Consider the following 70,906-nt stretch of genomic DNA (forward strand, 5'->3'; position numbering starts at 1 on the left):
GGATGGGGGGGTGTATGGACGGGGGAGGGGTTGTGGAATGGATGGGGGGATGTGGAGGGGGTATATGGACGGGGGAGGGGTTGTGGAATGGATGGGGGGGATGTGGAGGGGGGTATATGGATGGGGGAGGGGTTGTGGAATGGATGGGGGGGATGTGGAGGGGGGTATATGGATGGGGGAGGGGTTGTGGAATGGATGGGGGGATGTGGAGGGGGGTGTATGGATGGGGGAGGGGTTGTGGAATGGATGGGGGGATGTGGAGGGGGGTGTATGGATGGGGGAGGGGTTGTGGAATGGATGGGGGGGTGTGGAGGGGGGTGTATGGATGGGGGAGGGGTTGTGGAATGGATGGGGGGGTATATGGACGGGGGAGGGGTTGTGGAATGGATTGGGGGTGTGGAGGGGGTGTATGGATGGGGAGGGGTTGTGGAATGGATGGGGGGGTGTGAAGGGGGGTGTATGGATGGGGGAGGGGTTGTGGAATGGATGGGGGGATGTGGAGGGGGGTGTATGGACGGGGGAGGGGTTGTGGAATGGATGGGGGGATGTGGAGGGGGTGTATGGATGGGGGAGGGGTTGTGGAATGGATGGGGGGATGTGGAGGGGGTGTATGGATGGGGGAGGGGTTGTGGAATGGATGGGGGGATGTGGAGGGGGTATATGGACGGGGGAGGGGTTGTGGAATGGATGGGGGGAGTGTGGAGGGGGGTATATGGATGGGGGAGGGGTTGTGGAATGGATGGGGGGATGTGGAGGGGGGTGTATGGATGGGGAGGGGTTGTGGAATGGATGGGGGGATGTGGAGGGGGGGTGTATGGATGGGGGAGGGGTTGTGGAATGGATGGGGGGGTGTATGGACGGGGGAGGGGTTGTGGAATGGATGGGGGGATGTGGAGAGGGTATATGGACGGGGGAGGGGTTGTGGAATGGATGGGGGGGATGTGGAGGGGGGTATATGGATGGGGGAGGGGTTGTGGAATGGATGGGGGGGATGTGGAGGGGGGTATATGGATGGGGGAGGGGTTGTGGAATGGATGGGGGGATGTGGAGGGGGGTGTATGGATGGGGGAGGGGTTGTGGAATGGATGGGGGGATGTGGAGGGGGGTGTATGGATGGGGGAGGGGTTGTGGAATGGATGGGGGGGTGTGGAGGGGGGTGTATGGATGGGGGAGGGGTTGTGGAATGGATGGGGGGGTATATGGACGGGGGAGGGGTTGTGGAATGGATTGGGGGTGTGGAGGGGGTGTATGGATGGGGAGGGGTTGTGGAATGGATGGGGGGGTGTGAAGGGGGGTGTATGGATGGGGAGGGGTTGTGGAATGGATGGGGGGGTGTGAAGGGGGGTGTATGGATGGGGAGGGGTTGTGGAATGGATGGGGGGGTGTGGAGGGGGGTGTATGGATGGGGGAGGGGTTGTGGAATGGATGGGGGGATGTGGAGGGGGTGTATGGATGGGGGAGGGGTTGTGGAATGGATGGGCGGGTGTGAAGGGGGGTGTATGGATGGGGAGGGGTTGTGGAATGGATGGGGGGGTGTGAAGGGGGGTGTATGGATGGGGGAGGGGTTGTGGAATGGATGGGGGTGTATGGATGGGGGGGAGGTGGAGGGGGGTGTATGGATGGGGGGGAATGTGGAGGGGTGTGTATGGATGGGGAGTGGAATGGATGGGGGGGTTGTGGAGGGGGGTGTATGGATGGGGGAGGGGTTGTGGATAGGGGGTGTGGAGGGGGGTGTATGGATGGGGGAGTGGAATGGATGGGGGGCATGTGGAGGGGGTGTATGGATGGGGGAGGGGTTGTTGAATGGATGGGGGGGTGTATGGATGGGGGAGGGGAATGGATGGGGGGATGGGGGAAATCCCTCCTGCAGAACTCCTATATTCTGGCAGTGAGGAGGTCGGTGGAGTTGGTGAAGATTTTCCAGCATGCTGGTTGTACAGAAGTCGATGGATGTGGATGAAGTTGGTCGGTTGTTGCTGAGTTGTGATCCATGTATGGGGGAGGGGCTTCCATTATTTGTCACGTCTCTCATTCTCCTCCAATGTCGGCTTCATCCTCTTAGTATTTGATCCGGACTAACAATGGAGGTCGTATCTCCCCTCCCCCCATGTACAGATGGACTGAGCACTTTCTCTGCCCCCCCCACCCCCAGTCTCTCGGTGATCTCCGGCTGCTGGCAGTTGATGTAATATGTGCAGCGCAGGAACTACAACCCGATCATCCAATATAGAGGAGATGATTGTGTGTCCACAGGAGGGTCCGAAATCCCCCCCAACCTCCCAGAAGAGCCGATCTCCTCACTATGACCTTCATCCGCCACCTTCCCTAATAATCATTTCATTGTATACATTCATTTAAAATTTGAATTCATACTATTCGAAATTCACATTTATTCTATTCAAATTCGAATTTCAGAAGATGGTTGTATATTCTTTCTATTTTATTCTATTAAATTATATTTTTTTTCTATTCTGTTCTAATCTTTTCTATTTGAATTAGAAATTTTACAGGATCCTCATAATCCGTTCCAGGAGAATCCTTGTAAACCAAATCACTCACATTTTAGAGCCGGTTTCCCCATAAGAATCAATGAATACGAAGATAATTTATTCTGCATTGACTTCTATTGCATGCAATACCGCATGTGGCCAGAGGTGGGGGGAGGTGATGGAGAGCCTCGGAAATACTCGGACAGCTCGGCTGAACTCGGAAACGGAGTATTTCTGCCTGCTCTGGGGCCGCCTTTATCTATACTGTGTCTGCAGCGCTCCCCAATCTCCTTCTCACAGAGGAAGACCGCTGGGTCACGGAGCCCCTTCTTCCTTCTTACAGATGGAGACCGCTGGGTCACGGAGCCCCTCCCTCCTTCTCACAGATGGAGACCGCTGGGTCACGGAGCCCTTCCCTCCTTCTCACAGAGGGAGACCGCTGGGTCACGGAGCCCCTCCCTCCTTCCTTCTCACAGAGGAAGACCGCTGGGTCACGGAGCCCCTCCCTCCTCACAGAGGGAGACCACTGGGGCACAGAGCCCCTCCTTCCTTCTCACAGAGGGAGACCGCTGGGTCACAGAGCCCCTCCCTCCATCACACAGTTGGAGACCGCTGGGTCACAGAGCCCCTCCCTCCTTCTCACACAGGAAGACCGCTGGGTAACAGAGCCCCTCCCTCGTTCTCACAGAGGGAGACCACTGGGGCACGGAGCCCCTCCCTCCTTCTCACAGATGGAGACCGCTGGGTCACGGAGCCCCTCCCTCCTTCTCACAGAGGGAGACCACTGGGGCACGGAGCCCCTCCCTCCTTCTCACAGATGGAGACCGCTGGGTCATGGAGCCCCTCCCTCCTTCTCACACAGGAAGACCGCTGGGTCACGGAGCCCCTCCTTCCTTCTCACAGATGGAGACCGCTGGGGCACGGAGCCCCTCCCTCCTTCTCACACAGGAAGACTGCTGGGTCACGGAGCCCCTCCTTCCATCTCACAGAGGGAGACCGCTGGGTCACGGAGCCCCTTCCACCTTCTCACAGAGGGAGACCGCTGGGTCACGGAGCCCCTTCCACCTTCTCACAGAGGGAGACCGCTGGGTCACGGAGCCCCTCCCTCCTTCTCACAGATGGAGACCGCTGGTTCACGGAGCCCCTCCCTCCTTCTCACACAGGGAGATGGCTGGGTCACGGAGCCCCTTCCTCCTTCTCACAGAGGGAGAACGCTGGGTCACGGAGCCCCTCCCTCCTTCTCACAGATGGAGACCGCTGAGTCACGGAGCCCCTCCCTCCTTCTCATACAGGGGGACCGCTGGGTCATGGAGCCCCTCCCTCCTTCTCACAGATGGAGACCGCTGGGTCACGGAGCCCCTCCTTCCTTCTCACAGAGGGAGACCGCTGGGGCACGGAGCCCCTCCCTCCTTCTCACAGAGGGAGACCGTTGGGTCATGGAACCCCTCCCTCCTTCACACAGGGAGACCGCTGGGTCATGGAGCCCCTTCCTCCTTCTCACACAGGGAGACCACTGGGTCACAGAGCCCCTCCCTCCTTCACACAGATGGAGACCGCTGGGTCACGGAGCCCCTCCTTCTTTCTCACAGATGGAGACCGCTGGGTCACGGATCCCCTCCCTCCTTCTCACAGAGGGAGACAGCTGGGTCATGGAGCCCCTCCCTCCTTCTCACAGATGGAGACCGCTGGGTCAAGGAGCCCCTCCCTCCTTCTCACACAGGGAGACTGCTGGGTCACGAAACCCCTCCCTCCTTCACACAGTTAGAGACTGCTGGGTCATGGAGCCCCTCCCTCCTTCTCACAGAGGGAGACCACTGGGTCATGGAACCCCTCCCTCCTTCACACAGGGAGACTGCTGGGTCATGGAACCCCTCCCTCCTTCACACAGGGAGACCGCTGGGTCACGGAGCCCCTCCCTCCTTCTCACAGATGGAGACCGCTGGGTCACGGAGCCCCTCCCTCCTTCTCACAGAGGGAGACCGCTGGGTCACGGAGCCCCTCCCTCCTTCACACAGTTGGAGATCGCTGGGTCACGGAGCCCCTCCCTCCTTCTCACAGAGGGAGACCGCTGGGTCACGTAGCCCCTCCCTCCTTCTCACAGTGAGACCACTGGGTCATGGAGCCCCTCCCTCCTTCTCACACAGTTGGAGACCGCTGGGTCACGGAGCCCCTCATTCCTTATCACAGATGGAGACCGCTGGGTCACGGAGCCCCTCCCTCCTTCTCACAGAGGGAGACCGCTGGGGCACGGAGCCCCTCCCTCCTTCTCACAGAGGGAGACCGATTGGTCACGGAGCCCCTCCCTCTTTCTCACAGAGGGAGACCGCTGGGTCACGGAGCCCCTCCCTCCTTCACACAGTTGGAGATAGCTGGGTCATGGAGCCCCTCCCTCCTTCTCACAGATGGAGACCGCTGGGTCAAGGAGCCCCTCCCTCCTTCTCACACAGGGAGACTGCTGGGTCACGAAACCCCTCCCTCCTTCACACAGTTAGAGACTGCTGGGTCATGGAGCCCCTCCCTCCTTCTCACAGAGGGAGACCACTGGGTCATGGAACCCCTCCCTCCTTCACACAGGGAGACTGCTGGGTCATGGAACCCCTCCCTCCTTCACACAGGGAGACCGCTGGGTCACGGAGCCCCTCCCTCCTTCTCACAGATGGAGACCGCTGGGTCACGGAGCCCCTCCCTCCTTCTCACAGAGGGAGACCGCTGGGTCACGGAGCCCCTCCCTCCTTCACACAGTTGGAGATCGCTGGGTCACGGAGCCCCTCCCTCCTTCTCACAGAGGGAGACCGCTGGGTCACGTAGCCCCTCCCTCCTTCTCACAGTGAGACCACTGGGTCATGGAGCCCCTCCCTCCTTCTCACACAGTTGGAGACCGCTGGGTCACGGAGCCCCTCATTCCTTATCACAGATGGAGACCGCTGGGTCACGGAGCCCCTCCCTCCTTCTCACAGAGGGAGACCGCTGGGGCACGGAGCCCCTCCCTCCTTCTCACAGAGGGAGACCGATTGGTCACGGAGCCCCTCCCTCCTTCTCACAGAGGGAGACCGCTGGGTCACGGAGCCCCTCCCTCCTTCACACAGTTGGAGATCGCTGGGTCACGGAGCCCCTCCCTCCTTCTCACAGAGGGAGACCGCTGGGTCACGTAGCCCCTCCCTCCTTCTCACAGTGAGACCACTGGGTCATGGAGCCCCTCCCTCCTTCTCACACAGTTGGAGACCGCTGGGTCACGGAGCCCCTCATTCCTTCTCACAGATGGAGACCGCTGGGTCACGGAGCCCCTCCCTCCTTCTCACAGAGGGAGACCGCTGGGGCACGGAGCCCCTCCCTCCTTCTCACAGAGGGAGACCGATTGGTCACGGAGCCCCTCCCTCCTTCTCACACAGGGAGACAGCTGGGTCACGGAGCCCCTCTTTCCATTTCACAGATGAAGACCGCTGGGTCACGGAGCCCCTCTTTCCTTCTCACAGATGGAGACCGCTGGGTCACGGAGCCCCTTCCTCCTTCACACAGTTGGAGACCGCTAGGTCACGGAGCCCCTTCCTCCTTCTCACACAGGGAGACCGCTGGGTCACGGAGCCCCTCTCTCCTTCTCACACAGGGGGAACACTGGGTCACGGAGCCCCTCCTTCCTTCTCAGAGATGGAGAGCGCTGGGTCATGGAGCACCTCCTTCCTTCTCACAGATGGAGACCGCTGGGTCACGGAGCCCCTCCCTCCTTCTCACACAGGGAGACCGCTGGGTCACGGAGCCCCTCCCTCATCCTCACAGATGGAGACCGCTGGGGCACGGAGCCCCTCCCTCCTTCTCACACAGGGAGACTGCTGGGTCACGGAACCCCTCCCTCCTTCACACAGTTAGAGACTGCTGGGTCACGGAGCCCCTCCCTCCTTTTCACACAGGGAGACCACTGGGTCATGGAACCCCTCCCTCCTTCACACAGGGAGACTGCTGGGTCATGGAACCCCTCCCTCCTTCACACAGGGAGACCGCTGGGTCACGGAGCCCCTCCCTCCTTCTCACAGATGGAGACCGCTGGGTCACGGAGCCCCTCCCTCCTTCTCACAGAGGGAGACCGCTGGGTCACGGAGCCCCTCCCTCCTTCACACAGTTGGAGACCGCTGGGTCACGGAGCCACTCCCTCCTTCTCACACAGGAAGACCGCTGGGTCACGGAGCCCTTCCCTCCTTCTCACAGGGAGACCACTGGGTCATGGAGCCCCTCCCTCCTTCTCACACAGGGAGACCGCTGGGTCACGGAGCCCCTCCTTCCTTATCACAGATTGAGACCGCTGGGTCACGGAGCCCCTCCTTCCTTCTCACAGATGAAGACCGCTGGGTCACGGAGCCCCTCCCTCCTTCTCACAGAGGGAGACCGCTGGGGCATGGAGCCCCTCCCTCCTTCACACAGTTGGAGATCGCTGGGTCACGGAGCCCCTCCCTCCTTCTCACACAGGGAGACAGCTGGGTCACGGAGCCCCTCCTTCCATTTCACAGATGGATACCGCTGGGGCACAGAGCCCCTCCCTCCTTCTCAAAGAGGGAGACCGCTGGGGCACGGAGCCCCTCCCTCCTTCTCACAGAGGGAGACCGCTGGGTCACAGAGCCCCTTCCTCCTTCTCACAGATGGAGACTGCTGGGTCACGGAGCCCCTCCCTCCTTCTCACAGATAGAGACCGCTGGGTCACGGAGCCCCTCCCTCCTTCTCACACAGGGAGACCGCTGGGTCACGGAGCCCCTCCCTCCTTCACACAGTTGGAGACCGCTGGGTCACGGAGCCCCTTCCTCCTTCTCACAAAGGGAGACCAATGGGTCACGGAGCCCCTCCCTCCTTCACACAGTTGGAGATCGCTGGGTCACGGAGCCCCTCCCTCCTTCTCACACAGGGAGACCGCTGGGTCACGTAGCCCCTCCCTCCTTCTAACAGAGGGAGACCGCTGGGTCACGGAGCCCCTCCCTCCTTCACACAGTTGGAGACTGCTGGGTCACGGAGCCCCTCCCTCCTTCTCACACAGGAAGACCGCTGGGTCACGGAGCCCCTCCCTCCTTCTCACAGGGAGACCGCTGGGTCACGGAGCCCCTCCCTCCTTCTCACACAGGGAGACCGCTGGGTCACGGAGCCCCTCCTTCCTTATCACAGATGGAGACCGCTGGGTCACGGAGCCCCTCCTTCCTTCTCACAGATGAAGACCGCTGGGTCACGGAGCCCCTCCCTCCTTCTCACAGAGGGAGACCGCTGGGGCATGGAGCCCCTCCCTCCTTCACACAGTTGGAGATCGCTGGGTCACGGAGCCTCTCCCTCCTTCTCACACAGGGAGACAGCTGGGTCACGGAGCCCCTCCTTCCATTTCACAGATGGATACCGCTGGGGCACGGAGCCCCTCCCTCCTTCTCAAAGAGGGAGACCGCTGGGGCACGGAGCCCCTCCCTCCTTCTCACAGAGGGAGACAGCTGGGGCACGGAGCCCCTCCCTCCTTCTCACAGAGGGAGACCGCTGGGTCACAGAGCCCCTTCCTCCTTCTCACAGATGGAGACTGCTGGGTCACGGAGCCCCTCCCTCCTTCTCACAGATAGAGACCGCTGGGTCACGGAGCCCCTCCCTCCTTCTCACACAGGGAGACCGCTGGGTCACGGAGCCCCTCCCTCCTTCACACAGTTGGAGACCGCTGGGTCACGGAGCCCCTCCCTCCTTCTCACAAAGGGAGACCAATGGGTCACGGAGCCCCTCCCTCCTTCACACAGTTGGAGACTGCTGGGTCACGGAGCCCCTCCCTCCTTCTCACACAGGAAGACCGCTGGGTCACGGAGCCCCTCCCTCCTTCTCACAGGGAGACCGCTGGGTCACGGAGCCCCTCCCTCCTTCTCACACAGGGAGACCGCTGGGTCACGGAGCCCCTCCTTCCTTATCACAGATGGAGACCGCTGGGTCACGGAGCCCCTCCTTCCTTCTCACAGATGAAGACCGCTGGGTCACGGAGCCCCTCCCTCCTTCTCACAGAGGGAGACCGCTGGGGCATGGAGCCCCTCCCTCCTTCACACAGTTGGAGATCGCTGGGTCACGGAGCCTCTCCCTCCTTCTCACACAGGGAGACAGCTGGGTCACGGAGCCCCTCCTTCCATTTCACAGATGGATACCGCTGGGGCACGGAGCCCCTCCCTCCTTCTCAAAGAGGGAGACCGCTGGGGCACGGAGCCCCTCCCTCCTTCTCACAGAGGGAGACAGCTGGGGCACGGAGCCCCTCCCTCCTTCTCACAGAGGGAGACCGCTGGGTCACAGAGCCCCTTCCTCCTTCTCACAGATGGAGACTGCTGGGTCACGGAGCCCCTCCCTCCTTCTCACAGATAGAGACCGCTGGGTCACGGAGCCCCTCCCTCCTTCTCACACAGGGAGACCGCTGGGTCACGGAGCCCCTCCCTCCTTCACACAGTTGGAGACCGCTGGGTCACGGAGCCCCTCCCTCCTTCTCACAAAGGGAGACCAATGGGTCACGGAGCCCCTCCCTCCTTCACACAGTTGGAGATCGCTGGGTCACGGAGCCCCTCCCTCCTTCTCACACAGGGAGACCGCTGGGTCACGTAGCCCCTCCCTCCTTCTAACAGAGGGAGACCGCTGGGTCACGGAGCCCCTCCATCCTTCACACAGTTGGAGACCGCTGGGTCACGGAGCCCCTCCCTCCTTCTCACACAGGAAGACCGCTGGGTCATGGAGCCCCTCCCTCCTTCTCACAGGGAGACCGCTTGGTCACGGAGCCCCTCCCTCCTTCTCACACAGGGAGACCGCTGGGTCACGGAGCCCCTCCCTCCTTCTCACACTGGGAGACCGCTGGGTCACGGAGCCCCTCCTTCCTTATCACAGATGTAGACCGCTGGGTCACGGAGCCCCTCCTTCCTTCTCACAGAGGGAGACCGCTGGGGCACGGAGCCCCTCCCTCCTTCTCACAGAGGGAGACCGCTGGGGCACGGAGCCCCTCCCTCCTTCTCACAGAGGGAGACTGCTGGAGCACGGAGCCCCTCCTTCCTTCTCACAGATGGAGACCGCTGGGTCACGGAGCCCCTCCCTCCTTCTCACAGAGGGAGACCGCTGGGGCATGGAGCCCCTCCCTCCTTCACACAGTTGGAGATCGCTTGGTCACGGAGCCCCTCCCTCCTTCTCACACAGGGAGACCGCTGGGTCACGGAGCCCCTCCCTCCTTCTCACACTGGGAGACAGCTGGGTCACGGAGCCCCTCCTTCCATTTCACAGATGGAGACCGCTGGGGCACGGAGCCCCTCCCTCCTTCTCAAAGAGGGAGACCGCTGGGGCACGGAGCCCCTCCCTCCTTCTCACAGAGGGAGACCGCTGGGTCACGGAGCCCCTCCCTCCTCACAAAGGGACACCGCTGGGTCACGGAGCCCCTCCCTCCTTCACACAGTTGGAGACCGCTGGGGCACGGAGCCCCTCCCTCCTTCTCACAGAGGGAGACAGCTGGGGCACGGAGCCCCTCCCTCCTTCTCACAGAGGGAGACCGCTGGGTCACAGAGCCCCTTCCTCCTTCTCACAGATGGAGACTGCTGGGTCACGGAGCCCCTCCCTCCTTCTCACAGATAGAGACCGCTGGGTCACGGAGCCCCTCCCTCCTTCTCACACAGGGAGACCGCTGGGTCACGGAGCCCCTCCCTCCTTCACACAGTTGGAGACCGCTGGGTCACGGAGCCCCTCCCTCCTTCTCACAAAGGGAGACCAATGGGTCACGGAGCCCCTCCCTCCTTCACACAGTTGGAGATCGCTGGGTCACGGAGCCCCTCCCTCCTTCTCACACAGGGAGACCGCTGGGTCACGTAGCCCCTCCCTCCTTCTAACAGAGGGAGACCGCTGGGTCACGGAGCCCCTCCATCCTTCACACAGTTGGAGACCGCTGGGTCACGGAGCCCCTCCCTCCTTCTCACACAGGAAGACCGCTGGGTCATGGAGCCCCTCCCTCCTTCTCACAGGGAGACCGCTTGGTCACGGAGCCCCTCCCTCCTTCTCACACAGGGAGACCGCTGGGTCACGGAGCCCCTCCCTCCTTCTCACACTGGGAGACCGCTGGGTCACGGAGCCCCTCCTTCCTTATCACAGATGTAGACCGCTGGGTCACGGAGCCCCTCCTTCCTTCTCACAGAGGGAGACCGCTGGGGCACGGAGCCCCTCCCTCCTTCTCACAGAGGGAGACCGCTGGGGCACGGAGCCCCTCCCTCCTTCTCACAGAGGGAGACTGCTGGAGCACGGAGCCCCTCCTTCCTTCTCACAGATGGAGACCGCTGGGTCACGGAGCCCCTCCCTCCTTCTCACAGAGGGAGACCGCTGGGGCATGGAGCCCCTCCCTCCTTCACACAGTTGGAGATCGCTTGGTCACGGAGCCCCTCCCTCCTTCTCACACAGGGAGACCGCTGGGTCACGGAGCCCCTCCCTCCTTCTCACACTGGGAGACAGCTGGGTCACGGAGCCCCTCCTTCCATTTCACAGATGGAGACCGCTGGGGCACGGAGCCCCTCCCTCCTTCTCAAAGAGGGAGACCGCTGGGGCACGGAGCCCCTCCCTCCTTCTCACAGAGGGAGACCGCTGGGTCACGGAGCCCCTCCCTCCTCACAAAGGGACACCGCTGGGTCACGGAGCCCCTCCCTCCTTCACACAGTTGGAGACCGCTGGGTCACGGAGCCCCTCCCTCCTTCTCACACAGGAAGACCGCTGGGTCACGGAGCCCCTCCCTCCTTCTCACAGGGAGACTGCTGGGTCATGGAGCCCCTCCCTCCTTCTCACACCGGGAGACCGCTGGGTCACCACGTACGGGTTGGTTTTCTTAGTAAGAGCCTGGAAGGGCTGAAGTAACCGAGAGAATCCGGTCTTGTGGATATCGCCAAGCAGGCTGAAAGATCCAGGAATCCTACAAGTGTTCTACAGCTTAGTTTCCCTCCGTGTTCTGCAACAACGTCTGTGGCAGAGACTTGTTCCTGAGGAAGCACCAAGTTGGCTGCTAGGCCTTGTGAGAGGACTTTCCAACCTGAGTGATCATCCAGCTGTGATTGGCTGTTCTCTGGATGCAGTCAAAGTAAGCAAGTTCTTCAATGTGTTTTAAGTTTGATACTTAAGAGTACCTGAACTTCCTTCCCAACCCTCTGATCCCAAGTTGAAAGACTGTTCAATTGTTTGAGTTTTGCAAATAAAATACATTCAAGTGGATCTATTGTCAGTCTCGAGTTACTGGGCCACCTACCACGGGACATCCCCTAGACGTGCAACAAGGAGAACAAAAGGTAACGATAAGCCCAAAAATAACCAGCAGCTCCTTCGGGGGTTAGTGCTACATGTGGGGGCTCGTCCGGGATTTACCGTTACCCCACAAAGGAACTGTACACGTTCTAAAGTAAGGACAGAGGGTTGTGGTTGGAACTGCGCCATCAGCGCCATCTTTACTCGGACTTTCACTGGGGTGCGTAAGCGTGGGAGGAGCCCTTGCCGAAAAGCCCACGAAGTTGCGCAACCCAAGCATCCCAGTGGGAGGAGTCTCAGTTGTTCTTTCCTGCATGAGGCACCGCATGAGAGTGTGTTGAGGAAGGAGGAAAGACCAGTTGATATTTTTTTTGGGAGTGTTGGAGAAAAATTTCTTTGAGGATGTACCGTGCTCCGGGTATGCAGTCTGTGTCAGGACCCAGGATGCCTCTTGGAAGGGGTCCCGCAGGAATACAGCTGCCTGGCACCGTGCTCACAGACACGGGCATTCGCCTGCTGCCGCAGCGGCGGTTTATACTGTACACTACTGGAGACATCGAGGGCCTAGGCATGTTATGCGGAAAGCGCGAAAGCCTGGTCAGCAACCCTCGGCCATTCTCTAGATGTAAGAGGTGTGGAGAGTACACGTTTAAAGTTGAGCAGCCCACCGAATTGCCTCGGGCCTACAACATGGACTGGGCCACGGTATGGCAACTGAGGAGGCGATCGTCTACGCCCCAGCATCATCCATTGGAGCTCGTATTGCAAGAGAGGATGCTGCTCCCTTATTATGGATGGAGCTCCCCTCCCCCCAGTGTCTCCTATGTATTATTATTATGGATGGAGCCCCCTCCCCCCGATGTCTCCTATGTATTATTATTATGGATGGAGCCCCCCCTCCCCCCAGTGTCTCCTATGGTATTATTATTATGGATGGAGCCCCCCTCCCCCCAGTGTCTCCTATGTATTATTATTATGGATGGAGCCCCCTCCCCCCGGTGTCTCCTATGTTTTATTATTATGGATGGAGCCCCCCTCCCCCCAGTGTCTCCTATGTATTATTATTATTATTATGGACCTCCCCTCCCCCCAGTGTCTCCTATGTATTATTATTATTATGGATGGAGTTCCCCTCCCCCCGGTGTCTCCTATGTATTATTATTATGGATGGAGCTCCCTTCCCCCCAGTGTCTCCTATGTATTATTATTATGGATGGAGCTCCCTCTCCTCCCAGTGTCTCCTATGTATTATTATTATGGATGGAGCCCCCCCTCCCCTCCCCCCAGTGTCTCCTATGTATTATTATTATGGATGGAGCTCCCCTCCCCCCAGTGTCTCCTATGTATTATTATTATGGATGGAGTTCCCCTCCCCCCGGTGTCTCCTATGTATTATTATTATGGATGGAGCCCCCCCTCCCCTCCCCCCAGTGTCTCCTATGTATTATTATTATGGATGGAGCTCCCCTCCCCCCAGTGTCTCCTATGTATTATTATTATGGATGGAGCTCCCCTCCCCCCAGTGTCTCCTATGTATTATTATTATGGATGGAGCCCCCCCTCCCCTCCCCCCAGTGTCTCCTATGTATTATTATTATGGATGGAGCTCCCCTCCCCCCAGTGTCTCCTATGTATTATTATTATGGATGGAGCCCCCCCTCCCCCAGTGTCTCCTATGTATTATTATTATGGATGGAGCTCCCTCTCCTCCCAGTGTCTCCTATGTATTATTATTATCGATGGAGCCACCCCTCCCCCTGGTGTCTCCTATGTATTATTATTATGGATGGAGCTCCCCTCCCCCAGTGTCTCCTATGTATTATTATTATGGATGGAGCTCCCTTCCCCCCCAGTGTCTCCTATGTATTATTATTATGGATGGAGCTCCCTTCCCCCCAGTGTCTCCTATGTATTATTATTATGGATGGAGCTCCCCCTCCCCCCGGTGTCTCCTATGTATTATTATTATTATGGATGGAGCTCCCCCTCCCCCCGGTGTCTCCTATGTATTATTATTATTATGGATGGAGCTCCCCTCCCCAGGGTGTCTCCTATGTATTATTATTATGGATGGAGTTCCCCTCCCCCCAGTGTCTCCTATGTATTATTATTATGGATGGAGCTCCCCCTCCCCCGGTGTCTCCTATGTATTATTATTATTATGGATGGAGCTCCCCTCCCCCCGGTGTCTCCTATGTATTATTATTATGGATGGAGCTCCCCCTCCCCCCGGTGTCTCCTATGTATTATTATTATTATGGATGGAGCTCCCCCTCCCCCCGGTGTCTCCTATGTATTATTATTATTATGGATGGAGCTCCCCTCCCCCCGGTGTCTCCTATGTATTATTATTATGGATGGAGTTCCCCTCCCCCCAGTGTCTCCTATGTATTATTATTATGGATGGAGCTCCCCCTCCCCCGGTGTCTCCTATGTATTATTATTATTATGGATGGAGCTCCCCTCCCCCCGGTGTCTCCTATGTATTATTATTATGGATGGAGCTCCCCCTCCCCCCAGTGTCTCCTATGTATTATTATTATTATTATTATTATTATGGATGGAGCTCCCCCTCCCCCCGTGTCTCCTATGTATTATTATTATGGGTGGAGCTCCCCCTCCCCCCAGTGTCTCCTATGTATTATTATTATGGATGGAGCTCCCCTCCCCCCAGTGTCTCCTATGTATTATTATTATGGATGGAGCTCCCCCCGGTGTCTCCTATGTATTATTATTATTATTATGGATGGAGCCCCCCTCCCCCCGTGTCTCCTATGTATTATTATTATGGATGGAGCTCCCCTCCCCCCAGTGTCTCCTATGTATTATTATTATGGATGGAGCTCCCCCCGTTGTCTCCTATGTATTATTATTATGGATGGAGCTCCCCCTCCCCCCGTGTCTCCTATGTATTATTATTATGGGTGGAGCTCCCCCTCCCCCCAGTGTCTCCTATGTATTATTATTATGGATGGAGCCCCCTCCCCCGTGTCTCCTATGTATTATTATTATGGATGGAGCTCCCCCTCCCCCCAGTGTCTCCTATGTATTATTATTATGGATGGAGCCCCCCCTCCCCCCAGTGTCTCCTATGTATTATTATTATGGATGGAGCTCCCCCTCCCCCCAGTGTCTCCTATGTATTATTATTATGGATGGAGCTCCCCTCCCCGGTGTCTCCTATGTATTATTATTATTATGGATGGAGCTCCCCCTCCCCCCGGTGTCTCCTATGTATTATTATTATGGATGGAGCCCCCCTCCCCCCGGTGTCTCCTATGTATTATTATTATTATGCATGGAGCTCCCCCTCCCCCCAGTGTCTCCTATGTATTATTATTATGGATGGAGCCCCCCCTCCCCCCGGTGTCTCCTATGTATTATTATTATGGATGGAGCCCCCCCTCCCCCCGGTGTCTCCTATGTATTATTATTATGGATGGAGCCCCCCTCCCCCCAGTGTCTCCTATGTATTATTATTATGGATGGAGCCCCCCTCCCCCCAGTGTCTCCTATGTATTATTATTATGGATGGAGCCCCCCTCCCCCCAGTGTCTCCTATGTATTATTATTATGGATGGAGCCCCCCTCCCCCCAGTGTCTCCTATGTATTATTATTATGGATGGAGCTCCCCCGCCCCCCAGTGTCTCCTATGTATTATTATTATGGATGGAGCCCCCTCCCCCCGGTGTCTCCTATGTATTATTATTATGGATGGAGCCCCCTCCCCCGGTGTCTCCTATGTATTATTATTATGGATGGAGCCCCCCTCCCCCCAGTGTCTCCTATGTATTATTATTATGGATGGAGCCCCCCCTCCCCCCAGTGTCTCCTATGTGTTATTATTATGGATGGAGCCCCCCCCTCCCCTCGGTGTCTCCTATGTATTATTATTATTATGGATGGAGCTCCCCCTCCCCCAGTGTCTCCTATGTATTATTATTATGGATGGAGCCCCCCTCCCCCCAGTGTCTCCTATGTATTATTATTATGGATGGAGCCCCCCCCTCCCCCCGGTGTCTCCTATGTATTATTATTATGGATGGAGCCCCCCTCCCCCCGGTGTCTCCTATGTATTATTATTATGGATGGAGCCCCCCCTCCCCCCGGTGTCTCCTATGTATTATTATTATGGATGGAGCCCCCTCCCCCGGTGTCTCCTATGTATTATATTATGGATGGAGCTCCCCCTCCCCCGGTGTCTCCTATGTATTATTATTATTATTATGGAGCTCCCCCTCCCCCCGGTGTCTCCTATGTATTATTATTATGGATGGAGCCCCCTCCCCCGGTGTCTCCTATGTATTATTATTATGGATGGAGCCCCCCCTCCCCCCAGTGTCTCCTATGTGTTATTATTATGGATGGAGCCCCCCCCTCCCCTCGGTGTCTCCTATGTATTATTATTATTATGGATGGAGCTCCCCCTCCCCCAGTGTCTCCTATGTATTATTATTATGGATGGAGCCCCCCTCCCCCCAGTGTCTCCTATGTATTATTATTATGGATGGAGCCCCCCCCTCCCCCCGGTGTCTCCTATGTATTATTATTATGGATGGAGCCCCCCTCCCCCCGGTGTCTCCTATGTATTATTATTATGGATGGAGCCCCCCCTCCCCCCGGTGTCTCCTATGTATTATTATTATGGATGGAGCCCCCTCCCCCGGTGTCTCCTATGTATTATATTATGGATGGAGCTCCCCCTCCCCCGGTGTCTCCTATGTATTATTATTATTATTATGGAGCTCCCCCTCCCCCGGTGTCTCCTATGTATTATTATTATTATGGATGGAGCTCCCCCTCCCCCCGGTGTCTCCTATGTATTATATTATGGATGGAGCTCCCCTCCCCCCGGTGTCTCCTATGTATTATTATTATTATGGATGGAGCCCCCCTCCCCCAGTGTCTCCTATGTATTATATTATGGATGGAGCTCCCCTCCCCCCGGTGTCTCCTATGTATTATTATTATTATGGATGGAGCTCCCCCTCCCCCCGGTGTCTCCTATGTATTATTATTATTATGGATGGAGCTCCCCTCCCCCCAGTGTCTCCTATGTATTATTATTATTACTATGAATGGAGCTCCACCCACAGAGGAGGAGTCTGTGTGTCGGGGGGCGTGTCTCGGGAATGTGTGGGGGGCGGGTCCCGCGCGGTGTGTAGGGGGCGGGTCCCGGGGGGTGTTGTCCCGTTCTCCTCCTCTGATTGGATGCGGCGCTCCTCCCATAGAAGGATTTCTACACCTTGTTGGGGATCCAGGAATAGAAGATAAAAAACAGTACGTCACGCCGCCCCGCCCACTCCCAGCACCGCCCCCCACTCCGCCCCGCCCCCAGACCCTCCCACCACCGCGACTGGGGCCCCAATCATCACTCCTATCCCGGGGCCACCGCGACCCGAACCGATCCGATCTGATCCGATCCCGGACACGGCGATGGATTTCCTGGCTGGATGTGTCGGAGGTGAGAGACCAATAGAGACCCCGACATCCCATAATATATATAGAGACCCCGACATCTCATAATATATATAGAGACCAATAGAGACCCCGACATCCCATAATATATATAGAGACCCCGACATCCCATAATATATATAGAGACCAATAGAGACCCCGACATCCCATAATATATATAGAGACCAATAGAGACCCCGACATCCCATAATATATATATATATATATATATATATAGAGAGAGATAGAGACCCCGACATCCCATAATATATATATAGAGAGAGAGAGAGATAGAGACCCCGACATCCCATAATATATAAAGAGATCGATAGAGACCCCGACATCCCATAATATATATAGAGATCAATGGAGACCCGACATCCCATAATATATATAGAGATCAATAGAGACCCCAACATCCCATAATATATATATATATAGAGATCAATGGAGACCCGACATCCCATAATATAAATATATATATAGAGAGAGAGATCAATAGAGACCCCGACATCCCATAATATATATATATATATATAGAGATCAATAGAGACCCCGACATCCCATAATATATATATATATATAGAGATCAATAGAGACCCCGACATCCCATAATATATATATATATATAGAGAGAGATCAATAGAGACCCCGACATCCCATAATATATATAGAGATCATCCATAGTGTGTGATACAATGTAATCTTCTATAGAGGGACGATGATCAATAATCTATACAATCCAATGATTTATACAGTGATAATCCTCATCAGCCAATCAGGAATCACCTTCATTCCTCTCACTTCTGATGGAAGTTTTGGGGTTCCTGACGGTTTACACTTCAGGGTGTTCTGCACATCATGGCCTCCCGGGCTGTATCCGAGCCGCCTCCCCCGGGCTGTATCCGAGCCGCCTCCCCCGGGCTGTATCCGAGCCGCCTCCCCGGGCTGTATCCGAGCCACTTCTCCCGGGCTGTATCCGAGCCGCCTCCCCGGGCTGTATCCGAGATGCCGCCTCCCCGGGCTGTATCCGAGCCGCCTCCCCCGGGCTGTATCCGAGCCGCCTCCCCGGGCTGTATCCGAGCCGTCTCCCCGGGCTGTATCCGAGCCGCCTCCCCCAGGCTGTATCCGAGCCGTCTCCCCGGGCTGTATCCGAGCCGCCTCCCCCGGGCTGTATCCGAGCCGCCTCCCCCGGGCTGTATCCGAGCCGCCTCCCCGGGCTGTATCCGAGCCACTTCTCCCGGGCTGTATCCGAGCCGCCTCCCCGGGCTGTATCCGAGATGCCGCCTCCCCGGGCTGTATCCGAGCCGCCTCCCCCGGGCTGTATCCGAGCCGCCTCCCCGGGCTGTATCCGAGCCGTCTCCCCGGGCTGTATCCGAGCCGCCTCCCCCAGGCTGTATCCGAGCCGTCTCCCCGGGCTGTATCCGAGCCGCCTCCCCCGGGCTGTATCCGAGCCGCCTCCCCGGGCTGTATCCGAGCCGTCTCCCCGGGCTGTATCCGAGCCGCCTCCCCCGGGCTGTATCCGAGCCGTCTCCCCGGGCTGTATCCGAGCCGCCTCCCCCGGGCTGTATCCGAACCGCCTCCCCGGGCTGTATCCGAGCCGCCTCCCCGGGCTGTATCCGAGCCGCCTCCCCCGGGCTGTATCCGAGCCGCCTCCCCGGGCTGTATCCGAGCCGTCTCCCCGGGCTGTATCCGAGCCGCCTCCCCCGGGCTGTATCCGAGCCGTCTCCCCGGGCTGTATCCGAGCCGCCTCCCCCGGGCTGTATCTGAACCGCCTCCCCGGGCTGTATCCGAGCCGCCTCCCCGGGCTGTATCCGAGCCGTCTCCCCGGGCTGTATCCGAGCCGCCTCCCCCGGGCTGTATCCGAGCCGTCTCCCCGGGCTGTATCCGAGCCGCCTCCCCCGGGCTGTATCCGAGCCGCTTCCCCGGGCTGTACCCGAGCCACTTCTCCCGGGCTGTATCCGAGCCGCCTCTCCCGGGCTGTATCCGAGCCGCTTCCCCGGGCTGTATCCGAGCCGCTTCCCCGGGCTGTATCCGAGCCGCCTCTTCCGGCTGTATCCGAGCCGCCTCTCCCGGGCTGTATCCGAGCCGCTTCCCCGGGCTGTATCTGAGCCGCCTCCCCTGGGCTGTATCCGAGCCACTTCCCCGGGCTGTATCTGAGCCGCCTCTCCCAGGCTGTATCCGAGCCGCCTCTCCCGGGCTGTATCCGAGCCGCCTCTCCCGGGCTGTATCCGAGCCGCCTCTCCCGGGCTGTATCCGAGCCGCCTCTCCCGGGTTGTATCCGAGCCACTTCCCCGGGCTGTATCCGAGCCGCCTCCCCCGGGCTGTATCCGAGCCACTTCCCCGGGCTGTATCCGAGCCGCCTCTCCCGGGCTGTATCCGAGCCGCTTCCCCGGGCTGTATCCGAGCCGCCTCTCCCGGGCTGTATCCGAGCCGCTTCCCCGGGCTGTATCCGAGCCGTCTCCCCGGGCTGTATCCGAGCCACTTCCCCGGGCTGTATCCGAGCCGCCTGCCCCGGGCTGTATCCGAGCCGCCTCTCCCGGGCTGTATCCGAGCCGCTTCCCCGGGCTGTATCCGAGCCGCCTCCCCCGGGCTGTATCCGAACCGCCTCCCCGGGCTGTATCCGAGCCGCTTCCCCGGGCTGTATCCGAGCCGCCTCCCCGGGCTGTATCCGAGCCGCCTCCCCCGGGCTGTATCCGAGCCGCCTCCCCCGGGCTGTATCCGAGCCGCTTCCCCGGGGTGTATCCGAGCCGCCTCCCCGGGCTGTATCCGAGCCGTCTCCCCGGGCTGTATCCGAGCCGTCTCCCCGGGCTGTATCCGAGCCGTCTCCCCGGGCTGTATCCGAGCCGTCTCCCCGGGCTGTATCCGAGCCGCCTCCCCGGGCTGTATCCGAGCCGCCTCCCCCGGGCTGTATCCGAGCCGCCTCCCCCGGGCTGTATCCGAGCCGCCTCCCCCGGGCTGTATCCGAGCCGCCTCCCCCGGGCTGTATCCGAGCCGCTTCCCCGGGCTGTATCCGAGCCGCCTCCCCGGGCTGTATCCGAGCCGCCTCCCCGGGCTGTATCCGAGCCGCCTCCCCCGGGCTGTATCCGAGCCGCCTCCCCCGGGCTGTATCCGAGCCGCCTCCCCCGGGCTGTATCCGAGCCGCCTCCCCCGGGCTGTATCCGAGCCGCTTCCCCGGGGTGTATCCGAGCCGCCTCCCCGGGCTGTATCCGAGCCGTCTCCCCGGGCTGTATCCGAGCCGTCTCCCCGGGCTGTATCCGAGCCGTCTCCCCGGGCTGTATCCGAGCCGTCTCCCCGGGCTGTATCCGAGCCGCCTCCCCGGGCTGTATCCGAGCCGCCTCCCCGGGCTGTATCCGAGCCGCCTCCCCGGGCTGTATCCGAGCCGCCTCCCCGGGCTGTATCCGAGCCGCCTCCCCGGGCTGTATCCGAGCCGCCTCCCCGGGCTGTATCCGAGCGCCTCCCCGGGCTGTATCCGAGCGCCTCCCCGGGCTGTATCCGAGCCGTCTCCCCGGGCTGTATCCGAGACGCCGCCTGGGCTGTATCCGAGCCGCCTCTCCCGGGCTGTATCCGAGCCGTCTCCCCGGGCTGTATCCCAGCCGTCTCCCCGAGCTGTATCCGAGACGCCGCCTGGGCTGTATCCGAGCCGCCTCTCCCGGGCTGTATCCGAGCCGCTTCCCCGGGCTGTATCCGAGCCGCCTCCCCCGGGCTGTATCCGAGCCGCCTCCCCCGGGCTGTATCCGAGCCGCCTCCCCGGGCTGTATCCGAACCGCCTCCTCGGGCTGTATCCCAGCCGCCTCCGCCGTCTCCCCGGGCTGTATCCGAGCCGTCTCCCCGGGCTGTATCCCAGCCGTCTCCCCGAGCTGTATCCGAGACGCCGCCTGGGCTGTATCCGAGCCGCCTCTCCCGGGCTGTATCCGAGCCGCTTCCCCGGGCTGTATCCGAGCCGCCTCCCCCGGGCTGTATCCGAGCCGCCTCCCCCGGGCTGTATCCGAGCCGCCTCCCCGGGCTGTATCCGAACCGCCTCCCCGGGCTGTATCCGAGCCGCTTCCCCGGGCTGTATCCGAGCCGCCTCCCCTGGGCTGTATCCGAGCCGCTTCCCCTGGGTGTATCCGAGCCGCCTCCCCGGGCTGTATCCGAGCCGTCTCCCCGGGCTGTATCCGAGCCGTCTCCCCGGGCTGTATCCGAGCCGTCTCCCCGGGCTGTATCCGAGCCGTCTCCCTGGGCTGTATCCGAGCCGTCTCCCCGGGCTGTATCCGAGCCGCCTCCCCGGGCTGTATCCGAGCCGCCTCCCCGGGCTGTATCCGAGCCGTCTCCCCGGGCTGTATCCGAGCCGCTTCCCCGGGCTGTATCCGAGCCGTCTCCCCGGGCTGTATCCGAGCCGTCTCCCCGGGCTGTATCCCAGCCGCCTCCGCTGTCTCCCCGGGCTGTATCCGAGCCATCTCCCCGGGCTGTATCCGAGCCGTCTCCCCGAGCTGTATCCGAGACGCCGCCTGGGCTGTATCCGAGCCGTCTCCCCGGGCTGTATCCGAGCCGTCTCCCCGGGCTGTATCCGAGCCGTCTCCCCGGGCTGTATCCGAGCCGTCTCCCCGGGCTGTATCCGAGCCGCCTCCCCGGGCTGTATCCGAGCCGCCTCCCCGGGCTGTATCCGAGCCGCCTCCCCGGGCTGTATCCGAGCCGCCTCCCCGGGCTGTATCCGAGCCGTCTCCCCGGGCTGTATCCGAGCCGTCTCCCCGGGCTGTATCCGAGCCGTCTCCCCGGGCTGTATCCGAGCCGTCTCCCCGGGCTGTATCCGAGCCGTCTCCCCGGGCTGTATCCGAGCGCCTCCCCGGGCTGTATCCGAGCCGTCTCCCCGGGCTGTATCCGAGCCGCCTCCGCCGTCTCCCCGGGCTGTATCCGAGCCGTCTCCCCGGGCTGTATCCCAGCCGTCTCCCCGAGCTGTATCCGAGACGCCGCCTGGGCTGTATCCGAGCCGCCTCTCCCGGGCTGTATCCGAGCCGCTTCCCCGGGCTGTATCCGAGCCGCCTCCCCCGGGCTGTATCCGAGCCGCCTCCCCCGGGCTGTATCCGAGCCGCCTCCCCGGGCTGTATCCGAACCGCCTCCTCGGGCTGTATCCGAGCCGCTTCCCCGGGCTGTATCCGAGCCGCCTCCCCCGGGCTGTATCCGAGCCGCTTCCCCGGGGTGTATCCGAGCCGCCTCCCCGGGCTGTATCCGAGCCGCCTCCCCGGGCTGTATCCGAGCCGCCTCCCCGGGCTGTATCCGAGCCGCCTCCCCGGGCTGTATCCGAGCCGTCTCCCCGGGCTGTATCCGAGCGCCTCCCCGGGCTGTATCCGAGCCGTCTCCCCGGGCTGTATCCGAGCGCCTCCCCGGGCTGTATCCGAGCCGTCTCCCCGGGCTGTATCCCAGCCGCCTCCGCCGTCTCCCCGGGCTGTATCCGAGCCGTCTCCCCGGGCTGTATCCCAGCCGTCTCCCCGAGCTGTATCCGAGCCGCCGCCTGGGCTGTATCCGAGCCGCCTCTCCCGGGCTGTATCCGAGCCGCTTCCCCGGGCTGTATCCGAGCCGCCTCCCCCGGGCTGTATCTGAGCCGCCTCCCCCGGGCTGTATCCGAGCCGCCTCCCCGGGCTGTATCCGAACCGCCTCCCCGGGCTGTATCCGAGCCGCTTCCCCGGGCTGTATCCGAGCCGCCTCCCCTGGGCTGTATCCGAGCCGCTTCCCCTGGGTGTATCCGAGCCGCCTCCCCGGGCTGTATCCGAGCCGTCTCCCCGGGCTGTATCCGAGCCGTCTCCCCGGGCTGTATCCAAACGCCTCCCCGGGCTGTATCCGAGCCGTCTCCCCAGGCTGTATCCCAGCCGTCTCCCCGGGCTGTATCCGAGCCGTCTCCCCGGGCTGTATCCGAGCCGTCTCCCCGGGCTGTATCCGAGCCGTCTCCCCGGGCTGTATCCGAGCCGTCTCCCCGGGCTGTATCCGAGCCGTCTCCCCGGGCTGTATCCGAGCCGTCTCCCCGGGCTGTATCCGAGCCGTCTCCCCGGGCTGTATCCGAGCCGTCTCCCCGGGCTGTATCCGAGCCGTCTCCCCGGGCTGTATCCGAGCCGCCTCCGCCGTCTCCCCGGGCTGTATCCGAGCCGTCTCCCCGGGCTGTATCCCAGCCGTCTCCCCGAGCTGTATCCGAGACGCCACCTGGGCTGTATCCGAGTTTTTGCATCAATTTGTGTTTTGTGTTTTTAAATCATCCCAACAACAAAGTGGCCATAAAAAAGTAAAAAAAAAAAAAAAAAGCAAACGCAAATCGCAGCCAAATCATGTGCACAAAAATCAACATGCACAGCAAAAAGCAAACTGCATAGCTGTACCGAGCCAAATGCCGGCCACACAGATACATTTTCAGACAAGAATATTCATGTGAAAAATCTTTGTACATTCGATGAATGAAAGAATTTATTAACCGACACCCGGGCTGTATCCGAACCGCCTCCCCGGGCTGTATCCGAGCCGCCATACGGTTGTACTGCACTCTGGTATAAGGCGTGCTACGTCTGTACGCAGTGGTATAAGGCGCGCCATGTCTGTACGGTCTGGTATAAGGCGTGCTACGTCTGTGCAGTTTGGTATAAGGCGTGCTACGTCTGTGCAGTTTGGTATAAGGCGTGCTACGTCTGTGCAGTTTGGTATAAGGCGTGCTACGTCTGTACGGTCTGGTATAAGGCGTGCTACGTCTGTACGGTCTGGTATGAGGCGCGCTACGTCTGTACGGTCTGGTATAAGGCACGCTACGTCTGTGGTTTGGTATAACGCCCGCTACGTCTGTACGGTCTGGTATAAGACGTGCTACGTCTTTACGGTCTGGTATAAGGCGTGCTACGTCTGTACGGACTGGTATAAGGCGCGCTATGTCTGTACAGACTGGTATAAGGCGTGCTATGTCTGTACGGTCTGGTATAAGGCGTGCTACGTCTGTACGGTCTGGTATAAGGCGTGCTACGTCTGTACGGTCTGGTATAAGGCGTGCTACGTCTGTACGGTCTGGTATAAGGCGTGCTACGTCTGTACGGTCTGGTATAAGGCGTGCTACGTCTGTACGGTCTGGTATAAGGCGTGCTACGTCTGTACGGTCTGGTATAAGGCGTGCTACGTCTGTACGGTCTGGTATAAGGCGTGCTACGTCTGTACGGTCTGGTATAAGGCGTGCTACGTCTGTACAGTCTGGTATAAGGCGTGCTACGTCTGTACGGTCTGGTATAAGGCGTGCTACGTCTGTACGGTCTGGTATAAGGCGTGCTACGTCTGTACGGTCTGGTATAAGGCGTGCTACGTCTGTACGGACTGGTATAAGGCGCGCTATGTCTGTACGGACTGGTATAAGGCGCGCTATGTCTGTACAGACTGGTATAAGGCGTGCTATGTCTGTACGGTCTGGTATAAGGCGTGCTACGTCTGTACGGTCTGGTATAAGGCGTGCTACGTCTGTACGGTCTGGTATAAGGCGTGCTACGTCTGTACGGTCTGGTATAAGGCGTGCTACGTCTGTACGGTCTGGTATAAGGCGTGCTACGTCTGTACAGTTTGGTATAAGGCGTGCTACGTCTGTACGGTCTGGTATAAGGCGTGCTACGTCTGTACGGTCTGGTATAAGGCGTGCTACGTCTGTACGGACTGGTATAAGGCGCGCTATGTCTGTACAGACTGGTATAAGGCGTGCTATGTCTGTACGGTCTGGTATAAGGCGTGCTACGTCTGTACGGTCTGGTATAAGGCGTGCTATGTCTGTACGGTCTGGTATAAGGCGTGCTACATCTGTACGGTTTGGGGCTCTTGCTGACATTTCAGTAGGTCGTTGTTCTGTGACGATCAGATGAGGTCGCTGAGTGCGAGGAAGGAGATGATCCTCAGACGATTAGGCAGTTTAATGCGGATTATGTAGGCGGCACGCAGGTTCTGCCAGTCTCTGACGTTGGCACCGGCGGGGTGACTCACGCTGTTTGCTCTGCCAGTTTCTGTTACCTGCATGGCTGCTGCAGTGTGCGCTCTGCCATGACAGATGGGGAACGAGGGAGGGCGTGAGGGGGTCACACGGGGGGAGATGAGGGGGGCACACAGGTAAGGGGCACATGGGGGAAGATGAGGGGGGCACACAGGGGGAAGATGAGGGGGGGCACACGGGGGAAGATGAGGGGGCACACGGGAGGGGTGAGGGGGTCACACGGGGGGAGATGAGGGGGGCACACGGGGGGAGATGAGGGGGGCACACGGGGGGTATATGTTGGAGTTTGTAGGAGAACTGATAACTACAGACAATCCTATGAAGTGCCCTTCAGTTTACTTTTGGCATTCCTGTTGTGTCATTTATAAAGTTGAACCCAAAACTCTGCTGACATGCCGTGTGTATATATAATGTATAGTGTATGTATGTATATATATTTTATAGATGTTTTGCCTGCCATAGGATTTGTAATCCATCCAGTCCTGAGGTTTGCACAGCTCTGTCACACAGTTCAGCTCCATCTGGCAGGAGCTGATTTTCATTTGCAGCAATTTTTATTTTTTATAAACACTTATAGGTCTTGTCCCACCCCCAGTCTGTAATTGGACAGTGAAGAGAGAAGCGGCACACCTGAGGAGTACAAGGGCCAATAAGGAAGCTTGGATTTGGGGGGGTGGGATTTGTGGCGGTGGGATTGGCAGTGGGGTGGGATTTGCGGGGGTGTGATTTGCAGGGGTGAGATTGGCAGTGGGGTGTGATTTGCAGGGGTGAGATTGGCAGAGGGGTGGGGTTTGAGGCGGTGGGATTTGCGGCAGTGGGATTTGCGGCGGTGTGATTTGCAGGGGTGAGATTGGCAGTGGGGTGGGGTTTGAGGCGGTGGGATTTGCGGCAGTGGGATTTGCGGCGGTGTGATTTGCAGGGGTGAGATTGGCAGTGGGGTGGGGTTTGAGGCGGTGGGATTTGCGGCAGTGGGATTTGCAGGGGTGAGATTGGCAGCGGGGTGGGGTTTGAGGCGGTGGGATTTGCGGGGGTGTGATTTGCAGGGGTGAGATTGGCAGCGGGGTGGGGTTTGAGGCGGTGGGATTTGCGGCAGTTGGATTTGCGGCGGTGTGATTTGCAGGGGTGAGATTGGCAGCGGGGTGTGATTTGCAGGGGTGAGATTGGCAGTGGGGTGGGGTTTGAGGCGGTGGGATTTGCGGCAGTGGGATTTGCGGCGGTGTGATTTGCAGGGGTGAGATTGGCAGTGGGGTGGGGTTTGAGACGGTGGGATTTGCAGAGGTGTGATTTGCAGGGGTGAGATTGGCAGCGGTGTGGGGTTTGAGGCGGTGGGATTTGAGGCGGTGTGATTTGCAGGGGTGAGATTGGCAGCGGGGTGGGGTTTGAGGCGGTGGGATTTGCGGCAGTGGGATTTGCGGCGGTGTGATTTGCAGAGGTGAGATTGGCAGTGGGGTGGGGTTTGAGGCGGTGGGATTTGCGGCAGTGGGATTTGCAGGGGTGAGATTGGCAGCGGGGTGGGGTTTGAGGCGGTGTGATTTGCGGGGGTGTGATTTGCAGGGGTGAGATTGGCAGCGGGGTGGGGTTTGAGGCGGTGGGATTTGCGGCGGTGTGATTTGCAGGGGTGAGATTGGCAGTGGGGTGGGGTTTGAGGCGGTGGGATTTGCGGCAGTGGGATTTGCGGCGGTGTGATTTGCAGGGGTGAGATTGGCAGCGGGGTGGGGTTTGAGGCGGTGGGATTTGCAGAGGTGGGATTTGCAGAGGTGGGATTTGCAGAGGTGGGATTTGCAGAGGTGTGATTTGCAGGGGTGAGATTGGCAGCGGGGTGGGGTTTGAGGCGGTGGGATTTGAGGCGGTGTGATTTGCAGGGGTGAGATTGGCAGCGGGGTGGGGTTTGAGGCGGTGGGATTTGCAGAGGTGGGATTTGCAGAGGTGGGATTTGCAGAGGTGGGATTTGCAGAGGTGTGATTTGCAGGGGTGAGATTGGCAGCGGGGTGGGGTTTGAGGCGGTGGGATTTGAGGCGGTGTGATTTGCAGGGGTGAGATTGGCAGCGGGGTGGGGTTTGAGGCGGTGGGATTTGCAGAGGTGTGATTTGCAGGGGTGAGATTGGCAGTGGGGTGGGGTTTGAGGCGGTGGGATTTGCGGCAGTGGGATTTGCGGCGGTGTGATTTGCAGGGGTGAGATTGGCAGCGGGGTGGGGTTTGAGGCGGTGGGATTTGCGGCGGTGTGATTTGCAGGGGTGAGATTGGCAGCGGGGTGGGGTTTGAGGCGGTGGGATTTGCGGCAGTGGGATTTGCGGCGGTGTGATTTGCAGGGGTGAGATTGGCAGCGGGGTGGGGTTTGAGGCGGTGGGATTTGCGGCGGTGGGATTTGCGGCGGTGTGATTTGCAGGGGTGAGATTGGCAGCGGGGTGGGGTTTGAGGCGGTGGGATTTGCGGCAGTGGGATTTGCGGCGGTGTGATTTGCAGGGGTGAGATTGGCAGCGGGGTGGGGTTTGAGGCGGTGGGATTTGCGGCAGTGGGATTTGCGGCGGTGTGATTTGCAGGGGTGAGATTGGCAGCGGGGTGGGGTTTGAGGCGGTGGGATTTGCGGCGGTGTGATTTGCAGGGGTGAGATTGGCAGCGGGGTGGGGTTTGAGGCGGTGGGATTTGCGGCGGTGTGATTTGCGGCGGTGGAATGGTGAACACATGAAATGGAAGATGTTGCACTTGGTGGAAGGGAATTGTAGGGACATCGGGGGGGATTTTTGTATCATTTATTAGATTGTGGAAGAGTTGCACCGCGGCGCTCTATAAACTCGCTGATGGTGGGGGAGGGGGTTCTGTACAGGTATTGTGTCACAGCAGCTCACAAGGTACAGCCCAGTGATGAGGTCACATGGTGGTGGTGATGAGGTCACGTGGCGGTGGTGGTGATGAGGTCACGTGGTGGGGATAAGGTCACATGGTGGTGGTGAGGTCACGTGGCGGTGGTGGTGATGAGGTCACATGGTGGTGGTGATGAGGTCACGTGGTGGTGGCGGTGGTGGTGATGAGGTCATGTGGTGGTGCTGAGGTCACATGATGGTGGTGAGGTCACGTGGTGGTGGTGGTGAGGTCACGTGGCAGTGGTGGTGATGATGAGGTCACGTGGTGGTGGCGGTGGTGGTGATGAGGTCATGTGGTGGTGGTGATGAGGTCACGTGGAGGTGGTTGTGATGAGGTCACATGGTGGTGGTGAGGTCACGTGGTGGTGGTGAGGTCACGTGGCGGTGGTGGTGATGAGGTCACATGGTGGTGGTGAGGTCACGTGGTGGTGATAAGATCACATGATGGGGGTGGTGAGGTCACGTGGTGGTGGTGAGGTCACGTGGCGGTGGCGGTGGTGGTGATGATGTCACATGGTAGTGATGAGGTCACGTGGTGGCGGTGGTGATGAGGTCACGTGGTGGCGGTGGTGATGAGGTCACATGGCGGTGGTGATGAGGTCACATGGCGGTGGTGGTGACGAGGTCTCGGCTACTTTTATGTGGACATATCTGGGTTTGCACAGCAAGTGGATTTCTATTGGTCAGAAAAATCAGTAGAATGAAGTGTTGGTGGGCGGAGCTCTCCATAAAATGACATCACAGTGATGAGATGTACAGCACATTGTCCTCCTCCATATCTAGGATGAATGGGGATCAAAGAGCTCCGACCTTCCCCCACCTGAGGGAAGACCCAGAGATGGGGGAGGGGCGGCATTTCAAGCATAACTGAAAGCAAGACTTTCTTTAGTGTTGGATGAAGGGGAAGACCCCCTGGCAGATGTTGGATGGATGGGGGAAGACCCCCTGGCAGGTGTTGGATGGATGGGGGAAGACCCCCTGGCAGGTGTTGGCGGGAGACCCCCCTGGCAGGTGTTGGTGGGAGACCCCCTTGCAGGTGTTGGTGGGAGACCCCCTGGCAGGTGTTGGATGGATGGGGGAAGACCCCCTGGCAGGCGTTGGTGGTAGACCCCCTGGCAGGTGTTGGATGGATGGGGGAAGACCCCCTGGCAGGCGTTGGTGGTAGACCCCCTGGCAGGCATTGGCGGTAGACCCCCTGGCAGGTGTTGGCGGTAGACCCCTGGCAGGTGTTGGATGGATGGGGAAGACCCCCTGGCAGGTGTTGGCGGGAGACACCCCCTGGCAGGTGTTGGCGGAAACACCCCGGGCAGGTGTTGGCGGGAGACACCCCCTTGCAGGTGTTGGATGGATGGGGGTAGACCCCCTGGCAGGTGTTGGGGTAGACCCCCTGGCAGGTGTTGGATGGATGGGGGAAGACCCCCTGGCAAGTGTTGGCGGTAGACCCCCTGGCAGGTGTTGGATGGATGGGGGAAGACCCCCTGGCAGGTGTTGGTGGTAGACCCCCTGGCAGGTGTTGGTGGTAGACCTCCTGGCAGGTGTTGGGGGGAGACCCCCTGGCAGGTGTTGGATGGATGGGGAAGACCCCCTGGCAGGTGTTGGCGGGAGACACCCCCTGGCAGGTGTTGGCGGGAGACACCCCCTGGCAGGTGTTGGCGGGATGGGGGAAGACCCCCTGGCAGGTGTTGGCGGTAGACCCCCTGAAAGGTGTTGGGGGAGGGGGGGAGACCCCCTGGCAGGTGTTGGATGGATGGGGAAAGACCCCCCTGGCAGGTGTTGGCGGAAGACCCCCCTGGCAGGTGTTTGCGGGAGACCCCCCTGGCAGGTGTTGGGGGAGGGGGGAGACCCCCCTGGCAGGTGTTGGGGGAGGGGGGAGACCCCCTGGCAGGTGTTGGCGGGAGACCCCCTGGCAGATGTTGGGGGAAGACCCCCTGGCAGATGGCGGTAGACCCCCTGGCAGGTGTTGGGGTGAGACCCCCTGGCAGGTGTTGGATGGATGGGGGAAGACCCTCTGGCAGGTGTTGGGGAGGGGGGAGACCCCTGGCAGGTGTTGGATGGATGGGGGAAGACCCCCCTGGCAGGTGTTGGCGGTAGACCCCCTGGAAGGTGTTGGGGGAGGGGGGAGACCTCCTGGCAGGTGTTGGATGGATGGGGGAAGACCCCCTGGCAGGTGTTGGGGGAAGACCCCCTGGCAGGTGTTGGGGGGAGACACCCTGACAGGTGTTGGCAGGAAACCCCCGGCAGGTGTTGGGGGGAGACCCCTGACAGATGTTGGGGGAGGGGGAAGACCCCTGGCAGATGTTGGGGGAGACCCCCTGGCAGGTGTTGGGGGAGGGGAAGACCCTTGGCAGGCATTGGATGGATGGGGGAAGACCCCCTGGCAGGTGTTGGCGGGTGTTGGGGGAAGACCCCCTGGCAGGTGTTGGTGGGAGACCCCCTGGTTGGTGTTGGGGGGAGACCCCCTGACAGGTGTTGGGGAGACCCCGCTGGCAGGTGTTGGATGGATGGGGAAGACCCCCTGGCAGGTGTTGGCGGGAGACCCCCTGGCAGGTGTTGGATGGATGGGGGAAGACCCTCTGGCAGTTGGTGGTAGACCCCCTGGCAGGTGTTGGGGGAGGGGGGAGACCCCCTGGCAGGTATTGGGGGAAACCCCCTGGCAGGCGTTGGATGGATGGGGAAGACCCCCTGGCAGGTGTTGGCGGGAGACCCCCTGGCAGGTGTTGGATGTAGAGGGAGACCCTCTGGCAGGTGTTGGAAGGGGGGAAACCCCCTGGCAGGTGTTGGAAGGGGGGAAACCCCCTGGCAGGTGTTGGGAGGGGGGAGACCCCCTGGCAGGTGTTATCGCTGTCCGTGTCCCCTCTCGGGTTTTCTCGGTTTCTGCTCTCTTTGTGAAGTGAAAGAAAATCTGACATTTGGGGTGTCATCAGGACAGGAATGGAGGAGAAATCTTCCAATGGGGACACGAGGTCTGGTGAATTATGCTCCTCCCACAATGTCCAGGCTTTGTGTGATTTGCTGATAAGGGAGTATTTGACTTTCATTCATTTCGCCCTCGGGGGAGGGGGAGGGGGAGACGCTCCCTATGAATAATGGATGATTGGTGGACTCTCGTAGGACCGGTTTCTTGATGTTGAATTAGGAGTAAGGAGGCGTTCCCTGCGACAACCTCCGACTCACACCCCCAAATCCACCAATCACAGCCAGCCTGCTATACACGGCTCCGAGTATTCCAGAGATCCCTATCATTCCCGGGAGATCACATTACACAGACTGCTGGAATTCTACACCGATGGGGGAGGGGCTTCCCACAAGATGACCGAAAAATCGGACTCCAAAAAAGACATTCCTGAGACCCTCCCCATCCCCCGACAGGAGAGACACAAATCATCATTATCCACCAATCACAATCCATTCTCAGTGATGTCATCGCTCTCTAGTGATTGGATAGGCTGCATTCTCACTCCCTCCCCACTTCCTCCGCACTCTCTCTTCCGCGCTCTCTGCACTTCCTCCGCACTCTCTCTTCCGCGCTCTCTGCACTTCCTCCGCACTCTCTCTTCCGCGCTCTCTGCGCTCCCTCTGCTCCCTCCGCACTTCCTCCACGCTCTCTGTGCACTCTCTCCCGCACTCTCTCTCCCACACTCTCTGCACTTCCTCCGCGCTCTCTGTGCACTTCCTCCGCACTCTCTCCCGCACTCTCTGCACTTCCTCCGCGCTCTCTTCCGCACTCTCTTCCGCACTTCCTCCGCACTCTCTTCCACACTCTCTTCCGCGCTCTCTGCACTTCCTCCGCGCTCTCTGTGCACTTCCTCCGCGCTCTCTGTGCACTTCCTCCGTGCTCTCTGTGCACTTCCTCCTCGCTCTCTGTGCACTTCCTCCTCGCTCTCTGTGCACTTCCTCCTCACTCTCTGTGCACTTCCTCCTCACTCTCTGTGCACTTCCTCCTCACTCTCTTCCGCACTCTCTGCACTTCCTCCGCACTCCCTCCGCTCTCCCTCCGCACTCTCTTCCTCCCTTGCGCACTCCCTTTGCACTCCCTTCCGCACTCTCTTCCGCGCTCTCTGCACTTCCTCCGCGCTCTCTGCACTTCCTCCGCACTCTCTGTGCACTTCCTCCGCACTCTCTGTGCACTTCCTCCGCACTCTCTGTGCACTTCCTCCGCACTCTCTGTGCACTTCCTCCGCACTCTCTGTGCACTTCCTCCTCACTCTCTTCCGCACTCTCTGCACTTCCTCCGCACTCTCTGCGCTCCCTCCACTCTCCCTCCGCACTCTCTTCCTCCCTTGCGCACTCCCTTTGCACTCCCTTCCGCACTTTCTTTGCACTCCCTCCCACACGCTCTGCACTCCCTCCCCACTCTCTGCACTCTCCGCACTCCCTTCTGCACTCCCTCCGCACTCCCCTCCGCACTCCCTTCCACATTCTCTGCACTCCATTCACACTCCCTTCCACACTCCCTTACGCACTCCCCTCTGCACTCCCTTCCACATTCTCCGCACTCCATTCGCACTCCCTTCCGCACTCCCCTCTGCACTCTCTCCACACTCCCCTCCGCATTCTCCGCACTCCATTCACACTCCCTTCTGCACTCTCTGTGCACTTCCTCCACGCTCTCTGCGCACTCCCCTCTGCACTCTCTCCGCACTCCCCTCTGCACTCTCTCCGCACTCCCCGTCTGCACTCCCTTCCACATTCTCCGCACTCCATTCACACTCCCCTCCGCATTCTCCGTACTCCCTCCGCGCACTCTCTGCGCACTTCCTCCACGCTCTCTGCGCTCTCTTCCGCACTCCTTCCGCACTCTCTTTGCACTCCCTTCCGCACTCTTTGCACTCCCTTCCGCACTCCCTTCCGCACTCCCCTCCGCACTTCTCCTATATATATGACTACATCCATGACTTTCCATACAGAGGAGTCACTGCCTGTAACTGAATCTTCAGAGACAGCTATACAGAGGGAGGGACATTAAAGGGGAGGAGTCACTGCTGGTTACCGGTATGTGTTTAAATTATAGTTTGAGCTATTGAGCTCTCTAAACCTGGTAAGGAAAGCCTGGAAAACATGAAAAGCTGCAGAGAGCAATACTCGTATAGCACTTCATATTCCAATAGCCCAGAACATCGCCGCACATTATTATCATTATTACTATTAGGCTGCATTCACACCTGAGCGTAGCGTTTTCAAGCAGAAAATCGCACGAATTTACCGCAATTTTGCTGCGTTTTTTACCGTGATTTTGTGCATGGCAAAAGGTCACCAATGTTAAAAGAAGAAAAACGCCCAAATCTGCTCAATTTTGAGCGACAAAAAAGGGTCCGGGACTTGTTTGAGCTTCAGGCGTTCAGCTTCAGGCGACTTGGAGTGGAGATGTGAACCGTCGCCATTGAGAATAATAGATTTTTCCCCTCCAGCGTTTTGTAGCTTCAGGCTTCAATCTACAAAACGCTCCGGTGTGACTGGGGCCTTATATTATTATTATTATTATTATTAGGCCTCTTGCACGCTGAGATCCCATTCATTGTAATGTGCATGTGCGCAAACAAGCGATGTGTATTAATAAGTAAAAAAAATAGAAAAATCGTTATTTTTGGTCAGTAATTTACGCCTCCATTACAATCTTGTGAATGCGAATCGGTTGCAGGTTTGCGTGAAAATACAAAAAAAATGGAACGGCTGGAAAAAATATATATTCAAACGGGAGCATTGTGTGCAAGACGCCTTATTATCCAGGATTTCTATAGACAATATAAAGGGGGAGAGGACAGATACAATACAAGAGGGTCCTGTGCAGGAGAGCTTACAATCTAATGCGAGGGGGAGGTGTTAGGAAAGGTAGTAGGTGTGGGGGATGGGAATCCTTGGGAAGGAGATAAGCTCAGATCTCTGTACATAGGTGAAGTGAATACACTGTGTGCCGCGCTCATGGCTGCATCCATGGTCAGAAAGTGGCGCCGGCGTTCCAGATAAGGTGTTGGGGGATGGGGGGACACAGCTGAATGGTAAGAGAGGGAAAATATAACGCATTCTGGACAATTTTATTGTTTTCTTATATTTGAAGTCTATAAACTGTTTTGTATCAAGTGGGTGTAAAATAATATTCTTTACTGTAAAGTATAGCAATATGTGAGTGTCCCCCTGCCAGGTGTTTATTATCACCCACAATGCCTTCATCTGATCTCCTCTCCAGAAGGATGGCACCTTCTTTGTTCAGGCATCATCCTGGACACTCCTATGAGGATCTCTCTGATCCCGGATCGGCCAACCAGCTGCTGAGTTGTATTTTCAGAAGACGCAGCGTGTCTGTCCTGGGAGTAAATCTGTCCCAAGAACCGAACCCGACAACCCATTCCACTCCTCAGATCTGATGGCTGCATTGAGAACATAGACAGCCAGACCTGTTGATCTGCCAAAAATCCAATGTCCTTGCCACTTCCAGGAGCTAAAAGCACAAACAAAAATGATCTTCACCCTGTGAACACTGTGTGGTGAGGAGTCTGTGATGAGGAGTGGTGAGGAGTCGGTGGTGGGGAGTCGATGATGATGAATGGTGAGGAGTCGCTGATGGGAAGTCGGTGGTGAGGAGTCGGTGATGGAAAGTCGATGATGCGGAGGAGTTGATGATGTGAAGTTGGTAGTGGGGAGTCGGTGATGGAAACTTGATGATGCAGAGTGGTGGGGAGTCGGTGGTGGGAAGTCAATGATGAGTCGGTGGTGAGGAGTTGATGATGTGAAGTTGGTAGTGGGGAGTCGGTGATGGGAAGTCAATGGCGGGGAGTCGATGATGATGAATGGTGAGGAGTCGCTGATGGGAAGTTGGTGGTGAGGAGCCGATAGTGGGGAGACGGTGGAAAGTCAATGATGCGGAATGCTGGGGAGTGGATGATGAGTAAGTAATGGAAAGTCAGTGGTGGGGTGTCGGTGGTGAGGTGGTGAGCAGTTGGTGATGATGCGGAGTGGTGGGGAGGAGTTGATGATGTGAAGTTGGTAGTGGGGAGTCGGTGATGGGAAGTCGATGGTAGGGAGTCCATGAGGAGTCGATGATGAGGAGTGTTGGAGAGTCAGTGAGTGGTGAGGAGTTGATAGTGGGGAGTCGGTGATGGGAAGTCGATGATGCGGAATGGTGGGGAGTCGGTGGTGGAAAGTCGATGAGTCGTGGTGGGCAGTCGGTGATTGAAAGTTGATGATGCGGAGTGATGGGGAGGAGTTGATGATGTGAAGTTGGTAGTGGGGAGTCGGTGATGGTAAGTCGATGGTAGGGGGTCCATGAGGAGTGGTGGGGAGTCGGTAAGGAGGATTTGACATCTAAGGATCGGAAGGTATGGGGGGGATGGGGAGCATCTCCATTATGTGACATTAATGATCTTGGGTCTGTATATAGTGACATGATCTATCTGTATACTGAACACAGTGAGATATATATATATATATATATATATATATATATATATATATATATATTGTAGGTGGGGAGTATTCATGCTGACCCTCCAATCTCTGTCTTTCCAGGTGCAGCTGGTGTTTTGGTTGGACATCCGTTTGACACGGTGAAGGTGAGTTTTTTCGATGAACATTTTTTATTCGTTGTCATGGGGGAGGGAACTTCTGATTCTGATAATATGATTGCTCAATCTGTGGCATTATTGGTAAACAAAAGAGTGGAGTTTTGTGGATAAAGGCGGAGATTTACCCCACCATTGCTGAGTATGTAGGGGAATATATACCCCAAGTGCCACCCATGAGGAACGGATTGCTGGAGAGGTAAAAGCCAAACACCCGCCTGGTTCTGGTGTCTCCTCTTTGCTGGTTTTGGGCAGTGAAAACGGATGACCCTTCACTTCCTGTTCTGTAGACTCAACAGGAAGTGACAGGAAATTGTCACTAGAACTAGTGTCCCTCATTGGAAGATCATGTGTGGGGGTGGGGTGAGCGTGGAACACCATTACTCCTACAGAGGCACCATCCCAGAAGATATATGTAAATATATATAAAAAAAAAGAGAGAGCACAAAGTGGGGCTATAATTGTGCCTCAGAGGAGTACAAAAAATGAAAGACAATATAATTATACAAAAATAAACACATTTTTATTTTCTAAAAAACAAAATTTAAGATACATTACAGTTTTAATGATTCAATTTGAGTTCAGGAATGTGCTAGTTCTCAGCATGTTATACAGAAAATGGCCTACGCGTTTCGCGGGTGATTCCGCTTCGTCAGGGCCTTTAGGATAGCACAGATGTAAACGTTGTGTGAATTAATAAAAGACCGCAAATGGAGAACGCCGGCTCAGCGGGACAGGTGAGGCCTGGGAGCCGTGGAAATACTTCTCCCCACCTGGGCAGACAAGAATGGAGGGGCTCCAAGGGAGAGCGAGGAAATTAGGACAAACCGAATTGTGGAGTTGAAGCGCCATTGGGGGCGTAGAAGTATTTGTTTCCAAAGAAATATGAATCATTGGTTTCATCTGGGAAGAAAGGTAATTTGTGTATAAACTTTTAAAACCCGTCCCAAGATGGAAAGAGGGGTATGATTTGCAGCCAAGAGTAGTCTGCGATGTTACCCACCGTCTCTGCACAGCGTTCCTCACATGTGGAGGGATGAGCCGCTCATTGGAAGAGTTCTCCTCGATTCCTCTTTTGGTGGCAACAAAACATTTTGGATTTCCCCTTGGTGCTGCGCTAATTCAGTGCATGTTATCTGTGTTCATTCGTTGTGGTGACGTTCATATTGAATGGGCTCACTAAGACGATGCAGCTTGTACGCATGTGTAGTACAATACATGGTACGGCGCTACTGTGTGCTGCGCCTGTCATCCATTCCTGTGTGCTGCGCCTGTCGTCATCCATTCCTGTGCGCTGCGCCCGTCGTCATCCATTCCTGTGCGCTGCGCCCGTCGTCATCCATTCCTGTGCGCTGCGCCTGTCGTCATCCATTCCTGTGCGCTGCGCCTGTCGTCATCCATTCCTGTGCGCTGCGCCTGTCGTCATCCATTCCTGTGCGCTGCGCCTGTCGTCATCCATTCCTGTGCGCTGCGCCTGTCGTCATCCATTCCTGTGGGCTGTGTCTGTCGTCATCCAGTCCTGTGCGCTGCGTCTGTCGTCATCCAGTCCTGTGCCCTGCGTCTGTCGTCATCAGTCCTGTGCGCTGCGCCTGTCGTCATCCATTCCTGTGCGCTGCGCCTGTCGTCATCCATTCCTGTGCGCTGCGCCTGTCGTCATCCATTCCTGTGCGCTGCGCCTGTCGTCATCCATTCCTGTGCGCTGCGCCTGTCGTCATCCATTCCTGTGCCCTGCGCCTGTGGTCATCAGTCCTGTGCCCTGCGTCTGTCGTCATCAGTCCTGTGCCCTGCGTCTGTCGTCATCAGTCCTGTGCGCTGCGTCTGTCGTCATCCATTCCTGTGCCCTGCGTCTGTCGTCATCCATTCCTGTGCCCTGCGTCTGTCGTCATCAGTCCTGTGCACTGCGCCTGTCGTCATCCATTCCTGTGCGCTGCGTCTGTCGTCATCCATTCCTGTGCGCTGCGTCTGTCGTCATTCATTCCTGTGCGCTGCGTCTGTCGTCATCCATTCCTGTGCGCTGCGTCTGTCGTCATCCATTCCTGTGCGCTGCGTCTGTCGTCATCCATTCCTGTGCGCTGCGTCTGTCGTCATCCATTCCTGTGCGCTGCGTCTGTTGTCATCTATTCCTGTGCGCTGCGTCTGTTGTCATCCATTCCTGTGCGCTGCGTCTGTCGTCATCCATTCCTGTGCGCTGCGCCTGTCGTCATCCATTCCTGTGCGCTGCGCCTGTCGTCATCCATTCCTGTGCGCTACGCCTGTCGTCATCCATTCCTGTGCCCTGCGTCTGTCGTCATCAGTCCTGTGCACTGCGCCTGTCGTCATCCATTCCTGTGCGCTGCGCCTGTCATCCATTCCTGTGCGCTGCGCCTGTCATCCATTCCTGTGCACTGCGCCTGTCGTCATCCATTCCTGTGCGCTGCGCCTGTCGTCATCCATTCCTGTGCGCTGCGCCTGTCTTCATCCATTCCTGTGCGCTGCGCCTGTCTTCATCCATTCCTGTGGGCTGTGTCTGTCGTCATCCATTCCTGTGCGCTGCGTCTGTCGTCATCCAGTCCTGTGCCCTGCGTCTGTCGTCATCCATTCCTGTGCGCTGCGCCTGTCGTCATCCATTCCTGTGCGCTGCGCCTGTCGTCATCCATTCCTGTGCGCTGCGCCTGTCGTCATCCATTCCTGTGCGCTGCGCCTGTCGTCATCCATTCCTGTGCGCTGCGCCTGTCGTCATCCATTCCTGTGCGCTGCGCCTGTCGTCATCCATTCCTGTGCGCTGCGCCTGTCGTCATCCATTCCTGTGCGCTGCGCCTGTCGTCATCCATTCCTGTGCGCTGCGCCTGTCGTCATCCATTCCTGTGCGCTGCGCCTGTCTTCATCCATTCCTGTGCGCTGCGCCTGTCTTCATCCATTCCTGTGCGCTGCGCCTGTCGTCATCCATTCCTGTGCGCTGCGCCTGTCGTCATCCATTCCTGTGCGCTGCGCCTGTCGTCATCCATTCCTGTGGGCTGTGTCTGTCGTCATCCATTCCTGTGCGCTGCGTCTGTCGTCATCCAGTCCTGTGCCCTGCGTCTGTCGTCATCCATTCCTGTGCGCTGCGCCTGTCGTCATCCATTCCTGTGCGCTGCGCCTGTCGTCATCCATTCCTGTGCGCTGCGCCTGTCGTCATCCATTCCTGTGCGCTGCGCCTGTCGTCATCCATTCCTGTGCGCTGCGCCTGTCGTCATCCATTCCTGTGCCCTGCGTCTGTGGTCATCAGTCCTGTGCCCTGCGTCTGTCGTCATCAGTCCTGTGCCCTGCGTCTGTCGTCATCAGTCCTGTGCGCTGCGTCTGTCGTCATCCATTCCTGTGCCCTGCGTCTGTCGTCATCCATTCCTGTGCCCTGCGTCTGTCGTCATCCAGTCCTGTGCCCTGCGTCTGTCGTCATCCAGTCCTGTGCACTGCGCCTGTCGTCATCCATTCCTGTGCGCTGCGCCTGTCATCCATTCCTGTGCACTGCGCCTGTCGTCATCCATTCCTGTGCGCTGCGCCTGTCTTCATCCATTCCTGTGCGCTGCGCCTGTCTTCATCCATTCCTGTGCGCTGCGTCTGTCGTCATCCATTCCTGTGCGCTGCGTCTGTCGTCATCCATTCCTGTGCGCTGCGCCTGTCGTCATCCATTCCTGTGCCCTGCGCCTGTCGTCATCCATTCCTGTGCGCTGCGCCTGTCGTCATCCATTCCTGTGCCCTGCGCCTGTCGTCATCCATTCCTGTGCCCTGCGCCTGTCGTCATCCATTCCTGTGCGCTGCGTCTGTCGTCATCCATTCCTGTGCGCTGCGCCTGTCGTCATCCATTCCTGTGCGCTTCGCCTGTCATCCATTCCTGTGCGCTACGTCTGTCGTCATCCATTCCTGTGCGCTGCGTCTGTCATCCATTCCTGTGTGCTGCGTCTGTTGTCATCCATTCCTGTGCGCTGCGTCTGTTGTCATCCATTCCTGTGCGCTGCGTCTGTTGTCATCCATTCCTGTGCGCTGCGTCTGTTGTCATCCATTCCTGTGCGCTGCGCCTGTCGTCATTCATTCCTGTGCGCTGCGTCTGTCATCCATTCCTGTGCGCTGCGCCTGTCGTCATCCATTCCTGTGCGCTGCGCCTGTCGTCATCCATTCCTGTGCGCTTCGCCTGTCATCCATTCCTGTGCGCTGCGTCTGTCATCCATTCCTGTGTGCTGCGTCTGTTGTCATCTATTCCTGTGCGCTGCGTCTGTTGTCATCCATTCCTGTGCGCTGCGTCTGTTGTCATCCATTCCTGTGCGCTGCGCCTGTCGTCATTCATTCCTGTGCGCTGCGTCTGTCATCCATTCCTGTGCGCTGCGCCTGTCGTCATCCATTCCTGTGCGCTGCGTCTGTTGTCATCCATTCCTGTGCGCTGCGTCTGCCGTCATCTGTTCCTGTGCGCTGCGTCTGTCGTTATCCATTCCTGTGCGTTGGCAGCCAATTCAAAATATCTATAAACAAGTTTGTGGAGTGTCTGTCATACTTCCCATCATGCTCTGGGGTACAGGGAAGCTCTGGAAAGGAGGATTACCCTACATGATGTACTCACCTCGCCTGCTTAATGCATAGGAGATATGTTCTATCAGTGGTCATCAGCCCTGTCCTCAGCGCCCACTAACAGGCCAGGCTTGCAGGATAACTGAAATCTATCTCAGGTGATCTCATTGGCTGCTCAGTGATTGCCGTATTCTAGTCTGCACCTCCCCCAAGGTAATACAGAAAACCTGGCCTGTTGGTGGGTCCTGAGGATGGGGGTGATGACCAATGTGTTATAGGACAGTGAAATCCTGCCCTTCTACCCCATTATCTAATTGCAGTGACCTGGTGTCGGGTTTTTGAGGTATCTGTACATCCAGGGTGGAGAGTGAGAGGGAGAAGCAGCAAAAAGAACCAATCAGTTAATGCCTTCTGTCCGCTGACACCACTTCCTGCCAGATTTCACATCCCATTCATTCTCCATGTTCTATGATGACCACACAATACTATGTACCCCCCTCCATCCAATCACTTCACTTCTCTCTTCTTGTAGGTCCGGCTCCAGGTTCAGAACATCTCCAAACCCCTCTACAGAGGAACCTTCCACTGCTTCCAATCCATCATCAAACAGGAATCTGTAAGTAATACCGATCAATAATGGCCCTGATCAATCACTAGAAAGCGGTGACATCACTGAGAATGCAGCCTATCCAATCACTAGAGAGCGATGACATCACTGAGAATGCAGCCTATCCAATCACTAGAGAGCGGTGACATCACTCAGAATGCAGCCTATCCAATCACTAGAGTGGTGACATCACTGAGAATGCAGCCTATCCATTCACTAGAGAGCGGTGACATCACTGAGAATGCAGCCTATCCAATCACTAGAGAGTGGTGACATCACTGAGAATGCCGCCTATCCAATCACCAGAGAGCGGTGACATCACTGAGAATGCAGCCTATCCAATCACTAGAGAGCGGTGACATCACTGAGAATGCCGCCTATCCAATCACTAGAGAGCAGTGACATCACTGAGAATGCAGCCTATCCAATCACTAGAGAGCGGTGACATCACTGAGATTGCAGCCTATCCAATCACCAGAGAGCGACAGACAAACTGAACAGACATTCCCCATTCACGACACAACCCAAGGACAATATAATATATTGCACCTTATCAGTCTTTTGATGTGGTAGCTGCATTTGTTTTCCTTTTTCTGGCTTTTACGCATTATTTGCACCTGGTGATCCTGCCAGTACATACGTCCTGTCCTGTGGTGACATCGCTGATTATAGTCCAGCTTTAGGGTTTAACGTTAATATAAAACTAAAGTGAAGTTTTTGTTCGTGTTTTTTTTTTTTTTTTTTTTTTTAGGCTTTAATGTTTTTTTTTTTTCTTTTTCTTTAGGCATGGGGGCTGTACAAAGGGATTGGCTCCCCCATGATGGGGCTGACGTTCATCAATGCCCTGGTGTTTGGCGTTCAGGGGAACACAATCCGATACCTTGGCAATGACACGCCATTGAACCAGTTCCTGGCCGGTGCGGCAGCCGGGTCCATTCAGTGCGTCATCTGCTGTCCCATGGAGCTGGCCAAAACCCGAATGCAGATGCAAGGCACCGGGGAGTACAAATCCAGATCTAAAACCTACAAGAACTCTCTGGACTGCCTGGTGAAGGTCTACCGGAAAGAGGGCCTGAGGGGCATCAACAGAGGAATGGTGACCACCTTCCTCCGGGAGACCCCCAGCTTTGGCTTTTACTTCCTGACATATGACTATCTCACCAGATACCTTGGCTGTGAGATCAACGATAACCTCATCATCCCCAAGCTGCTGTTTGCTGGTGGCATGTCGGGCATCGTGTCTTGGCTGTCCACCTACCCGATCGATGTCATCAAATCTCGCCTTCAAGCTGATGGCTTTGGTGGTGTCAACCAATATAATGGCATCATGGACTGCGTCAGGAAGAGCTACAATAGTGAAGGCCTTAGGGTCTTCAGCAGGGGTCTGACCTCCACCTTGCTGAGGGCGTTCCCCGTCAATGCTGCTACATTTGCCACTGTCACTCTCTTCCTCATGTACATGCGATCCGAGAACCCCATTGGCGACTGCGACGCCGGACCAGCGTTACAACAGCCATCCAGCATGTAGACTTCCCAGCCGACCCATATGAACAAATATCCCTGTAGACTTATTTTTCTATGTGAGTTGTATAAATTTTATGTACAGAAATGAGATGTATAACTGGGTTTTTACGTGTTTTAGGCTTTTATCTGAAGTGTATAATAGTCTGGCCTTATCTCGTGTCAGTGAGGCGGAGATCCTGGAAATGAATGTGAAGTATGGAGATCTCTTTTTGGAGATTATAAACATTTGGGAAAGTCGCCACAGCTGGAGGCTCCGAGTGTTTTTTTTTTTTACGGCTCCGAGGGTTTGGCCATGGCTGGTGGCTCCGAGGGTTTGGCCATGGCTGGTGGCTCCGAGGGTTTGGCCATGGCTGGTGGCTCCGAGGGTTTGGCCATGGCTGGTGGCTCCGAGGGTTTGGCCATGGCTGGTGGCTCCGAGGGTTTGGCCATGGCTGGTGGCTCCGAGGGTTTGGTTGTCGGGGGATGGGGATGACTTGTAGGCCAGAGGTTTAAAGCTGAACTTCAGCAGACATAAAAGTCACGCATTAATGTAACTTCGTATTCATCATTAAACTGAATTTATACCGGCCTCTTGCAGTCCCTGTACAGCAGAGCCCAGAATAGGAGGAGGAAACAGTACAAAAAGACAGTCTATTTTGCTCAAGAGCAAACAAGAAACATGCTAGTAGGAGAGAGCAGAGAGATGACCTCATCGGTCTTCTGCTTCTTCTTTCACTGTCCAGTCACAGGCTGGACACATATTTGTATTCTTTTGGCGTATTTAGCTGTCTGCCTGGAGTTCAGCTTTAAACCTCCCAACTTCTAAGGCCAGGGTCACACAATCTTCGCATGCGGCTCCCAGGGGGGGTCCGGTGCGTCTTTGTTCACTGTTTCAGGTCTGATTTCAGTCCGAACTTTTGGCTGAATTCGGACCTGAAACGGACCAAAAGACACACAGGAGCCGCAGCAGAGATGTGTGAACCGGTTCCATAGAGAGCTGGGCAAAATCTCCGGCTCTTGCGAATTGGATGCAGGAAACCCTAATCCATTTCACAATAGTGTGAACCCGGCCTTAAGGATGTGCAAACCAGATGAGATGATGAGAGGCAAACCCATAACCTGGTGTCTGGTCTTCCTGTTCAGAATAAATGAGTAGAGATCATGGATGGGGGGGGATCATGGATGGAATACTACTTCATGGGGGGGGGGGATCCTGGTTGGGATACTCCTTCTATACTGAATGGAGTTTATGGGTAATATGGGAGGAGTGATCCCAAGGAAATTAATGAAGGGTAGTATGGGAGGAGCATTCCCGAGGGAAGGAAAGGCATGATGGGTAATTTGGGAGGAGTGTTGCAGAGGGAAGGAAAGGAATGATGGGTAATATGGGAGAAGCATTCCCGAGAGAAGTAAATCAAGGATGGGTAATATTGGAGGAGCGTTCCCGAGGGAAGGAAATGAATGATGGGTAATGTGGGAGGAGCGTTCTCGGGTGAAGGAAATGAATGATGGGTAAAAGGGGAGGAGCATTACAGAAGGAAGGAAGGAAAGGAATGATGGGTAATATAAGAGGAGTGTTACCGGGGGAAGGAAAGGAATGATGGGTAATATGGGAGGAGCGCTCCCAGGGAAAAGAAAGGCATGATGGGTAATACGGGAAGAGCGTTCCCGAGGGAAGGAAAGGAATGATGGGTAATATGCGAGGAGCATTCCCGGGGGGGAAGGAAAGGCATGATGGGTAATATGGGAGGAGCGTTCCAGAGGGAAGGAAAGGAATGATGGGTAATATCGGAGCAGCGTTCCAGAGGAAAGGAAAGGAATGATGGTTAATATGGGAGGAGTGTTCCCGAGGTTAGAAAAGGAATGATGGGTAATATGGGAGGAGTGTTCCCAAGGTTAGAAAAGGAATGATGGGTAATATGGGAGGAGTGTTCCCGAGGGAAGTAAAGGCATAATGGGTACTATGGGATGAGCATTCCCAGGGGAAGGAAAGGAATGATGGGTACTATGGGAGGAGTGTTCCCGAGGGAAGGAAAAGAATGATGGGTACTATGGGAGGAGTGTTCCCGAGGGAAGGAAAAGAATGATGGGTAATGTGGGAGGAGTGTTCCAGAGGGAAGGAAAAGAATGATGGGTACTATGGGAGGAGTGTTCCCGAGGGAAGGAAAAGAATGATGGGTAATGTGGGAGGAGTGTTCTCGAGGGAAGGAAAGGCATGATGGGTAATGTGGGAAGAGTGTTCCCGAGGGAAGGAAAGGCATGATGGGTAATGTGGGAGGAGCGTTCCCGAGGGAAGGAAAGGAATGATGGGTAATATGGGTGGAGTGTTACAGGGGGAAGGAAATGAATGATGGGTAATATGGGCAGAGCATTCCCGAGGGAAGGAAAAGAATGATGGGTAATATGGGAGGAGAGTTCCCGAGGGAAGGAAAGGCACAATGGGTAATGTGGGAGGAGTGTTCCCGAGGGAAGGAATGATGGGTAATGTGGGAGGAGTGTTCCTGAGGGAAGGAAAGGCACAATGGGTAATGTGGGAGGAGTGTTCCCGAGGGAAGGAATGATGGGTAATGTGGGAGGAGCGTTCCAGAGGGAAGGAAAGGAATGATGGGTAATATGGGAGGAGCGTTCCAGAGGGAAGGAAAGGAATGATGGGTAATATGGGAGGAGCGTTCCAGAGGGAAGGAAAAGAATGATGGGTAATATGGGAGGAGTGTTCCCGAGGGAAGGAAATTAATGATAGGTAATATGAGGAGCATTCCCGGGAGAAGGAAAGATGGCTAAAGTGGGAGGAGCATTCCAGAGGGAAGGAAAGGAATGATGGGTAATGTGGGAGGACTGTTCCCAAGGAAAGGAAAGGAATGATGGGTAATATGGGAGGAGCGTTCCCGAGGGAAGGAAATGAATGATGGGTAACGTGGAAGGAGTGTTCCCGAGGGAAGGAAATGAATGATGGGTGATATGGAAGGAAATGAATGATGGGTTATATGGGAGGAGCGTTCCCGGGGGAAGGAAAGGAATGGGTAATATGGGAGGAGCATTCCTGAGGGAAGGAAATGAATGATGGGTAATATGGAAGGAAATTAATGATGGGTAATATGGGAGGAGCGTTCCCAGTGGAAGGAAAGGCATGATGGGTAATACTGGAAGAGCATTCCCGAGGGAAGGAAAAGAATGATGGGTTATATGGGAGGAGTGTTCCCGGGGGAAGGAAAGGAATGAAGGGTAATATGGGAAGAGCGTTCCTGGGGGAAGGAAAGGAATGATGGTTAATACGGGATGAGCATTCACGGGGGAAGGAAAAGAATGATGGGTAATGCGGGATGAGCGTTCCCGGGGGAAGGAAAGGAATTATGGGTAACGTGGGAGGAGCGTTCCCAGGGGAAGGAAAGGCATGATGGTTGTAATGACACCCAGAGTATGAAAGGGGATAAAGCTGTTTAGGACATTCCATTTCCGAACACAAAGGCAGCTACCGAACAATCCAATCAGCCGAAAAATAAACCCATACGAATAATTCTTCCCCCCCAAGTACTAGACGAGGCTCTGTATGGAGGGTCAAACAGAAACCAGACTCTTTGTTAGAACCCAAAATGACAAGTCTTTATATACAGTTAAAGAGGAGGTTCCTACCTCCTGCTCATATTACTCTAATACACCTGTAGCCAGAAACCAAATTAACATGAGCTAATTGACTAAATCATTTACCCAGAATAGGTAAGTTAGAGACATGACCCTTAGGACAAACTTGCCATCTTTTAGTTCAGAAGACACAATTACCATTATCATAAAACACAGGACACCTTCACACAATAGCAGAAACTAATTACAATTAACAATACAAACAGTGATCTCCTCCCCTCCTCAGCCTAGTAGGTAACAAACTATAGTAGGAGTAGACTGTCCGGCTCCTACCCAGTTCTAGAGGCTAATGTGATCAGCTCTCTCAACTAACATGTTGAGTTCAGAATCAAACAACCCAAGAATAGTCTTTACATATATTCTTGAGAGATATTGTTAATGAATATTACTCCCATTTGAAGTAATCCAATCATATTCTCAGGGTTTATTCTTTTCTTGGTCACCCTGCGCCCAACAGTGACTCCAGTCACAATGGGTAATGTGGGAGGAGCGTTCCCGGGGGAAGGAAAGGAATGATGGTTAATGTGGGAGTTTTCCCGAGGAAAGGCATGATGGGTAATATGGGAGGAGTTTTTCCGGGGGAATGAAAGGAACGATGGGTAATATGGGAGGAGCATTCCCGGGGGAAGGAAATGAATGAAAGATGGGAGGAGCATTCCCGGGGGAAGGAAATAAATGATGGGTAAGGTGGGAGGAGCGTTCCAGAGGGAAGGAAAGGAATGATGGGTAATGTGGGAGGAGCGTTCCCAAGGAAAGGAATGATGGGTAATGTGGGAGGAGTGTTCCAGAGGGAAGGAAAGGCATGATGGGTAATATGGGAGGAGCTTTCCCGGGTGAAGGAAAGATGGGTAATATGGGAGGAGCGTTCCAGAGGGAAGGAAAGGCATGATGGGTAATATGGGAGGAGTGTTCCAGAGGGAAAGGAATGATGGGTAATATGGGAGGAGCGTTCCCGGGGGAAGGAAATGAATGAAAGATGGGAGGAGCATTCCCGGGGGAAGGAAATAAATGATGGGTAAGGTGGGAGGAGCGTTCCAGAGGGAAGGAAAGGAATGATGGGTAATGTGGGAGGAGCGTTCCCAAGGAAAGGAAAGGAATGATGGGTAATGTGGGAGGAGTGTTCCAGAGGGAAGGAAAGGCATGATGGGTAATATGGGAGGAGCGTTCCCGGGTGAAGGAAAGATGGGTAATATGGGAGGAGCGTTCCAGAGGGAAGGAATTTCGAGATATAAAGTGAAAGTCTGCCTGGACGCGGCAGATCACCCTTTTCAGCGCTACGTTCCCATTGGCTGGATTTCCTCTCACTTCCTGTCTTGGGGACTATCCAATAATGAATCTCCATACACAGGGCAGAGAAGCGCGCATGCGCAGAGATATCGGGACATGGAGACGCAATGAGAGGGTCGCTCTCCAGAATCTGAACACTATAAAGCGTAAGCTCTTGTGCACAGAATGTTAGAAAATACTTCGGAAGTTCTCATCGGTGGATTCAGATGAATAAAAGTGTAATACTCCTTTCATTGGATGTGAGATGATTGTTGGTGTGCAGTGCCACCTAGAGTCTGAATTGAGGTACTACAAGAGATACACATTACAGGATTTCACTCCATACATTTATAGTGTGTATTGGGTTGGGGGAGGGGGATTGGTTTGTAAAATTGTCTCTTTTCTGTCTCCCTTTCCCCAGAGCTGATGGTGGGAAATGTTGGCAGTCAGAAGATTGGAAGCCCTCAGAATGAGATGATTGGATAGTGAAGTGGATTCAATAAAGATTGTTTCTCTTTTTCAAATACGATGACATGTGGTTTTCTGAGAGGGGAGCACATGGGGGGGGGGGAATTGGGGGGACACCAGTGATATTACAACGTTCACCCTGAACTCTGAGAAGGCGGGGGCCGGGGAATATTCCTAGAGGGGGCTCTTTAACACCCTCAGTACCGGCAGTGGAAGGGGCTAATGTTTGGGTATGGGTCATATATAGTAGTGGTGGTGAAGGGGTTAATGTTCGCCATATGGAGAGGAAGGGGTTAATGTTTGGGTCATATATGGAGTGGGGTCCCTTTTCTTGGAGGCCATTTAGAGACATGGTGGTCAGAAGGCATTCCATTGTGGAACGTCCTGGTCGCCACAGTCCAAATGGGTGAAAACTGGGAACCAAGTGCAGCTCAGAGGCCGGCCTGGAGGACCAAAGCTGACATGAGGTGAGGACAAACATCCATCTCTGATCGGAGGAGCAAGTGGCAGCCGTACCAATCTGGCGATCAGGTGTGATCCTAAAAAAGGCAAGAGGCAAAAAGAAACAAATGCTCCTGCGCTCAAAATATTGCTGTTGGGTGAATTGGAGGAGAGAAAGGAACCTTCAGAACTCACGCCACTGCATCGGCCGTGCTTCCACTCTCAACAGGTTGGCTAAAACCCAGGAAAAATTCTAAAAGAAAACAAGAACAGAGGGCGCACCAGCCTTCTGTATTACCTTTGCAACACTGAAAGTTATTAAAAATAAAATAACAAATCAAACATTTGATAACATCAAGCAGATAGTACAAAGTCCATCATAGACCTCATCCAGGAGGATCTGCTAGCTAGTAGACATAAGTGGGATGAAAAACGTCCGGCCAGCAGATCCTCCTGGATGAGGTCTATGCTGGACTTTGTACTATCTGCTTGATTTTATCACTTGAGTAAATTATTTTATTTTTAATAAATTTCAGTGTTGCAAAAGGTAATGCGCAAGTCTGGTGAGCCCTCTGTCCTTGTTTTCTTTTAGAAAGGGTGAGAGGCACCTGTTGGTTTGGAATGGACTTGTCAGAAGACGGTAGAACCAAACCGATAGTCTGGAACTCTGAACTACCCAAGCTACCTAGAAATGGTGCAATAGGCAGGTTATTCCTTATGGGGACCTTCAGGAACGATGAAGAGTCAGTCTAAAGGAAGATGTAGCGGAGAGAGAACCTCAAAGAGCTCAGTTCCCTATCTAAACAAGGGATAGAAACCTCTGGATACTTCAGAGCAGAACAAATTACATCATCCTTATTAAATTATAAATAAAGTTCTGGATGGAGTGGAGAGGGATTAGACCCCCTCTCAGGTTTAAGGAGATTTACCCTCTCTTGTCCTGTTTACTGATGATATTGAACGTGAAAGTAAAAGACAATTCCAGATTTCTGGTTGTCCCCAGAAAAGTAAGAGGGGAAATCTTCCAATGGGAACACTAGTTCTGGTAGCCTGGGGGTCCCTACGGAATTTCCTCTCACTTCCTGTTTGGCTATGGGACAGAAAGTGAAGGGAAATCTCTGCGAGGGAACACAGATGGCAAGAAAGAAAATCTATCAGGAGTTATAACCCTCTCTAAAGCCCCATACATACATGAGATTTTCTGCGGATTTTTGTCTTCAGATTTACCAAAACTATGTAGTGCAAGGGCCTGCCTAATTGCATACAAATTGAAACTCCTAAGGTTTGACCACAAATTATATGGTTTTGGTAAATCTGAAGGAAAAAAAATAAAGCAGAAAATCTGATAGTGTGGGGCTTTTCTCTATCCAAAATGAAAAAAAATAAAAATAAAATAAAAGTTTGCCTCTAGTTCTACTTTAAGGTGAAAAAAGGGAAACACCCGAGGAGAAAGGAAGATCTAGGCCTCAAGAGAACCTGATCTTTGGATAATACACAGAAAGGTTCTTTACAAGATAAGACTTCCAAATCAGATACTCACCTCCAGGAGGTGAGGGCATGAGGAAACCACCTTCCAGTAGACAGAGAATGCCCCGGTGGCTTCAAAGAGCAGAGAACTGAGAGAACCCACAGACCCAAATCAAGGTTGTCAAGGTGAAACTCCCTCATCCAAAGGCCTTCACCACTGAATGAAAAGCAAGCGGTCTTCGACTCATCACAAGAGCTGATCTTTGTTCTTTCATGGCTCTCAAAAACAAAACAAATATTAGTCCAGAATATTTCCTGAGAATAATTTCGCTTCGTCCCAAGAAAAATATACTTTCCTTCAGTGAATATAGACTTTGCGTGTATGTGTATTTCCTATTGTAGGCATGGCCAGACCAGGAATACCCTGATATAAGGACCTGGGCTTCACCAACTGTGCCATCTCAGCCAGCAACCATACAGAAGGATGGTAAGATCTGGACAATTGGCCCCACAGGAACCAGGAGACTGATGAGGTCAGAGTACCATATCTGCTTTCTGTTCTTTCTTATCACAGAATGTTGAGTTGCACCAGACTAAAGAACAATTGAGCAAATGGAACTCCGTTAAAAGGAGGCCACCATCAAGCTCAAGAACTCTTATGCAAAAACAAAGTTGGATGGCTTCTGGATTGCAGAGTCTGAATTTTTCTTGAGAAAGAAACACTCTAAACTGAGTATCATCAGGGAGAAGACTTAGATATGCGGCTTTGGCTTGTGAGTTTGCCCCTCAACTGCTTATTTAGGGCTTGTAACATAAGTTCCTTACATAAGAGGAGTTGGCCCTCCTCCATTTTGCAGGCTGCCATGTAGGCATAGTCCTCTTCATTATTGGGGGGGTTCTGAGGGCCACAGTAGCCTTCAGAAATATGCCTAGTGCCTCCTCCAGGTTACTCCTCTTCCTGGGACATTTTTTGGAAGCTAGAGGTGAGGGACCTGGGATTCAGGCAAGCTACTGGGCCTGGCCACTTCCTGGCTGAGACTTTCCTGTGTATGAAAAAGGGACATCGTTTTAGTTTTTGGTTCCTCAATCACACACAATTTTCAGCTCATGACTGTTGCAAATTGAATGTTAAAGAAATAGAAAAGACTATCATTCTGACCCCAGCATTTTTCATTCTTGATCCAATCATTTGTGGCCACTACGTAAAAACAGAAATTAATGATCAAGAACGTCTAGTTAACATCATTAATTATTTGACTAGAAATATGTTGAACAATACCTCGCTCAATCTGGGCTCCTCCACTTCTTCCTGGCTGGAAGGCCCAGGTTGGACGTCAGAAGCCTCAGCTGAGGTGGAAGGAAGCCTTGAAGGAAGATTGGAGAGTGCTGGCCTGGGTTCAGTCTGGTCTGCCATAAAATGCAGTCTCTCAGTACCACAGCCTGGGTACATAAATGTCATCTGCTCCAGCTCCTGATCTGTGAGAATCCTGGACCTTCTTGCACTCCCTTTATAAGTGCTCCTCATACCACCAATTAGAGCCCTAAAATAGGGGATGGCTGCTGTGGGGATCATCAGCTTCAGAAATTCCAGCAATTGATCCAGCGCTGCCTTCCTCTTTGGTTTATGGTTATAAAACGGGTGGTTTACCTGCCACAGACAGTGCAGCTCCCTGTACATATCAATAAATATAAAGTCCTCATCGTTGAATAGATCCATTTTCTCTGCAAGACACAGCACAAGACAAACCCTAATGTCAGGCTAAACTCTCCTAATCTTGTCCCAATATAGGCCTCAATCTAGAAGCAGCAGGGCCGGTGCTACCACTAGGCGTACTAGGCAGGCACCTAGGGCGCCCGGCCACTGTTCTTCCTACTCCCTCTCTCCCTCAGCAACTGCCGCTCTGCTCTCGAGTCCCTTCATACAGTATCAGAGGCACTAGTGCAGCGGCGGCGGGGTACTGTATCCATTAAGGAAAGGAAACATCCCCTGTGCCGCTGCACGCCCCTGATGAGCATAGTGCTAGTGAGAGTGACCTCGGTCACATCGTCACCGTCTCTGATGTTCCCTAGCGGCGGCAGTGAGAAGAGGAGGGGAGAGAGCCCGGGGAAAGAGCAGCGTCAGCCAGCCTTGAAGTGCTTGCCTGCAGGATACATAGAACCGGCCGGGGCAGATGAGATGGAAGCCCGGCTGCATATAGCTTCGGGATTGGTGCCATTTCACCGCCCTCCTCCCCCTGGACCTTTGGGATCGTTTGTGAGAACAGACAGCAGCGCCGCTCTGCTCAGTGAGGTTACCAGAGCCTCAGACAGGTAGTGGAAAAACAGCACAGAGTAACCTGAATTAAAAACATATGTGCTTGGGGGGGACAGAGGAAAACATATGTGGGGGCAGAGGGGAACATATGTGTGGGGGGGTGGACAGAGGGGAACATACGTGGGGACAGAGGGGAACATATGTGTGGGAGGGGGACAGAGGGGAACATGTGTGGGGGCAGAGGGGAACATATATGTGTGGGAGGGGGACAGAGGGGAACATATGTGTGTGGGGGGGGGACAGAGGGGAACATGTGTGTGGGGGGGGACAGAGGGGAACATGTGTGTGGGGGGGGACAGAGGGGAACATATGTGTGGGGGGGAGGTTACAGAGGGGAACAGATGTGTGGGGGAGGAGTTTACAGAGGGGAACACAGGTGGGGGGTACAAAAGATAAACAGAAGTGTGGGGAGACTACAGAGGTGCAGGGAGGGTACAGAGATAAACAGAGTTGTGAGGGGGGGGGGGGTGCCGCGGGGAACAGGCGTTCAGGGGATTGATGAAGCAATTGGGGTTATCTGAGGTGCTGAAAATACAGGAATTGGGGTGATTTGAGGTGTGCAGGTTCAAACTAGGCAGCCGCCTAGGCCGCCCGTCCGCTGGTATTCCTACTCCCTCTCTCCCTCAGCAACTAACAAGCATCTACTCTGCTCCCAAGTCCCTCCATACAGTATCAAAGGCGCCAGTGCAGTTCAAGTTCACCTTTGTGAAAAAATAATAAATGCAGATCTTTTTGCAAAAAGGTAAAAAAAATTGCATTTATTATTATTTTAGTCATTGTCAGTGTATCTGTCTGCTCGTACGGACAGACAGTTACACAATTAGCCTGTCCATATACCTGTGTACCATGGCTGGCGCAAGGAAGCGAGCTGGTGCCGCCACTATTTGTCTTCAGGCCGGGTCCAGAGGCACAGGTGTGGGCCTGTGCTTCACAGCTGAAGAAAAGGTGGAGAGCTACCGCAAAAATCTCCCCCCACCATCTACATGGGCAGGGAAAAGGGGTGGAGTCAGGGGTGGAGCTAATGGGGTGTGCCAAAAATCCTTGCACCAGCCCTGAGAAGCAGTATAGGCCACTGATGCACCAAGTTCAAACTGTACATTCGTTGTAACGATCGGAGCTTCCGATACTCCTTCCTCCACTCACAGTTTACGTACAACACACGTGTTACGCTTTATATACTGTGCTTGCGTGAAACTCCGCCTGCCCCTGACCTTCTTTCTAGTATATTCCCCGCCCCTTGTCTTTCTGCGCAGTGAGAGAGCACATGGCGGAGAGAAAACAGTTGCATGCAGCAGACAGCAGCAACGACAAAAGGCCAGAGCCACAAACATCCCAATCTCAGAGGAGACTTAAGGCCTCTAATATGGCCTTTATAGAGATGGTGGAGACAGTGGACATCTTCAAGAGGGCCGACTATGATGGGAAGCATGGACCGTAACCAAACCAAAGCGTGAGAAAGGCCAAGATCATGAGTAAAGTTGTGAAAAGTCTGAAGAAGTTTGGGGTACAGCTATCTAAGGATCAACTCAGGAAATGATGGTCAGACCTCAAATTGAGGGAGCATGATCAGCAGGAAAGAATCAAGAGAGTGCTACAAAAAAGTAAGTGTTTTGTTGTGTTCCTATTATTATTACGTTCGTGCTGCTCCATGCGTTTCTCTTTACTGTTGTACAGTATAAAATGGCAAGTTTCAGATTTATGGGCATAGTAATTATTCGTAGTAAACATCGTTCGTTCGCCCACTAAGACGATGTTTTGTGCAGATGCAGGTTAACTACATTTGGTCATGCCTATTTGCCGTAAAAGTTTAGTACATTGTTGTCTAGATGTGTCGGTAACTAGAATGAAATGCAAACTTGATTCGGTGTAGGGAGAAGACACAGCAGCTGTTTACACACCTGGACACAGGAACACTAGTGTGGGACACCAGAACAAACTTTTTAGGGTGTCCCACACAGGTGCTCCAGTGGATACTAGGTGTGCCTACATGTGTGATTCCTTTTTTGTTAAAGTATTACAGCTTTGTAAAGGGAAAAAATCATGGCTTCAGCTTGGAACTCTGCCAAAACAGACAATTGAACGAAACTTCCAAGCAATGTTTCATATTCCTTATATCCCTATATCTTCCTATATCTGTGTGCTAAGTACCTTTCTTTTATTCCCATAGGGGAGAAAAGACTCAGTACATCTGAGGACACCAGGGACCCTCCTAAAGAAGGGGGAAATCTCAAAACAACAACCAGAGGATGTGGAGGAAGGAGAGGTTTAGGAAGTAGGCCAAATAGTGACCACAACAGGCGAGTGCCTGAGACCACAGCTTCAGGTAGTAGATATATGCATGCATAATTATAATAGTGTTTTTATTTTAGGTGATGTGGATGTTATGGAAGAAGAATCTCATTTCACAAGTGCACACATCCTTAGCGGGGAGATCATGGTGTGCAATCGGGATTTACAGAAGATCAAGGAAGACATCAACGATGCTGAAAACAATATTCAAAAACATCAGTGATGTTTTCGGCAGAATCGAAAACACACCAATGTTTCTACAATTATTTCTATTTTTCTAGAAGTGGTTGCAGCCCCGAAACACATCCATTGATCCCCCATGATGGGAGCTAGCACATGTTGACATCAGGCATGGGATCAGGAGGGAACGCCCCATTTTGACTGTCAATTTGTGTGCATCTTCAAAATTTGGCTTTCACAGGGCTGACATCACCCCATCTGATGAAGGCAAGATTAAACAGTTTGGACATACTAATGACTGATATTGCCTTCACTTTGTCAAAGTTGAACTTTGGAAGTTGCCGAGTGTATGGTTTTAAACATGCCTGTCTTAACACAAAAAGGGCCATTTGTACTGTCAAAAACAAAAATGTTCTTACTAAAATATGTTGGGTTGTTTCAAAAAAACCTTTTCTAACGCACATGTGAATGTGCACAGTGTAAAAAGTTTTCTGCTCAACAATGTGTGGCTTCTTCTTTCAAGGCTCAATATAATTTTTTTGACTAAGTTGGTGTTTACACTGAAATGGGGGTTATTCACTAAAGGCAAATCCACTGCAAAGTGAATTTTCCTTTAGTACATAATTCCCACAGTGCTTTATAATTTGCCACAATCATGCCCTTTTAGTGACTCACCAAAATTCATTCCTGGTGCTGAAAATTATGAATATTTTTGTCAATAATGCATTACATACATTAACAACAAATACAAGGTGTGTGTGTAGCAGGCCCACAACATAATAATAGTTCGCTGAAGAAGAGATTATCACCTTATGTATCAAATAAATTACGTTTGCACTATTGGGAAAATGGCCAAAAAGAAAAGCCCACTGGAGAACCTAGGAGACAGCTAAAAGAAAACGCAAGCATAGATCAAATCTTATTTCAGGTTAAGTAAAGTAAAGAGTAAAAATTTGGAGGAAATGTTTCTTAAACAGTTTCTAGCATATCAATGGCCCCCCCAACCGCAAACTACTTGACATACTTCTGTCTTAGTTCACAGGTGATTTCGGGGGGGGGGGGCCAAGCTAGGACAGCCAGCTTCAAGCGCCGTCAGGGTTTCTTTTTGAAGTCCGGCCTCAGGCCCAACTGTGGCCACATAGTTCATTGAATTTCTCCTTAAACAGTTGTGTAGAATGCAGCGTGCAAGGATTATATGGTTAGGTTTATATTCTGCCATGTTGTCTAGTGCAAGGAATAGGCGGAACCGGCTGGCCATTATCCCGAAAGCGTTCTCCACCACTCTTCTGGCTCTGGCCAAACCGTAGTTATAAACCCTCTGGTCCGGGGTGAGGGTCCTCATGGCTTCAAAACGGTTGGCTGGTCAGAACAAACAGAAAGCACTGAAAAACAGAAAGGCCGGAGCTGAAAATCAAAAACTGGCAGACAAAAACACACTAGAAATCAAATATGTAATATAAATACAAACCCACAAGAACAAACTGAAGAGCAGTAACAATGTGAAAAGCAGGAGGCGGAAAAGCACGAATCGTCTCTCAAACTTCTACTAACTCGAGATTAGCAGAAGGAGCCCAGAGGGTGGCGCACTTGGTATTGAACTTCCTCTTTATAGTCCCATCGTACGTGTTGTATATCACCACGTTCTTAACGTTCGGAATTTCCAACAACATTGTGTGACCGCGTGTATGCAAGACAAGTTTGAGCCAACATCAGTCTGAAAAAAATCCATGGATTTTGTTGTCGGAATGTGCGATCGCGTTTACACGGCATTACTTTTTTTTTTGTTTATATCACAAAAAATAAAGAACTCAGAGGTGATCAAGTACAAAAAAAACCCACAATAACATTTTTATGTACATCATCGCACGACCATGCAATTGTCAGTTATAATAACGCAGTGCCATATCACAAACAATGGCCTGGTCATAAAGGGGGGAGGGGTAAACTTTCCAGAGGGTACGGGGGTTAAAAAACCCCAAAAAATAAAATAAAACTTGTGTGGGGGAGGGTTATAGGTTAGACACCCAAGGAGCTTGCTGGTGTCCAATCACCTGGAGGTACCCGCCTAGAACTCGGGGTCTTTGAATATTCATTTTGTGGCCTGTATGATTCAGAGAACACAATTCAATGCACTCCGTATGGAGTGTAAAATACAAACTTTCCGACATTGACACTTCCGCCATCTCAGACACCCACCTTTCCAACATAGTCCTTTCCAACACCGCCATCCACCTTTCCGACATCGACATCTCCGCCATCCACCTTTCCGACATCGACATCTCCGCCATCCACCTTTCCGACATCGACATCTCCGCCATCCACCTTTCCGACATCGACATCTCCGCCATCCACCTTTCCGACATCGACATCTCCGCCATCCACCTTTCCAACATCGACATCTCCGCCATCCACCTTTCCAACATTATCCTTTCCAACATCGACATCTCCGCCATCCACCTTTCCGACATTAACCTTTCCAACATCGACATCTCCGCCATCCACCTTTCCGACATCTTCCTTTCCAACATCGACATCTCCGCCATCTACCTTTCCGACATCTCCACCATTCACCTTTCTGACATCGTCCTTTCCAACATCGACATCTCCGACGTCCACCTTTCCAACATCGACATCTCCGCCGTCCACCTTTCCGACATCTCCACCATCCACCTTTCCGACATCGTCCTTTCCAACATCGACATCTCCAAACATCCATCTTTCCGACATTTACATTTCCAACAATCGACATTTCCGACACCTACCTTTCTGACATTGACCTTTCCGACATCCACTTTCCCAACATCTGACATTGACCTTTCCGACATCTCTGAAATCCACCTTTCCGATATTGGTGCCTATACAAAGCATTGTGCAAATTCTCCAATACCTGAAACTGATACTTTCAGGCTCAGTTCAACGGTCCCCCATTATCAGCCATCAGCGGGGTTCCCGTTATCAGCTGAAGTGTAAACAAAATCCCAGCAATTGGAGCTGTAAAAAAAAATAAAAATAAAAGGAAAATGGAGTCACTGCTGGGAGGGGGATCTGAATGAATGGGTAAGAGGGCAGCGGAATCACTGCTGGGAGGGGGATCTGAATTCCCGCATGTAGAGAGCTCAGCTATGAATGTCCTCCCCAGCCGGGCCATGGTCAGTTACCATAGGAGGCAATGTGTCATCATCTCTGAGGATCCCACAACATAAATATACGTAATAAGAACAGAGAAATGGTGCTGCTAAGAAGTGGTCTGATCCCACCTCTGATCCAACGGGAAAAACAAACGGGAATATATATTAATACAACCCTGGTGGAAATAACATCTAAATTCTAACCAAATGTGAAATGTAATGCATTAAGCAGTGTATAAAAAGGACTTCTTATGGCTGAAAGAGCCTTTCTCATCAGAGAATAGGACATTAAAAATAATGACATCAAACGATAAGCGAATCCTTAATTGCAATATAAAAAGTGTCCAAAGTAGATTAGTAAAAAATTGCGAATAATGAAAACATTATTTTGAAATATATAGGACACTATAAAGAAAAAAGTCCATATAGCAATATATAAATCCTTTCTGTGTCTCATACGTTTCCATGTGCAGTGCTTGTGCTAGTATAAAAAAAAATGGCAACTTTCTATCCTCTTCTGTGCAGTAAGTGACTTCTTGTGCTCCCCCTTAAGTATGTGCCCCACCCCTGCAGGGGTAAAGAGCGTATAATCACATGTTCCACCAATACGGAAGTTCCCAGGGATCGATGATCCCCAGCGTCCGGGGATTAGCACCCGGTGGGTCTCTCGTGTTACCCCCGTTGGATCGTGCACCCAGGGGTCTCTCAAGTTACCCCAGTTGGATCGTGCACCCGGTGGGTCTCTCGTGTTACCCCCGTTGGATCAGACCACCTCTTTGCAGCGCCATTTCTGTTCTTTTTACGCACATTACTTGGGATAAGACTTTGTGGGATCCTTTTCGGGAGAGGCTGTAGCTATACATTTATATCTAAGCACGGATTTTTCTTTTATATATCTTTTTACACAACATAAATATACCTAAAAACACAGCAGTCTGTCTATTGGATCCAACAACTGGGGGCGGAGTCCATCCGCAGGCTGTGATTGGATGAGCTGGGGAGAGAACAAATGTTATCTAGACAAGGATGTCCACCACCCCCCCCCCAACAAACATCTGAAAGCCCAATATGAAGGTGATCGTTCTCACTATGAAACACCAACTTCTCATCAACGCGCGAGTCAAAAAATAGAAGCAGAGATTGTTTTTGGGAAATAAATGTATTTACAGTATTAAAATACAAAAAGTACGCCGGGTGTCTGAGAGGAACACAGGAAAGAAACTTTCTTGACCGACAGTCCAGACCAATCCGAGGGATTCAATCTGCAGATTTCATTCTGGATAAAATGCTCAGCGAGGTGGAGAAATGTAATTGGTACATTTGGCGGGGGATGGGAGGAGAGGAACAACCTCATGCAGAGTCTCCATGCAGTTACTTTCTGAATTAGGACCGGATAGGGGAGGCCATACACCCCCTCCTCCAACGGCCGCACACCCTCATCATATATCTGTACATTAGTTCCATGTCATTATACAGCTACAATAATGTGATAGAAGCAGTGCCTGGGACAGGGACCCGCCAAGGGGAGACCGGGACCACCGCGGCCCAAGGGGGGGGGGGGAGATAGGGACCCGCCCCAGCAGAGGAGGGGATAGAGACCCAATGAGGAGGGTGACAGGGACCCAACGGGGGGACAGCGACCCGCCACGGCCCAAGGGCTGGGGGGGGGCAGGGACCCGCCCCAGCCGAGTGAGAGGACAGAGACCTGCCACAGCCCAGTGGGGACAAGGACCCGCCGAAGCAAGAATATCTAGGAGGACGCGTGACTTCTGGAAGGGGCCAGGGCGGATGGTCAATCATTTACAGGGTCTTGCGTGCCGATATGGTAGAGGTGGGTTTACCAGCACAGCCCATTCATCTGTGTAGTACAGCCTTCATACCAGAGAAAGTACAATGCTAAAGCTGAATGGCACTCTGAAAAGCCTTCTACGGGAGCCGCCATTCAGAGGGACTACACAGGAGGTTCGGCGGGTACAATCCCAGGAACAAATGCACAGCACGCACTGAGGTCTCTCAGAACTGAGCGATCGCTGTGGAAGCTGAATAAGACTGTAGTAGTCGGTGATACTACAAGTATAGCAGCTTCCCCTCTGCACACCAACCGCAGGGAGGGGAGGAGAGGCAGTGACACACACAGTCTCCACCTCATCCAATCAGGAATCTCTTGTATTCCCACACAAGACATTCTGTGAATGACTGACTAGTCCAGTGATTTGCAGCATGCACAGCGATCGTTCAGAGAGGACATACATCATTATGGTGGCCCCAGTGCCCAGTCCTCATATGAAGGAAGCTCATGCAGCTACCATACGTTTTTACTTGGGGGTTCCGGCCAGTACCAGACTTCCTGTCTGAGGGTGACAACGCATGCTCATCATACATGTAAGAAGCCGTGTGGTCACCTAGGGCAGGGCTACAAACACCACCCCCCCACCCATACCAGAGAGGGAGATGCTGCTGTAGTTGGGCACAAAGTGAAAGCACAGGAAAGATGGCGGTCACAAAATTTCTGGCAGGATCAACAGGCACTGAAAAGAAAGTTGGTAGTTACGGGTCACTTTGTACTCCTCCTGGGATGGAAATAAAGGCACTACAGGGACCACAGGGGCAGGGAGACCTGGTAAAGAGTGACCCCCTGAGGCTGATCACAGACCTTCAGAAGAGGAGCGGCTATGCAATGAATGGAGAAAAACGAACAAAAATAAAAAAACAAACTCCTAAAATCAGATCTACACAACTCTGCAACTCTCCTCCGCAAATAACCCCTCCCTCCCACCCCGGGCTTACCATCCCCCACCCCCAGAAATGGACTAAAATGGATTTAATTAACACGACCTTAAATCACATCTACTACGGGGTGTTACATGATTCATACAGCGATATACGGTACAATTATACAAAAAGGTGGAACATCTAAAAATACAACCAAATGAAGAGCAAACAAAACCTATTAGAAACTTTTTTTGTTCTTTTTTTTCAATTTTTTTTTCGTTATTTTCTTGCAGGAAAAAAATACTTTTGAAGTATTGAAGTATGCATCGAGTACGGTAAGTGTCCGCGTCTACTGCAAGCAAAGTCCTCAATCACGTCCGTCCCCAAGAAGTGTACAATATGCACACCGGGAAAATATACAATAAAATAAAAAAATAATTCAAGAGGCGAGCGTCCAGGTGTGGGGGAGGGGAGGGGTACTTACTCTTCTGCAGGGTCAGACCAGGAGGACTTTACAAAACAAAAACACTCTGAAGTGGGGGGAGGGGAGGAAAGAGAACCTGATAAGCACAGGATTGTAAAGTCCGCGTCCATCGAAGAATCCACTACAGAACTTTATCAAAACTGCCTCTGAGACGAAGAACCTCTTAAAATGTATCCTGGGAATTCATATACAAAGGGGGGAGGGGCGTATTCTGATTATACACCGGTCACAACGCTGCACTGGGTGACACGTCTCTCCAAAAAGTCTTACTGGTTGTTTTTGGCTTTGGCGTGTGTTAAAATGTGAGATTTCAGATTCGTGGATTGGGCAAATTTCTTGTTGCAGCCGTCAAAGGGACATACATAGGGCCGGTCCCCGGTGTGAATCCGCACGTGCGTGCGCAAATTGAAGTCCAATGAGAATCGCTTTCCACAGCCTTCAAATGTGCACTGCAAGAGAAAGGGGGGCAGGGAGAGTTAGACACCATAATCTATCCGTCAGACAAATGCCGCAACACCCCCCAAACCAAACCAGACAGCGCCGCATATTGGGAGAGAGGGAGGGGCACGACCACGAGAGAGGGAAGGGAAAGAGAAAAGGAGGCGGAGGGCGAGGAGAGCGGAAAAGAGAAAAAGGAGGCGGAGGGCGAGGAGAGCGGAAAAGAGAAAAAGGAGGCGGAGGGCGAGGAGAGCGCAAAAGAGAAAAAGGAGGCGGAGGGCGAGGAGAGCGCAAAAGAGAAAAAGGAGGCGGAGGGCGAGGAGAGCGGAAAAGAGAAAAAGGAGGCGGAGGGCGAGGAGAGCGCAAAAGAGAAAAAGGAGGCGGAGGGCGAGGAGAGCGCAAAAGAGAAAAAGGAGGCGGAGGGCGAGGAGAGCGGAAAAGAGAAAAAGGAGGCGGAGGGCGAGGAGAGCGGAAAAGAGAAAAAGGAGGCGGAGGGCGAGGAGAGCGGAAAAGAGAAAAAGGAGGCGGAGGGCGAGGAGAGCGGAAAAGAGAAAAAGGAGGCGGAGGGCGAGGAGAGCGGAAAAGAGAAAAAGGAGGCGGAGGGCGAGGAGAGCGGAAAAGAGAAAAAGGAGGCGGAGGGCGAGGAGAGCGGAAAAGAGAAAAAGGAGGCGGAGGGCGAGGAGAGCGGAAAAGAGAAAAAGGAGGCGGAGGGCGAGGAGAGCGGAAAAGAGAAAAGGAGGCGGAGGGCGAGGAGAGAGGAAAAGAGAAAAGGAGGCGGAGGGCGAGGAGAGCGGAAAAGAGAAAAGGAGGCGGAGGGCGAGGAGAGCGGAAAAGAGAAAAGGAGGCGGAGGGCGAGGAGAGCGGAAAAGAGAAAAGGAGGCGGAGGGCGAGGAGAGCGGAAAAGAGAAAAGGAGGCAGAGAGAGAGGAAAAGAGAAAAGGAGGCAGAGAGAGAGGAAAAGAGAAAAGGAGGCAGAGAGAGAGGAAAAGAGAAAAGGAGGCAGAGAGAGAGGAAAAGAGAAAAGGAGGCAGAGAGAGAGGAAAAGAGAAAAGGAGGCAGAGAGAGAGGAAAAGAGAAAAGGAGGCAGAGAGAGAGGAAAAGAGAAAAGGAGGCAGAGAGAGAGGAAAAGAGAAAAAGGGAGGGAGAGAGAGAGGAAAAGAGAAAAAGGGAGGGAGAGGAAAAGAGGGAGAGGGAAGGCGGGGGGGTGAGGGAAGGGAATGAGAAAAGGAGGCGGGGGGGAGGGAATAGAAAAAAAAAAAAAAAAAAAAAAAAAGAAGGTGGAGGAGAGGGAAGAGAAAAGGAGACGAGGGGCGGGCAAATAAGGGGAATATAGGAGAGGTTGGATAGCTTAGCATCACTGCTGTTCTTAGAATGACTTGTATTGCTCTTTCATTGGACAATGTGGAGAGCGGGGGAGGTGATATGATCTTCACTTCATCCAATCAAAGAACATCTTGTATTCAAAGAGTTCTATGAATGGCAGCTGTGCCAAGTGACCCCACCCCTGTGATCATTGAGGGGGAGGGACCCTGTAGATGGTGGCCATCATTGTATGGACCCCCCCGACTTCCATATGAAACAGACGCTGAATTATAAAGCACAGAAATCCCACCCCATAAAAGATGGATGGATGGATGGGGTATACAGGATCATTACCTGAAATGGTTTCTCTCCAGTATGAACCAGTTGATGTCGCTTTAGCTTTGAACTTTCCACAAAGGCTTTCCCGCATTCGGCACAGACGTGGACCCGCGGCCCGTGGGTGTGTAGATGTTTCCTCATGGCGGAGTTATCCCTGAACATCTTGGTGCAGCCCTGCAAAAAAACAGACCAACACGCTGCAATCACTGCATTCACAGGACAACCCCCCTCCCCCGCTGCAATCGCAGGACAAACCCCCCACCCCCCTCATCATCATCACTTGAACATGGAGCTCAATGAATGAACGATCAATCAGAGCAGAATGGAAGGAAGTATACAGGTTCTCATATACACCCCAAATCTTCATTCTGTGTCATCACATAGACAAGTAAATAAAAACTGATATATGTGTTGCGCTTGAAAATAAAAAACTAAATCAATGAAAAATGCAGATCTGCCCGTGTCTTCATAGCGGCACCAATAGTGAAACGTGTGAATCTGTAGAAGTTCTCATTCACTCGGCTCCTCCACCAACAGAAGTTTGGATGTATTCATACCAGAGAGTGTTCTCCATTTATTATGGGGGAACAAAGGGGCTGGTCGATCTCATATGATCCCTCCATATGGGGGGGGGGGGAATGGAGATCGATTCTCCTCTGGTCTCACATCGCGGTATTCACCACAATGTATCAGCAAAGAGATCACCACCTGGTGTAAATCCTTACAATTCGGGTTTATTCAAGTGAAGTTGTCATTACATTGAAAGAAAGAAAGAAAGAAAAAAAAAAAAAAAAAAAAGCTCCACCAACCAAAACATCAGGCTCAAGCCAAAACATGAAGACAGGGAAAGATGCCCTTACCCCACTGGTTTCGTCCGTCCAGGGCAGACGTTGTCCTATAGTGACGAAACCTGTGGGGTAAGGGCATTTCCCATCTTCATGTTTGTGTTGAGCCCGATGGTTTTTTCTTTCAATGTAAATGACATCTCACGGAATCAATTGAATAAAACCTAATTTCTTTATCGTACATCATAGGACACAGAGCTTTCAGTAATAACTTAAAAGAGGGGGTCCACCTATAAAAAAATAAATAAAATAAAGTTTAAAAGCCAGCAGCTACAAATACTGCAGCTGCTGACTTAATAAATGAACACTTACCTGTCCCAGGGTCCAGCGATTTCAGCAGCCGAAGCCGCCATCCTCAGTGAAGGAATTAAGAAGCGAACCGTTGCGGCTTCAGTTCTACTGCGCATGCGCGAGTCACGCTGCGTGCCCCAATTGGTCCCCACTAATTCCAAAGCCCTCCTTGCTTAGGATATAGCAACCAAGAACACCAACTTCCTAGTCATAAGGACAAAGGGAATATGTGGTATTGGTTCAAATAGTTTTGTCAGTGTTACAAAAACCGCCAAGTTCAAGTCCCACAGGTTCAAAAGGCGATTTAACCGGCAGATGAATCCACATCACCCCTTGTATAAAACCCCGGACTAAAAGAATGAGTAGCAAGAAATAAGACCGATAAAGCTGAGACTTGGCCTTTAATAGTACTCGGGCCAGCTTCATCTTTACCCTTAATTGAAGAATGGCAACAATTCTGCCTCCGATATACCTCCGAGGGTGTCAACCCTTGGATTCACACCAGGAAACAAACCCTCCGGATTCTAATATCTAGTTCTGGAAGCTGGCTTCCTTCCATTAATTAAGGTGGAGACAACTCACCTGGAAAGCCAACGTTTCTTCAGAATGTGGGCTTCAATAGCCAAGCCGTTAAATTTAGCTTTCGGAAAGTAGGATGGAATATCAGCCCCTGTGAGAGCGGATCTAGCTGTAGTGGAAGGGACCATGATCTTCTGGGCCACGCGGGTGCTACCAGAATTACCGGCTTTCTTTCCAGCTTGATCCTGCAAAGATGTCGTGGCAGCAACTGACTAGGGGGAAATGCATAGATCAGCGAGAACTGATCCCATGGGGTCACCAACGCCATCCGTTCCACATGCGAGTGGATCCCTTGTCCTGGACACAAAGTTGACTAACTTCACATTCAGTCTGGAAGCTAGAAGATCTACATCCGGAGTCCCCCATCTTTGGCAAACAGCCCGCAAAACGTCAGGGTGAAGAGACCATTCCACCGCTAATAACTGTTGGCAACTCAAGTAGGCCGCCTGCCAATTGTCTACTCCCAGAATGAAGACTGCTGATGGGAAGAAAGGAATGTTCCATGCCCAAGTTATAATATGGTTCACATCTCTCTACTCTGAGAGACTCTTGGTGCCCCCTTGGTGATTGATATAGGCCACAGCTGTGGCATCTGTCAGGATCTAATCTGACAGGACAGTCCCTTAACCTGGAAATCCAGGCCTTCAGAGCCAGACGCACTGCCCGAATCTCTAGGATGTTGATGAGCAAGGCTCTTTCGGGTTGACTACTGTCCCTGGACAGTAGTCTTCTCTAGTACCGCTCCCCAGCTTGAAAGGCTGGCATCTGTCGTTACCACTTTCCAGATAACTGGTCTGAAGGATTTTCCTTTGAGCAGATTCTGGGTTAGTAACCAACTGAGGCTTTGGGACACCCTTGGGGACAGCCGCATTGGCAAGTCCATAGCTTGGATCGTTTTGTTCCAAGCAGACAGGATTGCAATAGCCTTGAATGGAACTAGGCATAGGGACTGCTTCAAATTAAGCCACCATCTTTCCTAGCAAACTCAAAAGCGAATGGAGGGATCTCCTTTCGACCTGATCATCCACATCAGCTCTCGTATGAGTTGATTTTTGCAAGAACACCTTTTTTTGGGCTGCGATTATGATCAGGCGCAAACAATACTGCTTTTTTAGTGGTTTTAAAGGAAGATTTCTCTAGATCTAGAATCCAACCCAGACTTTCCATCATACCCGGGGTGCAGTAGCTAGAGCGAAGGGCAAGGATACAAACTGGAAATGCTGCTGTTCTACTTCGATTTGCAGAACCTTTGGTAAACTGGAAATATAGGGACATGCAGATGATGTCGATAGAGCCAGAAGTTCTCTTCTTGTAGGATAGAAACTACTGAGCTGATCAACTCCATGCAAAAGGAGATCTTCAGGAACGGATTTAGATTCTTTAGTTCTAGAATGGGTCTGATATCTCCATTTGGTCTTGGTACCGTAAAAAGGTTTGACCAAAAACCCCAAACCTTGCTCTTCTGTGGGGGGGGGGGGGAATTTGTACGATCACCCCCCTGAGCCAGTAAACGGTCTAATGCTTGAAACAGAGATTGCCTTTTCCATGGATCTTTGGGAACGTTTGTGGAGATGACCCACCTGAACTTTCTTTTACCAGATTTCTGAGTATTTGAGAAGTCTGCCCTCCCCCCCTCCTCTGGTGGGGGGGGGGGGGGGGGGGTGTACCTCTTCATAATGAGGCTTTAGTATTCTGCTTTGCAGCTTTTCGGCCCCATGTCTTCTTCTGTGTCTGGGCCTGACCCTGTGGCTTTCCTCTAGAGTTTGGCGGCAGAGGCAGATGCCCCTGGTGAAGGAGAAAAAGTCAGTTTAAATGAAGGACGTTTATACTTTCTTTTAACTGGCAAAGGAGTACCCTCCCCACTAAAAATCGTTTGGATGCGTTTATCCAAATCATCCCCAAATTGTCAACCCTCACGAAAAGGGAAACTAGTCAGAAGCCTTTTGCAAGGTGCTTCAGCTGACCAATTTTTTTTAACCAAAGGATCCTACGCATGTGTACTAGTGCAAGACTTGTGACCAACACCTTAGACACTGGCGGAAAAACAGGAGGTACTGCTAGGAGGAGGAGGGGGGGGGGGGGGTATATAAAGTGACCTTCCTGTATTGGGTATACTAGTGTCCATCACCTGAAGGTGGCTATATACACATTAAATTATTAGGCTCTGTGTCCCATGATGTACGAAATTGCTATGTGGGTTATACGCCACCTACTGGTGGATAGACACTGGCAGATAGTCAAACCGGAAGTCCCCCTATATAACCCCTCCTACACAGGAAGGATCTCCGTTTTGGTTTCTTTGCCAATGTCTGTTAGGTGGAGTGGTCACCGATGCTATACATGCGCTCTTGGAGCATACTTGGAGGTCTGGACGGTTCTATTAAGAATCATGGACTTAATTCGGATCCATTTGAGAAAGCCATCAGCCAAAATGGATGGTACCTGAGCCTCAGTGGAAGGAGAGAAGATTCCTTGAAGGTTTTCCTGTAATGCAGCCTTATGGCACTGGACCCACTCACTCAGTATGGCCTTCTTTTTATATAGACAGGAAGTGGAGGGGCGGCCATGTGCCATGAGGTCGACAGCTTCAGCAGGGCCTCGAGACTTAGCAGCCTATGGAAACTAGTGAAGTGTGAGTACTTACTATGAGAGAACTGATCAGGATTATATACTTACTGCTTAATCCGAGGGGGAAGTCCATACACCCCGAGCAGTGCACGGTGTTGGGTCTCCAGAATAATGTGCGTTTGGTCTGCAGGAGCAGGTTGCATGACATGCGTGCTAAACTAGTAAAAACTAGTCTGGGGCCTGGGGGTTGGGCAAGGATTTACACCAGGTGGTGATGATCTCTTTGCTGATACATTGTGGTGAATACCGCAATGTGAGACCAGAGGAGAATCGATCTCCATCCCCCCCACGGAGGGAATCACATGAGAGCGATGAGCCCCTTTGTACCCCCCATAATAGATGAGAACACTCTCTGGTAGGAATCCAAACTTCTGGTGGTGGAGGAGCCGAGTGAATGAGAACTTCTACAGATTCACACATTTCATTATTGTGCCGGTATGAAGACACGGGCGGATCTGCATTTTTCATTGATTTCGTTTTATTTCTCAGCACAACACATATATCAGTTTTTGTTTTTTTTATTTACTTGTCTATGTGATGACATCTCATGTCAGTGGTGCTATTTACACGTCTAGTTATTCAACCAGGAGCTCAGGATTTCTCCTTCTTTGTATACAAATCGAACTCCATTTCCATGGAATTCAGCCATCGCTTTCCTGGTTGATCCTGCCACTCTTTCCTCCCTCTATACCATGTGTATCAAACACAGGGGCCGAATCTGGCCGACCAGGCCATTTCATGTGACCCTCACACCTCTCCTGAAGCTATGGTACCCTCATCTCCACCCCCCCCCCCCCGTCTTAGCAGCAGAGAGGATGACAGAACTTCACCAGATCCTGTGCAGCCGCAGCACCCACTCCTCTCAATCTCCCCCGGTCTCAGCATTCAGTAGATTTTGGTGGTCCTCCTCCAGACACTGCACTTTCTGCTTCTCAGCTCAGCTCACCCCCCCCCCCCCATTATCAGCATCAGCACAAGGAAAGACACTGGAGACCTCAACACATTGCAGACCCCAGGATACCCCAGACTCCCCCCTCCACACACACACACAGAGCCCAATACACCACCCAAACACTTACTTTGTGAGGACAGGCGATCGTTCTTGGCGCATCGTCTTCTTTGATTTTTCTAGGCTTCATTCTTCAGGGGAAAAAAAAAAAAAAAAGTGCATTGTATGCGATCTGTGATTGGAATAAACGCCAAGAAATATCTTCACACCAGCAGAAAACCTTCTAGTATATATTATATATACTGGACACTCCCGTCCCCCTTCCTGCCCACACCAAATTCTCACCTTTCAGCGCTCTCACACCTTGAATGACAGTTTATAATTTTCTGCACACAAATAAAGATTTCTTCTGGTGGGATTTGATCACCCCTGGGGGGAGGGGGTTATATATATATATATATATATATATATATATATATATATATATATATATAAAAAAAATAAAATAAGTTTGTTATAAAAGTTTTGTTGTTTTCTCCTTTTGACATAAAAAAAAAAAAAAAAAAAAAATTAAGTATCGGGCACAAAAAACGTACCCAGTATTACTTCAAGGGGTTTTACTGGGGTGATGCCGGCAGCTGCAGGCTCTCTCGTTTTAGCGGCACTTTCCAGTCACTAGCACCGAAGGGGTTAATACCACCCGTGTAGCGGCACGGCTGATGCACTTTGCGTGCCCATCCATTTTAATGGGCAGCGATGTATTCTGCGTTCCTCCACTGCCCCAAAGAGGAGTCTTGAAGAACTTTTCTAACATCCTGCAAGTGCATCGCCCCCTAGTGACAGGAGAGGAGCTTTACAGGCGACGCAAAAATGCCTTTAAAGCACCTCAGTGTGAAAGGGGTCTTATGGTGGAAAATGTTCGTGTGTAATATATATATATATATATATATATATATATATATATATTTTACATACACAGTTGTGCTCATATGAATATAAAATGAAAACAAAATCTTTCCTCACTCATGGTCAGTGATTGGCTGAAGCCCTTTTTTTTTTTTTTTTTTTTTAAATCAATCATCTGTATTTACTCTCTTTATATCACAACAGAAACTCACCAAAATGCCCCTGATCAAAAGTTTACACACCCCAGTTCCTAATACCCTGTGTTTCCCTCTTGGAGTCTTCTGTGGTATTTGTGGACGAGGCTCTTTATCTTCTCAGATGTTCCTCTTGGTAAAAGTCCTCCAGTTCCTGGAAATTCTCGGTCTGTCTTCCATGAACGGCACGTCTGAGATCTCCCAGAGGGGCCCAATGATATCGAGGTCAGGAGACAGATGACCAATCCAGAACCTTCACTTTATTCTGCTGTAGACAATGACGGGAGGACTTGGTCTTGTGTTTTGGGTCAGTCATGTTGGAAGGACCAAGTACCTCCCATGCACAGCTTCCTGGCTGAGGAATGAAATGTTCCTCCAGTATTTGATAACATTCTGCATTTATCTTGTCATCAATTGTGACCAAATCTCCTGTGTCTTTGTAGCTCACACATCCCCAAAACATAAGTGATCCACCGCCGTGTTTCACAGTAGGGATGGTGGACCTTTCATCATAGACCTTGTTGACTCCTCTCCAAATGTAGTGTTTATGGTTGTGGCCAAAAAGCTCAGGTTTGGTCTCATCACTCCAAATGACTTTGTGGCAGAAGGTTGGAGTCTTGTAAGCGGATACTTTGTGACATTTGTGTAGTAATGGCTTCTTCTGGAGACTTGACGATGCAGCCCATCTTTCTTCAAGTGCCTCCTTATTGTGCATCTTGTCCTGTATTTCCTCTGAAGATATTTGTGGGGTGTTCTTTGCATCCCAAACAATTTTTCAGGCAGTTGTGGCTGAAATTTTAGTTGGTCTACCTGACCGTGGTTTGGTTTCACCAGAACCCCTCATTCTCCACTTCTTGATGAGAGTCTGAACACTGCTGATTGGAATTATCAATTCCTTGGATATTTTTTTATATCCATTTCCTGTTTTATACAGTCCAACTACCTTTTCCCGCAGATCCTTCGACAATTCTTTTTCTTTCCCCATGACTCAGAATCTAGAGATGTCAGTGCAGCACTGATGAAAGATGCAAGGGTCTGTCAGGAGTCCAGAAACTCATTGGCCTTTTTATACACACACGGCGCATTCCCAATTGTATAAATCACTTCTACAGTGCTGCAAAGATGCGGGTTGCAAGACTTTTACCGTCCTGCCAGCGCACCGCCCAGTGTGAAAGCACTCGGGGCTCTCACACCAGAGAGACAGGAGAGGCGCTTTACAGGCTCTATTTTTAGAGATGTAGCAACTAAAGCGCGTCGGTGTAAAAGTAGCCCGATAGCCCATTCAAACCCCTTTGTGTCACCTTGTGCACATGTGATCAGGTCCAAATCACCGGGGTATGTAAACTTTTGATCAGGGGCATTTGGGTAGTTTCTGTTGCGATATAAAAAGAGTAAATACAGATGATTGATAATGGCTTCAGCCAATCAATAAGCACGAGTGAGAGGAAAGGTCTTGTGTTATCATTCATATTCTCTGAAAAATGGAAATCATCAATTCTGCCACCAGGGTGTGTAAACTTATGAGTACAAATATACAACACACACACACACCAGTATAAATCTCACAAGTACAAACTCAGCCCAGATACCCGTTGTATCCCCTCCTATGTATCCAGGACTCCGATTGCCCATCTGTGAGCCACCAGGTAGAGGGGAGGAGCCGAGTTGTTGAGTGGTTATGCACCTCCTCCCACACTATGACATCACTGCCAGGTCCGCATTTCACTTCCCTGACCAGCATACCGTGATCTGCACAGCATGAGAGTCAATGGAGAAGAGAGCGAGGATCTTCTTACACCCAGATGTCTAATGTCTATTTAAGAGACCCAGTTACCATTAAATCTTCACATGGT

The 70,906-nt window shown here is 53.2% G+C and overlaps 2 protein-coding genes across 4 annotated transcripts in view; one reads left to right on the forward strand and one right to left on the reverse strand.

The window, feature by feature from the left end:
- The first annotated feature begins 17,046 nt into the window (after positions 1–17,046).
- LOC143955108 (mitochondrial basic amino acids transporter-like) lies at positions 17,047–47,624 on the forward strand. 3 transcript variants are annotated; one of them, XR_013269781.1, is made up of 5 exons: positions 17,047–17,185; positions 35,518–35,561; positions 40,618–40,701; positions 41,477–42,272; positions 47,522–47,624. XR_013269781.1 is itself a non-coding variant. In XM_077465227.1 (4 exons), the coding sequence occupies exons 1-4, from the start codon at positions 17,158–17,160 to the stop codon at positions 42,218–42,220; spliced, it is 900 nt and encodes a 299-aa protein (XP_077321353.1). In that variant the 5' UTR covers positions 17,047–17,157; the 3' UTR covers positions 42,221–42,459. The 3 variants fall into 3 exon arrangements, 1 of the variants encoding a protein (XP_077321353.1); XM_077465227.1 differs by lacking the exon at positions 47,522–47,624 and having other exon boundaries at positions 41,477–42,459; XR_013269780.1 differs by lacking the exons at positions 17,047–17,185; positions 41,477–42,272; positions 47,522–47,624 and adding an exon at positions 30,332–33,006.
- Positions 47,625–58,527: 10,903 nt separating this feature from the next.
- The window catches only part of LOC143955109 (transcriptional repressor protein YY1-like), a gene marked incomplete at its 5' end in the record, with an annotated part of 15,557 nt that continues 3,178 nt past the window's right edge, over positions 58,528–70,906 (reverse strand). The window contains 3 exon segments of the mRNA XM_077465228.1: positions 58,528–61,032; positions 62,677–62,835; positions 68,084–68,144. Coding sequence (XP_077321354.1) covers positions 60,850–61,032; positions 62,677–62,835; positions 68,084–68,144 — 403 coding nt within the window.

This window comes from Lithobates pipiens, unplaced genomic scaffold (genome assembly GCF_037356315.1).
Source record: "Lithobates pipiens isolate NorthernLeopardFrog02 unplaced genomic scaffold, aLitPip1_a1.2 Scaffold_313, whole genome shotgun sequence".
In the NCBI taxonomy this organism is placed as follows: domain Eukaryota; kingdom Metazoa; phylum Chordata; class Amphibia; order Anura; family Ranidae; genus Lithobates; species Lithobates pipiens.

Excerpts from the sequence above, each read along its gene's own strand:
- LOC143955108 (XM_077465227.1), top strand. The coding sequence starts at position 17,158 with ATGGATTTCCTGGCTGGATGTGTCGGAG. Across the intron at positions 17,186-35,517 it reads CCTGGCTGGATGTGTCGGAG|GTGCAGCTGGTGTTTTGGTT; the intron begins GTGAGAGACCAA and ends CTGTCTTTCCAG. Across the intron at positions 35,562-40,617 it reads ATCCGTTTGACACGGTGAAG|GTCCGGCTCCAGGTTCAGAA; the intron begins GTGAGTTTTTTC and ends CTCTTCTTGTAG.